At 45.6% G+C, this 72089-nt stretch overlaps 1 protein-coding gene and 1 non-coding gene across 2 annotated transcripts; one reads left to right on the top strand and one right to left on the bottom strand.

Annotated features, from left to right (window-relative positions):
* Nucleotides 1-47405: 47405 nt before the first annotated feature.
* TRNAT-UGU (transfer RNA threonine (anticodon UGU)) lies at nucleotides 47406-47478 on the top strand. Its single transcript has one exon. It is a non-coding gene; the product is annotated as a tRNA-Thr (tRNA).
* Nucleotides 47479-49495: 2017 nt separating this feature from the next.
* HHIPL2 (HHIP like 2) lies at nucleotides 49496-70213 on the bottom strand. Its single transcript, XM_073335280.1, has 9 exons — nucleotides 69836-70213; nucleotides 64447-65099; nucleotides 61610-61753; nucleotides 60584-60915; nucleotides 58638-58764; nucleotides 58118-58263; nucleotides 56352-56433; nucleotides 51864-51946; nucleotides 49496-50259 (listed from the first exon to the last, which is right to left on the bottom strand). The coding sequence occupies exons 1-9, from the start codon at nucleotides 70211-70213 to the stop codon at nucleotides 49880-49882; spliced, it is 2325 nt and encodes a 774-aa protein (XP_073191381.1). The 3' UTR covers nucleotides 49496-49879.
* Between the last annotated feature and the right edge of the window lie 1876 nt (nucleotides 70214-72089).

Below are 72089 nucleotides of genomic sequence, written 5' to 3'. Positions count from 1 at the left end.
TGCATTTAATACAGTGGACTCCAGAGATACTTAAACTTAATTCAGTCTGTCAAGGTTCCTCCCCCACTCTGAACTCTAGGGTACAGATGTGGGGACCTGCATGAAAAACCTCCTAAGCTTATCTTTACCAGCTTAGGTCAAAACTTCCCCAAGGTACAAAACATTCCACCCTTTGTCCTTGGATTGGCCGCTACCACCACCAAACTAATACTGGTTACTGGGGAAGAGCTGTTTGGATGCGTCTTTCCCCCCAAAATACTTCCCAAAACCTTGCACCCCACTTCCTGGACAAGGTTTGGTAAAAAGCTTCACCAATTTGCCTAGGTGACTGCAGACCCAGACCCTTGGATCTTAAGAACAATGAACAATCCTCCCAACACTTGCACCCCCCCCCCTTTCCTGGGAAATGTTGGATAAAAAGCCTCACCAATTTGCATAGGTGACCACAGACCCAAACCCTTGGATCTGAGAACAATGAAAAAGCATTCAGTTTTCTTACAAGAAGACTTTTAATAAAAATAGAAGTAAATAGAAATAAAGAAATCCCCCCTGTAAAATCAGGATGGTAGATATCTTACAGGGTAATTAGATTCAAAAACATAGAGAACCCCTCTAGGCAAAACCTTAAGTTACAAAAAAGATACACAGACAGAAATAGTTATTCTATTCAGCACAATTCTTTTCTCAGCCATTTAAAGAAATAATCTAAACACGTACCTAGCTAGATTACTTACTAAAAGCTCTAAGACTCCATTCCTGGTCTATCCCCGGCAGAAACCAGCATAAGACAGACACACAGACCCTTTGTTTCTCTCCCTCCTCCCAGCTTTTGAAAGTATCTTGTCTCTTCATTGGTCATTTTGGTCAGGTGCCAGCGAGGTTACCTTTAGCTTCTTAACCCTTTACAGGTGAAAGGAGCTTTCCCCTGGCCAGGAGGGATTTCAAAGGGGTTTACCCTTCCCTTTATATTTATGACACAGTCACACAAACCCTTTATCCTATAGCCTCTTTATGGAAGGTGTTCATTTCTTATAAATCATACAATTCATGTTGACCTTCAAAGTTGTGCTTCAGCAGTTTGAATAGCTTCTTCTTATTATCAGTGAAGTTTTCCCCACATCCTGCTAAGGTGGAACTTTTCCGAGGGAACTTTTTAGCAAGAAACAAAAACATGACCACACTCCATCTATCCCACCAGTCTGGATTCCTCAGCCTTCTGAGAGTTTTGCCATGAGGAGAAGAATGGTGTCCTGGACCCTGGAACAATTCTAACAGTCAGTTGTTGAGGGACATAATCAGTGACAGTCATAAGGCTGATCCTCCTCCAGGGCCCCCACTCCCAACCGCCAGGCACCTGGCAGCTCCAATAAAAGAACCATGAAGGAAAAACCTGCCTACTCAGCCTCTTGGTTCTTTCCCAGTCCATCCATAGACCAACCTAGTATGTACTGGTGAGCAATGCGAGAGGCCATTTCCATAGGTCCAACTATGTGCTTTGCTTGCTGCAATCCTGAGGTGCCAGCCTTGTGCTACGTAATGATCCCGTTCTACTTAGTTACACCAGTGTAACTGAGAGCAGACTTTGGTCCTCTATGAACAGGCACATGGAAGTGATGTTCTATTCTCTACAGGTTTATATTGCCCTCATCCCCATAGTATCTGAGGACCTTCCAGCAGCACATTAAGTTACAAGAACAACATCTATCACATGTGGTTTGTTCTCTCCGCCTTTCCCCGGGAAAGAATTGTGTGTGCAGTATAATGTTTCGGAAGCTTGTTTTTAATGTGCATATAGCAATGTGTTGATGTTAGAGCAAGCAGGCACCTTGCACCTGGAATGGCATATGGTGAGGTCTGTAACGGTTATATGGAGGATAGCAGCCCAGTCACATAGTAGCTGCATGTGCACTACTAGGCTGGATTTAGGAGAGCTCCGCCAGTCCAGCAATGTGATTGGCTGAATGGGGCTAAGTGCTTTCTAATACCTGATACAGGGATTTGTTGCTGTAATTATTCTTCCTAAGACATTTTCCAGACACCACCAGTTTCCTCTACAGTCCCAGCAGTTTTAATTTACAATTTCACAGGCATTTTATTAAACTCAACCAATAATGAGTTAAGGTCCCAACCCTTAAGTACAGCATAAAACTGAAAGAGGAAAATGACAGGGAAGATCATATGATTGTGGCAAGTACATCCCGTAAGGTCCCACTGACACAAGAACCCTCTTCCTTCCTGAGCAGGGATGGTACCTTTACATCTACTCTCAAGCCCGTGTTCCCACTCCTCCAAAACCCCACAGAAAAGCCCCAGATGGTGGGTGTGGCATTATGCCCCATATTCTTCATAGAGCTATTATTGTGATGTGATTATGGCATAGCTATGATGTATTTTATGCAAGGTAAGGCATGTGAGATAATTGAAAAGGTTATGATTTACTGAATATGATTATCTTATTCGCAAAAAGAAAAGGAGTACTTGTGGCACCTTAGAGACTAACCAATTTATTTGAGCATGAGCTTTCGTGAGCTACAGCTCACTTCATCGGATGCATACGGTATGCATCCGATGAAGTGAGCTGTAGCTCACGAAAGCTCATGCTCAAATAAATTGGTTAGTCTCTAAGGTGCCACAAGTACTCCTTTTCTTTTTGCGAATACAGACTAACACGGCTGTTACTCTGAAACCTATCTTATTTGTGTGCGTGTATCATTTTGGTATCTGAAGTTAGGAATATAGTCTATGTATCTATTACAAATATGTTTACACCTCTGGAACACCCACTAGGCGGAATGCACTGAATCTAGACGGCTGGCTGAGAAGGGCCATTAGGGAGAACAATAGATTTTAGAAGCTGCTAATCTCCCACCAAGGAGCCTTCCTGAGGACGCTACAAACAGCCTCTGAGTTATGTTTGCTATAGCCCTTACAGGGCTATGTGACCAAGTCACCTGGTACTGGACTCCATGTTGGAATACCAGTTTTTCCACTGAATGGGCTGGGAACTAAAGTTGGATACAAAGGGTTCCCGCCGTATGCAAAAGCTATTTAAGGCAGGGAAGTGACATCATCGTGGTTCTTCTCTGATTCCCCGCCCAATGGAGACTGCTGGAAACACCTGATGAAGAAGGACTGAACTGGGGAGAAGGGCTGGACCCAGCCTAGAGGGATTCCTAGCCTGTGAAAGGAATACCTGGGGTTTTAAACTGCAAGCAAGGGCAGCTGGACCCAAGAATCTCTGCAAACTGCCTAAATCAACAATTAGGGTGAGAATTTGCTACTTATATTCAATCTCTTTAGTATATTAAGCTTAGATTGTGTTTGTTTTATTTGATAGGTAATCTGCTTTGATCCGTTTTCTATCCCTTGTAATGACTTTAAATCTATCTTTTGTAGTTAATAAACTTGTCATTACTTGGAGCAGAAAGATCTTCACATTGAGGGAGAGGTCAAATGTCATGAGCTTACACTGTACAGTTCTCTGTGCAGCGCAAGACGGTATAACTTTGGGTTTACCCTCCCAAGGGGGGTGTACACTTGTGTAACTGGGCAGTTCCTTAGCTGAGCCTTCCCATGCAGAGCTGATCTCAGCATCTGTGTGTAGCTGCAGCTGGGTGCATCCGTACCTGTATGCATGCTGGAGGGGGCCTGAGGGCCTGTCACAGCAGTACAGTGTAAAGGTAGCCCAGGCTGGTGGGTCAGGTGGGTTCAGTGGTACCCCAGTTCCAGGTGGCACCCCACGGGGAACCCGTCACAGTGGGATTGCAGTTCTATGGTACATTCCAGCGTCACATGGTCAGCTGCAGAGCTGCCACAAATTACGTGTACTAGAAAAGGCTGTGGAAAGCATCTGTTCTGCACAGCATGTGCCCCTTCCTAAGTGGTCTCTGAACCATCCAGCCATTGGAGGGGCACAAAGCTCAAGCAGCTCAGGAGGGTCCAAAAGACAACAGGGTAGGCAGGCATAGGAAGGGATCTGTGGGCTTAGGGACAGGTTTTCCTGAGATTCCCTGGTTTATGCAATAAAAGCAGGTGCCATTCCCTACCTCTGGTGATCCCAGTGCAGAGGAGGAGATGTAGCATCAGAAATAGAGCTCCCCAGAGGTTTTGAAGCAAGCATCCTCTCCTTTCCCTTTCTTCCTGGGAGGAAAACTCAGGGACCTGGTTTTGGATTAAACCCATTTTCTGCCCCATTCTGTGTCCTAATCAATGTTTAGCACTCCTGTGAAAAAACTGTTCCCCCTCCTTAAACCACAGGGAGTTCTGCAGATTATTCTCACTGGAAATTGGATTCTAACCAGTACAGAACAGAAACATACCATATGACCCACAGTTTGTTCCCTGACAAAAGTAACAAAGACAGTCTGCATTTTGGAGTATTGAATTATTGCAATGTGCTGCTAGGGAATGGTATACACCTCGAGAATTATACACAAATTATCCTGCAAATAATTTTGAACAAATAAGCTCAGAAAAATTGTAAGGTGCCTGGGACAATGTATGAACAGAGAAAGAGGTGAAATTAAATTGTACAGCACTCTTTGTACAACACCTAGTATAATGGGGGGCCTTGATCGGACTGAGGTCTCTAGAAATTTCTATAATACTAATAACACATAAATAATACAAATTGTGACATAAATTACTACAAATTAGTCACCCTGCTCTACATTTGCTCCTACAGCCAAGTTTTGCATAGCTGGCCTCATAAATCATAATCTACATCTGTCTTCTGTATTCCTACATGGCTTATAGCCTTAACTGCGGCCAAAAGGCAGATCTTAAGAAAATGGAAACACTTTCCATGTCCAATGGATATAGAATGGATGTTTGTACTAGTTAGCACCTCTGCTGCAGGGAATAATAAAAATGTGTAATAAAAACTGGTCTCATTATGTCTAGTTAATAGAGGCAATTATACAAGTTTGTATCCTCTGTTGCACTCCACAGAATGAGGACTTGTTTATTTTAATATAGTTAGATATTTAAATTTCACTTAATCTAGTTTTTCAATGCCAGGCAGCTTCTGTCTTCGGTGGGATCCATGTGTTTTGTTTGTTCTCTTGTCTTCGATGTTTAAATCAAAATATTCTTTAATGAAAATTATTGAAATTTTTTTAAGAAGGAGTCACATTCTATGGAAGTCAACCTTGGCATTGAGGAGTCATATGGGGTGTAACTGGGGAGCAGAATCTGACCTTTTAAAAATAGGTTTTATATAGCTGAGTGGAGCTCTCTGGGATTCTAACCTGTACCTCCAGACCATGTGCACAGTTAGCTTCACCTGATGCTTAGAGTACTAAGCCCCGCCCCTCTGGATAGTTAAATACAATCACAACATCTTTGGTTAGGGGGACTCTGCTCTCATTCACATGAGTCAAATCAGTGGAATTTCTCTGGGTTGACTGCAGAATCTGTCCTGCTATGTCTAACCAAAGATGTTGTGGTTGTATTTATTTTAACCTTTATGCCACCACAGGAAGGACTAAATAGTTCACTCAGAAAAACATTTCCCAAACCAAGGATTTCATTTTCCCAAATCTAACTACATTGAAAAATACTCCAAACCCCATAACTGTAATATTGATATTTGACGAGTTAAATCTCCCCTTGAGGTAAATAAAAAAAGTCTCTTTCTGCTCAACTGTTTGGATGTCTCTTTTGCCAAAGGAAAATTTCCTCTGTATAAAATCACTAATGCTTCTCTCTCCCAGTAGCATGTTCCCTTTCCTGCTTCAGACACCTGCTCTGATATTCCAGTTTCTTTGATTAGCCCTTTTGATCAGTGCATGATTAAATTAGTTCTTTATAAAAGCAAAGACTTGCTTTAAAGAAAATTATTTCATTCATAAGAGTTCAAATATCCACAGGTGTCTCACTAGTGAATTTTCACCATCGTAGACTGAGAAATATATTTACCTGGAATTCTCATTTGGAGATCTGATTTTTAAAACCAGGCCTCTCTTGCTTTGTATAAAAATCAGCAACCACAAATAAATGCAGGTGCAATTTTGCAGGAGCAAAGAAAGGCATGGTGATGTCTGTCAGTCTGCTTTTGCCCACAAATCAGGTAGGTAGGGCCCAGATCTACAAATTGATATAGGCACCTAGAAAATCAATAGAACAACAATAAGATCCAAAAAACCAGAGTTAGATGCCTAGCTTCCTATACAGTGCATGGGGAGAGATAGGTCCTTAAGAATGGAATGCACAAAAGCTAGCATGCAATTGGAGATTGTCCTAAACTAGCCAATGGTAGATTACAATGAGACGGCTGTGTCCTAAACCCTGCCCCAGCATAGAGTTCAGCACCTAAATCCAGGCTGCAGGGAGGCATCTATCTCTGCTTGCAATCCACAGCCAGGAACCCATCTCCTGGAGTCAGGTGGTTTAGGCACCTAAGTCACTCCTTGTGAGGAGGAGGTAGTGGTGATGCCCACTTTATTACTTTTAGCCCAGTGGTTAGAGCATTCACCTAGGATGCGGGAGACCTGAATTTAATGCCCCCCACTTTGGATAAACAATTTAATAGTTATTGGAGCAGGGGGATTGGACCCTGCATCTCCCACCTATAGAGCCACTCTCAGTCATAGGAGAGACTGAGGAAAACCTACATCAGAATATCCCATAGCCTAGCAGTTAGGGCACTCACCTGGAAGATCCCTGTTCAAATCCTCACTCCCACTCATGCAGACAAGGGAATTGAACCCCGTCTGACATCACAGGTGAGTGCTCTAGCCCCTAAGCTAAAAGTTATATGGTCACCACCAACACCTCCTCTGGCCAGATTTTGAATGGGACCTGATCCAGTAGGCATGCTCTGAGCACACATACCAGATTGGGCCCCACAGGCAAGACGGGTGTTCACCCACACACATAGGCACTGACTCCGTGGGTGCTCCAGGGCTGGAGCACCTGTGGGGAAAAATTAGTGCGTGCTCTGCACCCACCAGCAGCCAAGCTCCCCGCCTCCCTCACCTTACCTCCTCCTCCTCCCAGCGTGCTGCATTTCCCCCCCTCCCAGCGCTTGCCTCTGCCAAACAGCTGTAGCAAGCTCTGGGAGGGAGGGGGGAAGAGCAGGAACTCTGGGTGCTCAGGGCAGGGATTTGGGGAAGAAGTCAAATGGGGCGGAGTTGGGGTGGGCACTTTGGGGAAGGGGTCAAGGACCCACCAGTGCCAGAAGAAGTTGGCATTTATGCCCACACATCTTCACCTGGTCTGCAGATCATGCTGGGGCTTAGGCCGGAAAAAGTGTCCGGATGCCTAGAGCAAGGCAGTAGTGTGCATGCTCGGAGGCAGGAACTTAGGTGCCCAGGGAACTTAATGGTGAAAGTTTAGATGCCTAGTGTATTGATGCACATACAGAGTTAGGCAGCAGCCAAGCAGGGGTTTTGTGCATTGAAACGGTGCCTAGAACTGGGACTTGGTTGTCTAAATCCCTCTGTGGGGCTAGGCATAGGGGTCTATTATACAGAACTCCATTTGCACCAACAGTTAATTACTTGTACAAAAAGGGGGTACAAGTTAAGTTTCCTTTAAAAATCAAGTCATTAATGGTAAATTACTCTTCGTTCAGCTGACAACAGGCAATACTTAATGTTTGTCAGCACTAATAAATCTATCCAAGACCCTTTATTTTGTTGTCAGAACAAGCATAGCCTTCTTACCCAACTATGAGGTCATGTGTTTGGATCCCTACTACCTTAGGTTCCAACTGAAGTTTCCGTTCACTTTCCATGGAATCACAGTGGTGACAAATCCCTACAAACACATACTTATTTTATTCTGTACCTCATAATACATTCCTCATTAGGGTTTTGATCCTGCACCATTAAAGTCAATAGGAGTTTTACCAGTAATTTCCATGGGAGCAGGAACAGGCCCTGGGATGAGGAAACTGATTCAATGAAACTAAGAACTGACTTGAACCTTCAGCCAACAATCAAAATGAACCAAAGCAAATTCTTTCATTGGGGTTTGAAATAATTTCCTCATTTCTTATTGCTTACCAGAGATGGGCCCAAACAGCAAAATTCACATCTGTATTTTAGTTACTACATTTTATTATTGATAAACAGGATTGTTGAAGCAACTTAAATTGAAGGAGTGTTGAAATCAGTTCTTTTGGGGCCAGTGACAAATTCAGATCCAGGTTTGGCCCCCAACCACACCACTCTCAAAGTTTGTGTGTTCAGTTTTGTTTCTTCATTCATTCTAATTTCATCAAATTATTTTCTAACTTCTACCCATATCTGCACTTTCTGGTTTCTGCTGGGAAAAGGCAGAAAATAATAAAATAGCTTTATATTGTGCTATACATATATCCAATAAAACAGTAATAGAGAGTACTATTCAGCCCTATTACACTGGTAAGTGCAGTATGGCTGAATTAGCATTGCTACTGGAACCTTAACTTTTGAATTGCCAGACATTTTGCTATTTTAAATGTGCAATCTTAATGTTGCCTTAACATAGGATTTTGCACGTATAATATAAATGTGTACTTAGCCCCTCAGTCATGTATTTTAGGATGATGCATGAGGAAGCTTCCTGTAGTCTTCATATTACATGCCCATATCCCTTATTAACTATGACAGCGAGGTTTCAGCACAAGCTAATGCAGCTCAGTAACAATTTGGTTGAGGATTAACTATGTACTCTACAAAAACGTAGGTGGCAGGCAAAGAAAATTAGGCATCTGTCAGTTAACATCTTCTTTTAATGTAATAAATATTCCCATGGAAGCCCCTCTCCCATTTTCTCTTTATTTTTTATTCTTTTAGATTGAGAACTGAAAGGCCGCCATTTCCTCAGGGAGCTTTGCATTAATCTCATCACTGAGTACAAGCCAGCGGGTCTCATGGCTGAAGGGTAAAATCAGTGACAGGATTTGCATCTGATGCTTGGCAAACCATTACAGAATTATTTGGGAGAAATAAAACCCTTAAGAGTGCTAATTGGTGATTTGTATAAACACCAAGCAAATGTTATGGCTGTGCTATTTCAGTGTCATAAGGACTGTGTGATGGTTTTGGTGACCTTTAAAACCTGATAGGACACAGAACTACTGTGAGAGAAGAAAAACAGGCTTATCTCCTGACTGGAGAGCACCAGTTAAGCAGCAGGAATAGTTATGGAATCATAGAAATTAAGGATGGGAAAGATCTCATGTAGTCCATTCCCTCTTTGCCAATGCAAGATTGTTCCCCGCAATGTATCCTCAGGTGTTTTGTGCAGTCCACCTTTAAGGGCCTTGTCTTCCTCCAACTGAGGTTGATAGAAAAACCACCATTGATTTCAATGGGAGCATGAGCAGGTGTGCTACCTCTCTGCATCTTGAGACTGACCAGGCGTGACGTCTCCAAGATTCCAGATCAGAGGAGACCAAAAGTTAGCCAGCTGGAGCCCATTAGCTCAGGGGTAGCCAACGTGAGCCTGAGAAGGAGCCAGAATTTACCAATGTACATTGCCAAAGAGCCACGGTAATATGTCAGCAGTCCCCGATCAGCTCAAACCCCACCCCCACCCCCCGGCTCCCAACGCCTCACACCCACCAGCAGCCCTGCTGATCAGCGCCTCTCCCTCCCTCCCGATCAGCTATTTTGTGGCATGCAGAAGGCTCGGGGGAGGAGCGAGGGCATGATAGGCTCAGGGGAGGGGATGGGAAGGGGTGGAATGGGGGCAGGGCCTGGGGCAGAGCCAGGGGTTGAGCAGTGAACACCTCCTAGCACACTGGAAAGTTGGAGCCTGTAGCTACGGCCCCGGAGTCGATGCCTATACAAGAAGCTGCATATTAACTTCTGAAGAGCCACAGCTCTGGAGCCACAGGTTGGCCACCCCTGCATTAGCTGGTGCAGATAAGAGGAAGTATGAATTTATGGGAGAAGGAAATGGGAGTGACTGGCCTGTAAAAAAGGCTGGTTTCTCACTCAGGGTATGTCTACACTAGCTTTTTTAATGTGACTTAATTGATTTAATACATTCAGCATATGGTCAACTGAATATGTTTGTGCCCCAGAACAAATGTTTGTGGAGCATTCTTCTGATTAGCATCTACAAATGTCTTAGCTAACTTGAGTTCATGGACAGTGAATGAACTTGAGTTAAAAACCTCTCAGCGAACCCAGGGGCAACACGATCAACTTCAAGTATAAGGCCGTGTGGAGTGCACCACTCCACATGTCAGCAGCAATACTGTGACAGCTGGTCTTCTGCTCCTGGAATCTTGTTGGGAAAAAGGAGGGGAAGAGGAGGAGCTGGCCTTTCCGTCCCCTTGGCGCCTCAAAAGCTGGCAGGAAATCCTATCCCTACTTCTTGTAGGGATGCCAACTTTCTAATTGCCCAAAACAGAACACCCTTGCCCTGCCCTCCCCTTCTCCGAGGCCCCACCCTTCCACTCACTCCATCCCCCTCCCTCCATTGCTTGCTCCTCTCCCACCCTCACTCACTTTCACAGGTCTAGGGCAGGGGGTTGGAGTGCAGGAGGGGGCGAGGGCTCCAGCTGGGAGTGCAGGCTCTGGGCTGGAGTGAGGGGTTCAGAGTGCAGGAGCAGGCTCGGGGGGTTGGGGTGCAGGAGCAGGTGTGGGCTCTGGGAGGGAGTTTGGGTGCGGGAGGGGGCTCAGGGCTTGGATTGGGGTTTGGGAAGGGGTGCAGGCTCCAGGAGGGAGTGTGGGTGCGGGAGGAGGCTCAGGGCTGGAGCAGAGAGTTTGGGTGTGGGCTCTGGGAGGGAGTCAGGGTGCAGGAGGGGGTTCTGACCTGGGGCAGGAGGTTGGGGTATGGGAGGGGTTTGGGATATGGGCTCCAGCCAGGCAGCACTTACCTCAGGTGGCTCCTGGTCGGCGGCACAGCAGGGCTAAGGCTGCCTGCCCTGGCTCTGTGCAGCTCCCAGAATCAGCCGGCATGTCCAGCTCCTAGGTACAGAGGCGGCCAGGTGACTCTGCATGGTGCATGTTGCCTGTGCCTGCAAGTGCCACCCCCGCACCTCTCATTGGCCATGGTTCCTGGCCAACGGGAGCTGCAGAGCTGGCGCTCGGGGCGGGGACAGTGCGCAGAGCTTCCCTGATCGCTCTGTGCCTATGGGCTGCAGGGACATGCTGGCTGCTTCCAGAGCCAGGTAGGGAGGCTGCCTTAGCCCCTCTGCACTGCCGACTGGACTTTTAATGGCCCAGTCAGTGGTGCTGACCGGAGCTGCCAGGGTCCCTTTTCGACTGGGCATGCCTGGCAACCCTAATTTCTTGCTGCCAGCTTTCCTCCCACTGGAGGATGGTACTCCAGAAGAGACTGTGCAGTGGACATATGTGCTGTTGCTGGGATACAGCAGGTCCAGAACCTGAGCTCTTGAACTGTGAGACAGGCCTAGGCTGTGACCTGAGTGCTTGGCCACGAGGGGCAGGGCTTCCACAGTATTGTGTGCAAGAATGGCCCATTGCCCAGAGGGAAGGAGGTGACCCTGGGGTTAAGGGACCAAGACTAGAGGGGCTGTTTGGTTACCAGTGGGATTAAAGCTCTTTTGTTAAGCATCTTGGGGTTTGTCTACACTGCACTTAGACGGCTGCCTCAGGATTGTGGGGCTTGGGCTAAGGGGCTGTTTAATTGTGGTGTAGACATTTGGACTCAGGCTGGAAGTCAGACTCTAGGACCCTGCAAGGTGGGAGGATGCCATAGCTCGGGCTGCAGCCTGACTCCAAACTAAACAGCCCAGCAAGTGCGAGTCCCAGTCAGCTTGCATGGGTTGGCAACTTGTTTTTAAACTACAAAGTAGATATACCCTTGGATTCATTTCATTATACTCAACTCTTCATTTCAGGGACACGGATGAGAAAGGTGTTGGAATAGATCTTTGTGTTGCAGTAACTGCTGGGTGAATTCCTGCTTTCCCCAAGGTTATAGGGATAAGCACCCCAAAATAAGGGTGGGGAGTTTGGATCAACATCTCTCTAAAAAGGGAACCCCCAGCACAAGACTGTCTTGTTTAAAGATTTAATTTGTTAAAGTCTCAAAGGCTTTACTTCCTCTGCACCGTCCATACAGGAAAGCAGCTGAAAGGTGGTGTTTAATTGCCGCCTCTTTAAAGGTTGCACTTTCTCCTTATTCTAGAGAGGGAAAGGATCCAAAAACTGTGTAATTAGCTCATTGGAAAGATTTACTCTTGTACTATCCTAGAGAGGAAGAGAGAAACAGATCCCGGGGAGAAGAAAGTAGTCTCAGGAAGGTAGGAGTGCAAGACTGGAACTCCAAAATTCAGGGTGAAAAGGAGTTCTGCTCAGCACTGAAGGGCTGTTGTCAGGCTACCCTGCTGGGACAAGGTCCCTGTATGACACTAACAGATTTCAAAGTAACAGCCGTGTTAGTCTCCATTCGCAAAAAGAAAAGGAGGACTTGTGGCACCTTAGAGACTAACCAATTTATTTGAGCATAAGCTTTCGTGAGCTACAGCTCACTTCCACAGTATGCATCCGATGAAGTGAGCCGTAGCTCATGAAAGCTTATGCTCAAATAAATTGGTTAGTCTCTAAGGTGCCACAAGTACTAACAACAGAGCTTCCACCAATTCTTCTGGGAGACTCTTCCACATTAACAGGTCAATTATCAGGACAATTTTCCTGATATACAGATTGTATTTTCTTTACTTCCTTTCACATTACTTCATACTTATTATATCCTTTTGTGGACACCATTATCAATTCTGCTGCCTCCTTCCACCTTTCAAATGTTATCTCTCTCCAGGGGCAACATCCATTTCATGTACTCACATCACATCTCTACTTACAATTCTAGGCATTATCTTATTCTGGACTCCAATGAATGGATGCTATTGTGATAACTGGCTCTGCAAATTTACTCTAATTGTGAGCTGAACTGTTAAAAGTATGGGAAAGTTCATGATGTCACAATAACCTATAGTAACAAATGTTGGTGGGAAAAGATAGGAAAAGGAGACAAACGGAATTAGGCTATGGCTACAGTGTGCCCTTTACAGCAGTGCAGCTGTACCGCTGCAACCATGCCGTTGTAAGGTGAGCTGTGTAGTCGGTCTTTATCGCCAGGATGAACGAGGGGTGGTAGCTTTGTCTCTGGGAGCGCAGCTGCCACTGACGAAGCACCGTCCATACGGGCGATTTGTGTCGTTAAAACTTTTGTCGTTCCGGGGGGTGTTTTTTCACACCCCTGAATGACAAAAATGTTAATCACAGAAGTACTAGTGTAGACAAAGCCTTAGTTTAAACTAAAAGGCCTACCTATATAACTCCAGGACTGTGTCTAGATTGTGCTTGGTAAACAAGAACATGTAGGTCCATTAATCAGTGAACCAAAAACTGGTGTTGGGTCCATTAATCAGTGAACCAAAAACTAGGCCTAACTGTTGGACAAAATAATGAGGGGATGAATTATTCCACCCACCATTACCTTTGTGGGCCCTTAAAGAAAGAGACTTTGGTGGGGGGGGCGGGGGAAAAATGAGGAAGAACAGATAGAGGTTACCAGAGCAAGCTTCATCATCATGGCCGCCACCTCCACTGTTTCCTGGGACCTCAGGCCTTTGTCATTCTGATCCTGAGAGATGTCCTGATCAGAGCGGGCCAAAGAGAGGGACCCAGATGACACTGCTACCCCTTCTGGCTGTGGCTCAATCCCAACCACCACCTGGGATGTGAGACTTTGTCACAAACTATCCCCCACCTTATGTGTCCTAGAATCCTAGAAATGTAGGACAGGAAGGGACCGCAATAGGTCATCTAGTCCAATCCTCTGCACTGAGGCAGGACTAAGTAATATCTAGACCATCCCTTATAGGCATTTGTCTAACCGGTTCTTAAAAGCCTTGAATGATGGATAACAAGCTCCCTAGGTTATGTGTTTCATTGCTTCCCTTACAGCTAGGAATATTTTCCTCATGTCCAACCTAAATCTCCTTTTCTGCAATTTAAGCCCCTTACTTCTGGTCCTGTCTTCAGTGGTTAGAGAGAACAACTCCTCTTTATAACAACCTTTTGTGTACTGTTTTCATGTCCCTCTCACTCTTCTCTTCTCCAGATTAAACAAACCCAATTTTTTCAATCTTCCCTCACAGGTCATGTTTTCTAGACCTTTCATCGTTTTTGTTGCTCTCTTCTGGACTTTCTCCAATTTGTCCATCTTTTCCTCCAGTTGAGGCCTTGTCTGTGCTGAATAGAGTAAAAGAATCACTTCTTGTGTCTTGCTTACAGCACTCCTGCTCATGTGTCCCAGACCACTGGGACTGTTTTGTCCTTTTCCTTCCCCAACCTTATTTTCTCTTTCCTAACCCTCTCCTTTTTCCTTCTGGCTAAGAGCCTGGCTTTACCAGCCAGGACTGCATAGTTTGCAACACTGCTGTAAGCCTCTGACCAAAAGATAGCTTACAGTAATGCCCTAAACAGCCCAATGCTGGTACAAGTTTGCCTAGTCTCAGAGTGGCTGATAAGACCATCTGCCATGCCTGTGTTTTTCCAGCAGCGAGGTCCAGCAAGTGACCATCAGGACCAGAGACGCAAGGTGCATTTTCTGTCTTTACTGTTCTGTTCTCTCTGCTTTTGTCTATGTTTGTCTTGTTTTGTCTTCTAGGAAGTAGGATTGGACTCTAATAACAGCCCCACCAGTGACAGCTCCTGCCCATCTTAACTAACTTCTCCTTTCCCCAAAAGGACTATTGTTACCATCTTTAATATAATCTAAGAAACTATCAGCCAAAGGGGCTTTTCCTTTGCTCCAGATAAAGGGAAAGGGATGTTGTTAAGTATTAAGTAAGGCTTTAATTTTTAACTTTTTATTAAAGATACCAAAAAGAAGGAAAAACAGGTAACGGATTTTTAATGTTGTTTGCCCTTGTACTAAGCAGGCTTAGGTCTTTATATCAACCCCCAAACCTTGTTTAAAATTGTTTAATGTTGGACAGTGACAGACTCATGTTAACACCTTTGGCCTATTTATTACATCCAAATTAACACAACAGTGCCAACACACCTTGTACCCTATACTCTCTTTCTCCTCCCCAGAAATAAAACAAAATGAGTATCACAGCCTCTCAAGATATAAAGGACACTAGGAATGCCTATATCACTTCACCTGAACACCTTTAGCATCAGTTTTCCACCTGGTCCAAAATTCTACTCCATCCCAATTCATTTCATTCCAATTAGACTTTATTGGCATCATGAGCTACACAAGTGTTGCCAAAGTATAAGAAAAGACAGACCCTTCGAGCATCTGTCAGGTGTGGTTATGACCCTCACAGAATAGGGTTCACATTGTGTTTGGGGCCTGATCCCCTTTGTCCATTTATCCTTACCGTCCATTCCAGATCCAGTGGCAGGTTGCTATTTAACATGATTCTCTCACTTTCCTTGCTCCCAGGGTCCGGCACAGTGAAGATTTTTCCTCATCACTTTGCAATGAGAAGTCTTTTATGATTCCAACTCACAGGGGTCACTCTGTCTACCACTTAGGAAAGTCTTGAACTCACAATGCTCTGACTGCATTCTCAGTTCTGTTACCCAACTATCTGAGTGAATTAAAGACAAGGCTTATTTTTCCTCCGGTATAGTCAGGGCCAGTAATGCAGGATGATTACATTTTATTTGTATCTGTATAGTTTTAGTTCCATTTTTATAAGAGGATGTTTTATACTGCTGAATAAAAGACTGTAAATGTTTTCAAGCTTTTACAACCACACCAGTCCCATAGACCAGCCATCCTCAAACAAGAAAGCAGTTAGCAGGTCTGAATCACTGCACAAATAATATTCCAATTATTCAAGGCATCTTTAGAGATCATTGGCATAGCTAAAAAGCCAAGCTCAGTAGAGATTAACTTTCTAGAGCACCTGAGATACACTTATGGCAATTTCACTGAAGGCCTTTTGTTATTATTTCTATGCCTAGCCATTCTAACAGCATTATATATATATATATATATATATATATATATATATATATATATATATATGACTAGTTAAATGTATAGCTGGCTATAAGTGTTTGCCTGAACTTCCCCACTATTGTTACAAGTTGGCGATCCTTCCAGGAAAGGGTTAAGTGGGTTCTGATCAGTTATGATTAGCTATCCCACCAAAAGACAGGATCTCTGAAGGGACAAAGACTCTAAGGGTGTGAAACGACTAGGCCTGAGGGAGGAGCAGCCAAGGTTGAGGTGAAGGCTGGAGCATTTTTGTCATCTTTGCCATAAAGCCAGGTCTTGCAAGCAGGTGAGTTGGGATTGTGCATACTGTGTGGACTGTTTGCAGAGTAGGTTGGGACAGGTACCTGCTAACAATAGGGTTTCAATTTGAGTCAGGACTTAATTTAAAAAAAACCCACTTATTAAAAACTCTACTGTCAATGCCAACCTCCCTTTTGCATATGTATTACAGGTACACTTAATAATACAGTGCTTCATGATTTAGTACTGGCTCAGGGGGAAGTGAACCGTATTATCCACTGAATGTCCAACAGCACAGAGGCTTCCCAGCTAAGCAGTGCCCCAGTCTAACACATGAGAGCTGACAGGATCACAACACACAGCCTGCCTCTTGACTCAGCCATTGCTGTTTCCCCAGAGTTCTGTTTGCCTTCCAATATCTAATGAGGAAGCAGGCAGGGAGCCATTAAGAAAGCGGTGGTTGAATCCCATATATGCCTAGGCTGCCAATGCACTGTGGTCTGGCCCTGGAAAACATCCCCACTCACTCTTAAGTTCATGGAACCTTACACACCTTTTCTGGTTTAAAAGACAGCCATCATTCAATAGGATGATTTAATGGCTGAATGCCTTAGAGAGCACAATAACTAAGAATATACCATATGCACATAAAAAAATCTCAATTATTTGATTCCTTTTCATGTTTGGCACTGAGAGGACCATATGCTCAGTGCTTTGAAGGCTAAATAAATGCACATTGTATTCATATCTCATTTACATAATGGATGAGTAGTAAAAAGCAAAACCAAAAAACTCAGTGGTGCATTAGTATCCACTTTAGGGCCTGGACAGGCATACTCAGCAGTAACACACTGGAGGAAAAATTGCTCCAGTCCACACACGTATTTCTCACTAAGTCTCAATCTACACTTGACTGGGAACTGTGTTTTCTGAACAGTGTCTGTTGGTAAGGGCCTAGACTAAAACACTGCTATTTATTTGTAAAGCATCGACCACGTGCATGGTACTGTACAGTCCAGAGAAATAGGGGGTAGGTCTCAGCTGGTGTAAATCAGCATAGCTGCAATGGAGCGAGGCTGCCTTACAACAGATGAAGATCTGGCCCACAGTTCCTGCTCCCAAGGACTTTATGATCTAAATTAGTTTAAAATAAAAGTGGTGTGGATGACCAGAGAAAGTTTTTCCTCTTAAGGTGCCACAAGAGGTTGGTGAGGGCATATTTAAGATGGGTGAGTTTTCTAACACAATTGCCAAGATTGGTTTATAAAGGGCTTGGGCCCATCCACAAGAACCAGCTACACTGTGGCTGCCTGAACCCTGCCCTCATTTCTGATCCATTTCCCAATGTTGCTAAGTCAGCTTGGATAACCTGGTGCTCTGAGCACAGGTAAAAGTTCTGGCGGCAGCCTTGTCTACACTACAACTCCCACTGTTGTTCCCGCTGGTGGAGCTGGATTGGTATTTGCAACAAGGAGGACATTCTTCAGAAGAACAGCCAGTGACAACAAGGCCTGTGGTTTAAGCTAAGCTAGCCTAAATTTATTCAAAACCATGTTTGAAGCTGATTAACTGAACACAGTTTGTGCCTGTGTGTGGATGGGCCATTAGCCATTCACTGTGCTTGCTTTAGAAGCCATTATGGTCCCCATTAGCTTATTAGCACAGCAGCTGGGGCCCACTTTGAGAGTTACACTGCCAGGGGACAGTGTCTCCTCATGAGAAGGCTCGCAGTAGGATAGGTACCATGACATAAGGTTACTTCAAGGGTAGTGCACTGAAGTCAAAAGCTGTGGCTGGAGTATGGGGCTCTTCATTATTGGCTTTGCAGGAGCCTGTTTCCTTTCTTTCATTGGAAAGGTCCAGAATTTGATTGAAATATAACCTCTAACTGCCAGTGCCAACAGTGCTTCTTGTCAGTGCAGCAGCCCCATGTATTCCTCAGACCTGCCTGGTGGAATCCTTCCCTACAGAGCAGGCAGTCGGGACAAAATGATGCTTCTGACGCGATCCCTGCCCAGCGGTGGCTAACGCAGTATTTGGTCCTGTGCCTACAGCACAACTGAAATTCAGTCATCCTACAGGGGAAAGGGTGCAAGCCAACCTCCACATCGCATAACAGTGGGGTGAAGAAGAAATTTTGGTGAGGTCACTGGGACAAATCTTTACCTTATGGAAACTCCACGGGATCCTTATTGTTCACATGACACTTTGTTTATAAAATCTCAGTGATACTTCCCCACAGTAAACGGAATTATTATCTACCTCAGAAGTCTGAAGAGCTGAGTCAACCTTCTGGAATCTGAGCCTGTGATTTAAAGTCTAAGAATTGCAAACCTGGGGTCACGTCATTCCCCCAAGATACGTCCACTAGAAAGGAAAGCATGCCCTCTGTCTCCAGTCTTCTGGAAGGCTCACTGGGGACACATGCATGGGGAAGGTTGGGAAAGAACGGGGCCAGGGAACATGCATCGTCATCTCTCTCCCTTAAGTAAACATCTCTTTAAGGAATTCAGGGCAGTCCCATTGGCTATGGAAGTCTTGGCAGGAGCTGGAGACAGGAGCAAAGAGTCTAGGAACTCGTGAAGGCAGACGGCTACCTCATGGCTAGCCCCATGCCACCATGGGAACTTGAGATCCACATAGATCTTGTGGAGTCTTCATGTTATAGGGAAAGGCCCACTGCTTCTCCCACTAGGTGCTGGGGGGCAAACTTCCTCCACCCCAGCAGAAGAGTTTGAAGGAAACTTCATGAAAAAGACCCTTTGCCCACAGCCCCCTCCATGGCAGTTTCCATGGGAGAGTAATTAGGCCCTTGATGTTTAAGGCACTCACCCATTTCCTCCCTCTCCTCATTTGAGACAATGCATTGAAAGTGTTGCAATTATATCCTTCTGCGGTTAGGGAATAAACTGTAAAATTCAGAACTTGGAACAAAAATGTGGGAAAAAACTAGAAAGAAGGTTCTCTGTAGGTCTCTTTAAACTCAGTTAAATGGAAAACTAACATTCTTTATTCTGCTAGCAATATAATTTCTGTACTTGTTACCTGCATTACATGTTGCCATCACAGATGAGAGCCTGGGGATGAGGAAAAAGAAAAAAGGAAAAAGGAAAACTGAAAAATAGAATGACTGGAGAAAGGGATTGGGAGCTGCTGGAAACTGTTTTAAAGTACTTTATAGCCTTTGTCGCTGCATTTACAGCTGTCACTATTTTTTTCCTTTGTGAGGAGGCAGCATTGTTTAGTGGTTAGAGCACTGAAATGGATGTTAATCTATGAAAGTATTATTGTTTGTATTGTAGTAGCACCTTGACACTCAACTGAGATCATGGCTCCATTGTGCCATGCTGTGTTCATACACATAGGGTATGTCTACACTGCAGTTAAACACCCACAGCTGACCCATGGGCTTTCAGGGCTTGGAATATGGGGCTATTTAACTGTGGTGTAGACATTCAGGTTTGGGCTGGAGCCCGTGCTCTGAGTTCCTAGGGAACATCCCAGAGCCCTGACTAGCCTGATCCAAAACATCTACCCTGCAATTAAAGTGTCCCTGAAAGTCAGTCTGAAATGGCTGTAGATTGTAATTGTAACTGTTCCCTAGCTCCCAGTCCTTCCCTTTAGCATCAGACAACCTCCCTGTGGTCAGTGTAGAGCATTACATGGGAAGATTGATGAATTTGGTGATGCCAATAGTGGACCATGAGCCAGCATCCTTTGGTCTGGCCAGCACTCTGACACACTATGAGGAGATGGCCCTGTAATAATCTTTTTATTGAAAAGGTAGGATTTCACTACCTGTTCAGCAACAAGCACACTTATTCAATGAACAAATGACCTTCTGGCATCTGATCTTTTTTTTTTTTTTAAGAACATTTATGGACATCTGCTTGGAAAAGAAAGCTGGAATGCATAAACTAGCAGACCTTGGAGGTGGGGGGGAGGGTTATCTGGCATATAACACATAAATGAGACAGGCAGGTACAAAAGCTAGAGAGAAAGGAAAGATGATCCAGCCTGGGCTTCAGGAGACCTTGGTCTGATTCCTACCTGTGTCACAGAATTCCTGTATGACTTCATCTCTCCATGCTCCAGTTTCCCCCTCCTCCCCCCCATCCGTGAAATGTGAATAATTCTCTGCCTCAGGGAGGGGTTATGAGGCTGATTAAAGACTGTAAAGAGCTCAGAGGCTCCACCAAGGCCTAATAGACAGATAGAACCACTATCCCAAAAGCAGAGTGGGCTTTACAGCAACCACTGTGTCTCCTAATAACTGCCGTACAAACAAAATACCACCCGGGTTTGGTTTGCTTTGGTTTTTTGGCCAAGCAGAAATGCTACAAATATGGCAAGAAAGTTGTTGTATTTTTAGCCTAATCAATCAAAACTAATGAGCCCCTAGTACCTTATGTTTCTCTCAATCAGAGCATCATCGTCAGTGACACAACACTAGCCCTTTTCCAACAAAGAGCAGCCCAGGGTCCTCAGATGCTACTCCAAAGCGATTGCCTTGGAGTTTCTCTGTACCGTAAAGTAAAGCTTGCCTAAATTTGCAGAACAGATGGCTGAACTGTGGGACAATCCATCAGATGGCTCTGAAGAGTTTAATACAATTAAGGATATGCAATCTGGAAATGCCCCGGGCTCAGACAATTTGTCCAATGATTTCTGTAAAGCTTTCAAAAACAAATCTGCGCAGCCCCCTTTTTGCATAAGCATAGTGATTTCTTGCCAACTGCAAGAGATTCAACCATTAAGGGAAGCAAATAAAGCCCCTTAACTCCTTCGCTACTATGTGGTGTGCAGGGAATAGAGAAGAGAGAACAGTAACTGTTTTAATAAATATTAATGAAATATGAATTATTAATAAATACTTTGCAGTTATAGTACCTTTTATCTGAGGAATTCAAACATTAATTCTCACAACACCCAGAGAGGGCTGTAATTACACCCAGTTTGCAGAGGGGTTAACAGAGGCACAAAGTGATTAACTAAATTTTTTCCAGGTCACACAGTGGGTTGGCAGCAGACCTGAAAACAGAACCCAGGAGTCATGCCTTCCTAGCTCTTGCTCCAATCATTAAACACCCTCCCTTTCTCTCTCAACTACCATCAATCAGCTCTTCCACTCTGTTGAGTTGGCAGCTCCAGAGTAACTGACAGCTTTCCAAACTAAAGAGGATAGCCTGCCTTTGACACCAAAAGAGATAGATGGCTCTTTAGAAGACACAAGTATATGTGCGCACATACACACACTTCTTATTTCTAAGTGACTAAGAATTGAATCATGAAAATACGGTCCTATAGCATTAGCCAACAACAGTACTCCAGTTTCAATAGTTCTTTAGGAGATGTCCAAAATGTACTTTGCAGTTCTGTTATGCCTGCAGCATAGTTGGGGGTTGGAAGAGAGAGAGAGACCCCCCCGTTTGCCTACAAAACACCCTGTAACACAGTAGAAGTTGCACTAACCTAAAAACGCAGGAGGGGTCGAGTTCATGTTCTTTAACTTAATATTAAATTTTTGTAAACTCCGCAACCTCTAAAGGGTTAGTGGAGGTGCTAGTTACAGATTTATGGTTAGGATGAGTTGAGTTTTGCACTTGAAACAGGGATTCAACCTCTATCACATTTCCAGACAAAACCTATGTGAAGAGGGAGTTAAGGTCAAGCTATCATGTCAGTAACTGAGGGTAAATTACATCATCAGGAGGTTGTAATTATCCCAGAAACAAGCATTATAAACCCAGGAAATTCAGGGTTATGGTTAATCTTAAAAGAAATCTAACCCTATTACAGTATGAAATGCACAGTGAGGGCACCCATATCTTGTAAGGATATTATGCAATAACCATATGCATATAAGTAACGTATATTAGTTCTTGAGGACTCAGATTAAACTGATTTTAAAAGACATTTTATTTTTAATTTTTTCCCCCCTCATCGTGTCCCTGCAGGGAAGAGTTAAGGTTGTTTGGGTGCCCTAACTGCACATTTCCATTGCTTATTCACCAGCTGGTTTATAGCTTCTATGTGAACTAGCCTAACATCTCTCTTCTATCCCCAATCCTACAGCTCAAGTGCAAGAGGTATGTCTTGTGTCTATGATGGCCCAGAGTTTAAACACTGCTGAAGAACCAGCTAGGGAAAAAATAGTATCCAATCATGTAATTAAGGACTGTATTGTAATTCATATGCACAAAGGGACCAATGAAGGCTGTATGGGTAACTTTACTTCTGCCATTACCTAACATTTGAGTGCTTGACTTTGCAACCTCCCTTCTTTTCTCTTAACATTTTGTATGTAATATATAGGACACTCTCAAATTCACTTGAGAACTCTGAAATAATTGTAATTGTTTATATGATATATATTGCACAGTATATTTCAAAGTGAATTGGAATGTTAATATTTGTTTTGTTGTATTTTTAATATTTGTAGTCTAGTTAATGGAACACAGTAGGCCACTTGATTGTAGAATGTGTTTGGAGTGTAAGGGTTGTGTGAGAGATTTTTGTCTGTATTGACAGGTTTCAGAGTAACAGCCGTGTTAGTTTGTATTCGCAAACAGAAAAGGAGTACTTGTGGCATCTTAGAGACTAACCAGTTTATTTGAGCATAAGCTTGATGAAGTGAGCTGTAGCTCACGAAAGCTTATGCTCAAATAAACTGGTTAGTCTCTAAGGTGCCACAAGTCCTCCTTTTCTTTTTGTCTGTATTGAGCGAGGGAAAGACCTCACCTGTGTACACTCCAGAAAAATCAGAACTTGATTTACTAAAGGTATCTATCCAGACCTAATGTTTCCAACTCTTATGATTGGATCATGAGTCTTGAAATATTCAGTAAGCCTCAGCTCCTGGAAACATGTGAGTATGTGAGACTTTCAGCTTTAATTTTGTAAAAAAAATGGTTGCAGAGGAGAGCTTGAAAACATGAGTCAAGTGCACCCTAAAGACTCAAAAAACAGAAGGCAAATAAAAAGCCTCCCAAATTTATAATTAATTTATAAATCTCATGATTTTTAAGCTGCTTGTGACTTGGGAGGGCAGGAGAGGGGTCTGACTGATGAGTTTTGAACGTTTGTTCTGGCAATACTGCAAAAAGCATCCCAGCTCCTCAAAGATGTAACAGTAGTACTTATTGGGAGACCAGATGCCTCATGGCATTGCTGATAAACTCCAGAGCCTTTCACGTGTAGGTTTATCGCTTTGAAGCCCACTCCACTCTGTGGGGATTAAAAGTTTTTCCCATCCAAAGGCTGTATGGGATGAGTTTGGTGGATCTCAGTTCCAGCTGCTACCTCACAAACTCACCACCACACTTTTGCACTGATTGGCAGACTCAGCAGAGGGATCAAGAACCACAGGAGCCCTGGTGCCTGAACTGCTTGTTACTACTAGATTAAGTTCCCCCCCTTCTCCTTGGATCAGGGTTGTACACGCTGGCAGGGCAATGTGGGGGAAGCTTGCCCTCCTGCTGCCTTTGAGATAAACAGAAGACTTCATTCACCAGAGCTCTCAAGCAGCATGTGTCACAATGTTAATGCAAATTATTTGCAAATTAGCTCAATACATAATTTTTCATAAACTGTTGCAGAGATCTGCACAAAACTTAGCAGCTATGCTTTAGAGTTTAAGATCGGCTTTCCTAGTTCTCACTAATGCATATTGTCACAGACATCCCTCTCCCACACTCTGCTCAGAGGTCCTCTCTTTTACCCCCACACTCCTCACTTGACCAGTCTCATACACAAACTCTGCTCACAGGACCTTTCATTCACACACCTCTACAGGGCCTCTCTCAACTTGTTACATGCACTAGTCCCATGGAGGAAACATCTGTTTGAGGCAGCTGGCTTAAAAAAATTCCTGTCTGTGATCAACAGCCTATATTCATAGAAGGAGGATGCATCTATTAGGCAAGATAACTGGGTCATTCTGAGTCAGTGTCCCCTGGTACACTTCCATAACATTTTCTTACTATTATTCCACAGAACTACTGATAAAAGTCAGTGGGTGATGAAGATAAATAGTAAAAAGCAAACAATGTATTCATGCATTCTTCCACAGACTTACTTACAAAGACGTACAGCATCCTGCCAAATGCTGAGCTTCACACTGCATGTGCCCCAGAGGATTAGTGGCACCATATATTAGCAGCTACCTTGCCCTGGCTGGAATGTCAAAGAAAGACCGGAGGGATTATACAAGGCAAAGACATATATGCCCCCACTGAATAGTATGGAGGTCGACAAATCACTTCATCCTCTAAATCTCTGAGGTGTGACATTTTGGCTGACAAAGATATCTCCCTTATTTTCCTTTTGATAGCAACTTTGGACGAATTACAGTATGTGCACTTTTATGTATTCTGATTCTGACAGCTTTGGAGGATGCCTTTCCCTGCACAACTGTGACATTTTCAACTTAAGTGCATTATTCAAATCTTATTGTTTCAAGGAACAATTGCAAATCACAACTCTGAAAAGGTCTCGCTTCTTTTGCTCTTTTTTTTTTTTTAAACCTGCCCTGAAGGCAAAAATGAAAACCAGGGGAAGTATTTGACGGAGGTTTTACTGAGGTGATCAGTTATAGCTCTCCCTGTTATTTTGCTTGCATCATTTAGACTGAGACTTAAAAAAAATTTTAGTAAGTGGCATCCCACATATTAAATGATTTTTCTGGTCTGCAACCACCATCACAGAGAGAAATGGAAACAATATCAGACAAGCAGCCTAGTTCCTACACATGGGCACCTTAACAGGATGTCCAAATCCTGAATTACATAGCAAATTGTCACTCAAAAATGTAGGTCCAGATCCTCAGCTGGTGTAAATTAGAGTAGCTCAGTTGAAGTTAGGATCTAGTCCATAAGGAGCAAATATGGTCTGGCAACTAGATCAGAGGCCTGGCAGTAAGAAATTCTAGGTTCTCTTCCCTAGTTTACCACTGACTTGCTGTGTGACCTTGGATAAGTCACTCAACCTCTGTGGAAATTCTCCCATTTGTAAAAGAAAGATAGTAACTATTTTACAGCCCTTAATATACAGGCTGGTTCTGCGATTTAATTATAGTTGTAAAGAGTTTTGAGATTCTTGGGTGAAAGTTCACAGTATATTATTTTTAAATTAATAAAATAGAACTAGATAAATTCATGGAGGATAGGTCTATTAATGGCTATTAGGCAGGATGGTCAGGGGTGGTGTTCCTAGCCTCTGTTTGCTAGAAGCTGGGAAAGGGCGACAGGGAATGGATCACTTGATGATTACCTGTTCTGTTCATTCCCTCTGGGGCACCTGGCATTGGCTGTTGTCGGCAGACAGGATACTGGACTAGCTGGATCTTTGGTCTGACCCAGTATGGCTGTTCTTATGTTCCAGTTTTACATATCTGTTTACTATTTTGTGTGTCCAAATTTAGGATTTGCATCTATTAAAGCTCTTGGGGCAGATGCTGAACTCAAATTGTCATAGCATCATTGAAAAGATTTGTCTTAGCATCATTGAAAGCATTAAGTTACACCAGCTGAGCATCTGACCCTCCTTGTTTGAAGATTTGGCCCACATTATCTCAGGAAGAGTTTTTCCCTGCTTCCAAAGGGATATAGATTCCTAGGCTCTCTCACTAATCTTTAATCTCACTGCCAAGGAGGAGAGGGGCAATGGTTTAGGGACCCGGCCATGGTACATGGGTGGGACCATGGGGGAGCCATGTTAGTGTGCATAGGCCCCTAAATTGCCTTAATCTGGCCCTGAAAAATCACAGCTGCTCTATGGCCCCAAACTTTGTAGAACACATTCCAGCAGAGGGCTTCAAAATAGTAGCAATAAGAGCAAGGTGATCTACTTTAGTTCATTTTTGAACAGTCTGACAAGCACATCAAAGAACATAGACTGGGGCACTTTCAGAAATAGTCGTAGTAAGGGTGTAATTCTGTAACCTGTACTTGTGTCAGTGAGTACTTAAATGAGTAGTCCATTGAAGTTACTGGAATTGCTTGCATGAATGAGGGCTCACCAGCATGAGTAAAGCTTGTGCATATGCAGCTAAAAAGGGTTACAGCAGCTCATGTAACATTTTGACCTACAGTCACCATTGAGGATAAATGCAGAAGTTCTCCAACAAGACGGTAGTATGGCAGTTCTGCAAATCAATCCTATATGAATAAAATCAAGGCCACAAGATGCGATGACTGATAGACCTTACTCTGCAGGAGGAATACTGCTACGTTCCCAAATTGCATTTAAATAGAGCAAGAGTTTAAAGTCTCCTTTGATTGCTGTGCAAGAGATAAATGTTAAAAAGGGAATTGGGAGAATGAGAATGGAGAGGGCTCTTAAAGGAATAACTCAAAAATTGGAGGAAAGCAAATAAAGGTTTTTTGATTCTGCCAATTCATCTAAACAACACTGTAACCAAGGCCAAAGATACTGGGATTTTCATCTACATAATCTTCACATTTATTGGGTTGGCAAGTTCAGGTATTTCACATGGCAAAGATACATTTTTACAAGGAAGAATAGCTTGGCTATAGAGGAAAAAATAACACCCCCCCTTCCCCCAAAAACGCATGCAGAGGACTCCATCCACTTGACCAGCCAATAATGGATGTTATTTTATTGAACCCAAGAGAAAACATCAAGTAGAGGGTGTTTCTCTGGGGTTGCTTTAAGTGAAACTTCATTGATCAACTCTTGCAGAAACTGAGTTTTCTTAAATGCTCTTGTAAGCAAGTAATTAACAAATTCTTAATAGATTTGATTTAATTTATGTATTTTAGTTGCGGCATCTGTATAGCTATATCAGACTGAAGAAAATACACTTGCCTCTGGTACACTATTCAGCAAAGGGTGGATAATCAGCTGTGGTATATTCTCTTTAGCTCACAAGTTTTTCCTCTCCCTCCACCCCAATGACTATCTGACAGGGATTTATATGACCAGCATTAATAGAAAATGTGCATAAATCAGTAGGGTACAAGAGGCATCACTTCACTTTAAGAACAAGCAAGCATAAGTAAGCGAGTATGGGAGAAATAGCTGGGGGCTCTCTTATAACCCCATAAAGGTTTGTGTCACATGAGCATTGTTGTAGATTAAAGGGTTTCAGAGGAGACTACAATCTGCTTGTTCTTCTCACAAAGCTATCCACCCCATGTGATTTGGGACAACTGATCATCAATCCAATAAAAAAACAAATTATTCTTTAAATTAACATTTTTCACTCCTCACTGTTTTCTGTGTTTTTTGTTCTTTTAAAAGAAAAGCTCAAATGAAAATCGGCACTGGAAAATCTGATAAAGAAAGCAGAGAGATCTGAGACTTTCAGCAAACATTAAGAAAACAAAATATAGCCTCTTCCTACAGACAAAAGGAGAAAGACCAGAAAGGAACTGAAAGTCTGTAATGGATTGATTTATCTTCCAATGATCATTATTATGCATTGAATTACCTACCTTCTGTATTAAATGCTCTGCCTATTATTATCTGTTTCCAAGAGTGCCCACAACGTGCTAGACCTCACACAAATATAAAAGAAAGAAGCAACCCTGCCCCAAAGAGCTTACAATTTAAAGCCCCAAATCTGCAAATGTTGACACATGTGAATAACTTTATGCATGGCAGTAGTTTGAGATGACTCCTGTGTATGGTAACTCAAGTGTTTGCAGGGCTGGGGCCCATAGTGGTCTTTCTGCAGCACTCTATCCTGAAAAGAATTTTTAAAGCATTTATATTTATTCAGGGAAGAATCCAAGTCTCACAGGCATACCAGGCATAGACTATACCTGGATTGGTCCAAGTAATTTAAATGCCTACAGAACTAAGATGTACGAGCATATAATAAATACACCACTCTTATACCCCTCTTTGCAAATATATTTAAGATGTGCTCCCTATCCCAAAGAGCTTACAGTCTGAACAAGACAAGACAAATGTAAGATAAGACATAGGATAACGTGGAATAAAATTTGCAACTTGTATTTGAATTGTATCGTATATAATTAGTGTATGTTCTATACATTGGACTTATATGAGCTAATATATGATCTCACATGAACTAATATGAGTGGTCCACATCATATATTCCATACAAGAATGGAGTGTAACATATAAGTGTATAAGATATACAGAATGTAAATTACATGTTCTTTCTGCAGGGGGCCACTATTCATGAGAAGGCGAGAGGGTGTGAGGATTGCTAATGATGAGAAAAAGAAGGGATAGCTTGAAGAGATAGGTCTGGAAAGATGAAAGAAATGAAATCTGTCAGATGAGTACAGAAAGACTGTTCCAGCCATAGGGGCAGCATAGGAGATGTCATGAAGATGAATGTGGGGACAGGCATGAAGGACCTGATTCAGCAAAGCACTTAAGCACATGCTTGATCCCCACTGAACTCAATGGAATTTAAGCATGTGCTTAAAGGTAAACATCTGCTTATGTGCTTTGCTGAACTGAGACCTAAAAGTTCAGGCCCTTCTATTCTGGTAAACGGGACTCCACTATAAAAATCTGACTTGTACATTTAATTAAACACCACATCTATCTGACAAGTGTTCTGCTGCATTCTGACCCTGATCCAACTCCCAGTGAAATTTATGGGACCCTTTCTGTTGACTCCAGTGGGAGTTAGATCAGGCCTACTTCATACTGTGGAAGTCATGACTTTATATATTCAATGCCTCTGATGCAATCCTGAATGAAGATTGTGAATGAGTCACTTCTAAATTTGCTTATATAATTTAGATTGAAATTAGCATTTATCAGTACAGTAAGTGAAGTGTTAATTCATCAGTTACTCAAGTGTATTAGGATGTTCTTGTGTTTATTCATCAGACAAGTCCTATGGCGGGTCAAGGCTTCCTTTAAATATATTTCATTTTAGGAGGGGAATTTATATGCATGTATAAACTTTAAAAAAGGTCTGTCATGTATGAAGAGCAGCTGCTAATATTTATGCCCCACAGAGTCTCACACAGAGTCTAATTACAATAGTTTAATGTTCTGATTTATGGATTAGACTCAAGAACAATTTATCCCCACATGCAAATGTGAGGCAGCTTCATCATTCTCTTTTGACATTCTCAGTGGTGCTTTTAAAGCTTTTGGCACATTTGATCCCAGCATTAGCTCAACAATTCTGCTTCAGGGGATTTGTTAAAGCTATCAAAGTTCAGATTTGAAACCAGTGTTTGAACTATGATATCACCTGTCTGATCTCCCCACCTTGATTATCCATCTGAGACCAAGATATTATATCTTCACGAGTAAAGGGTGAGCCAATTTGAATGAAATAAGCACCAATCTGAAACTTTCCACAAAACGCGATCATAATCTTTCCTGAGATTCAAAAAGATTTGGCTAGCTTTTCCCATTATTCTTTCAGTTCTGAATGATTGGTCCTATTTGGGACTGCCAGGAAAAGTGGAAAATACTATGAGCAAGCCTATTCTCAGGGTATTTTCAGTGCAACCTGAAGTAGGAGGAATTGTATATTAGATCTGGGCCCAAGAGAAAGCCCAAACTTCCTCAACAAGTGGGATGTTCAGATCTGTGGTGAGGATTTAGACTTGTATCAACAAAGGGCCAGATTTTAAAAACAGTGCAGCATCCAGTGTTTTGGAAATCTATCCATAAGTGTCTCAATAGGAGCTTATGATTGCTGAGCATTTTTGAAAATGTGGCCCTTATTAAAGTCCTTAAATGGGAGCTGACCTCTTTTGAAAATCTGCCCCCCAAAAGTGTGGGGCACTTGAAAACTGGCCCTGAACTCTTTCAAAAATCTGGCCATAAAGACCAACCACTGCATCTGGGAATGGATAAGGATCCAAACATTTCCAAAGTTCAGGGAAGTATGAAACTAGTGTGTATTGGTTTTCTTTGGTTGTTTGTTTTTCCTGCCAGTTGTTAACATAAAGCTCAGACCAGGATCTCAATTTCCCCCTATTCAGGGGAGTTCATATCTTGGGCTCCGATTCTGACCCAGCTGTACTGGAAACCAGAGCTATGGGAGGGAAACTCAGCAGGTGTATACTATACTAACTGGAAGGTCACAACAGCAACTTAACTAGATGGCATTGCACCTATGTAGTATTTTCTATTCCTTATCACCTGGTTAAACATATTATTAAATATTATTCTTTGTTATGAAGTATGTGTAGCACCCTTGCCGTATTGGCAGCTACCAGCATGCTCCACAAACAAAGAACAGAATAGATGCAGAGGCTGGTAAAATGAAACTGCCTGCCTAAGCTGTGTTTGAAACAGACCAGGAGTGGGAGCTGGGGGACTAGACTGCAACCTAAGAAACACCAAACTCCATGTGTTTTAACAGAGAGCTAGAGAGAGTGAACCCTACTCTTGTACAGGGCCGGCTCTAGGATTTTTGCCGCCCCAAGCAAAAAATTCTTTGGCCACCCTGCTTTTTTTTCGTCGCCCCCCCCCCCCGCCCCCGGCTCTGCCCCAACTGCGCCCCTTCCCAGCCCCTTCCCCAGATCCCCAGCCCCCCGAACGGCATGCTGCATTTCCCACCCCCCCACCCATTGCTTCCTGCAGCTCCCCCGCAGCTCCCCGCCCTAACTCACCTCTGCTCCACCTTTCCCCCCACCCTCTCAGGCAAGGGAGAGGCAGCGCATTCAGGGGAGCAGATGGAGCACAGGAAGTAACGGGGGGGGGGGTAGAGGAACCGCTCCCCACCTCAGCTCACCTCTGCTCCACCCCCGTGTGCGCCACCGCCCAGCTTCTCCTTCCTTCCCCACTCCCAGGTTTGCTGCGCCAAACAGCTGTTTTGCGCACGGCAAGCATGGGGGGGAGAGAAGCGGAGCGGCAGCGGCGCGCTCAGGGAAACAGGCGGAGGCGAGCTGGGGAAGCAGAGGCACATTTCTAGGGGCAGCATGGCCGGCACTGGAATGCCGCCCCTAGAAATGTGCTGCCCCAGGCACCTGCTTGTTTTGCTGGTGGCTAGAGCCGGCCATGCTCTTGTAGTCCCACGGGACAGGGAGAGAAGCCAGCCCTTCCTTTCAAGCAATCACCCAGCCAGGAGAGACGAGAGCCAGCATGTAGATGCAGGGGAGAGGAGAGGAGCCTTCAGATTCCATTGTTCAGAAGAGGACTGTCTGCCAGCCTCACTCTGTATTGCCAACCCTTAGCCTTCAAAAGTCATCTGTCAGGCCTCAAAAATCATGAGATAGACTTAAAAATCTCGTGATTTTTAAACAAAACAATACATTTTAGGTACTTTATTTTTGCCTTCTGGTTTCTGACTTTTCAGGGTCCACTGGGTCACGCTTCCCCACTTATCTCTACAGTGATGAGGGCTATTTGCTTACTTTTTTAAAAGACGAAAACTGAGATTCTCACTTGACTCCTGGATCTGGGACTTTTAGAAAAAACAGCAAATATTATAAATCTCCAAATAAAGATCACATGAGCTGGTAATGCTGCTCACTTGTTAGGCCGCCCTTGCATCAGAAGCCTAGGGAAAGCCAGTTTGTTCCATTCCACAGGGTGGTCTGTGTGTCTCCCTGTTAAATAATATCAGAATGAGTATTGCTTATACCCTGTACTTAAATCTCTCTGGAGTCACTCCCTAACTAGCAAAGACTTGGTCTCAGGGACTCAGTTAAGTGGGGTGGATGCTCACAGAATTGAAAGGATATGTTAGTACCTCACTGCATCCAAGCAACAGGTAGGCTGCAGTGTTTGAGATTATTTATCATTGCAAATATACCTTTCCTTGGTCTATCCTCTACAGACTCAGCACAAGGAAGAGTGTGTACACTGATCCAAAACCTGCAGATTACCCATCAATTTGCACCCACTTTACTTATATATTGTTTGGGGATTCTGATTCAGTTTAGTTGTCAGAGGGAATGTGATCATCAGAAAGAGGGCATAAGGATATTGTTATAGGGCTAATTTATTCATTGGTACATCTGTTCCCTATGACTTCCCCTCCCTTTTCATTGACACAGTGGACAAAGCACTGCATAGAGGCTCAGGAGACCTGGATGCTATTCCCGGCTCTGCCCATAGCCTGCTGGGTGACCTTGAGCAAGTCTCTGCACCTGAATTGTTCCCCTCTATAAAATGGGGATAATGGCAGTGGCCTCTTTTATAAAGCACTTGGAGATCTAGTAATGAAAAGTTTTAGAGCAGAGTATATACACATAGATACAGCTGTTCTTTGTAGTAAAGCCCACTTACACTTCCCTCCTAAAAGACTCAGGGCATGATTTAGGGCCCACGTATAGGATTTTTCATACAAATAGTATGAGCAATATGGCTGAGTTAACGTTGCTTCTGCAACCATAATTTTGACATCTTATTTTTTTATTAACTGAGAAATAGTATGGGATAAGTGTCATTAAAACTGTATCATGTTGTGTGTGGGGAAAGAGCAGAGTTAACTTTTTCTGAGATTTAAATGCTTATCTGTGCAAAGCAAACATGGGGGTATTTTTCTCCCCCCCAAAACTCAGTGAAACTGAAAACTGTTGAACCAACATTTGTGCCTTTGTTGTGCATCCTCATGTGACCAGGATATTCACAGGTCATAACTGGGCATGACAGAGAGAATGTAGCCTAACAAAGTTAGGGACCCATGTCCCATTGAAACTCAATGGGAGCTGGGTGCCTATGTTCTTTAGTCTCTTTTGAAAATTTCAGCCTAAATGGTTTATGGTAGAACAAAGATCTGGATTGTATTAGAGGTTGTGTCAGAAATCAGGTCACAGTTCTGAAAACAGCAGAAAAAACCAAACCTGCCCCGTGATCAGAAATGCAGAGGCTGGAAAGTTTCGTGTTATGATGTTGGTGTAAGATTTTTATTTGATTACAGCCCACTTGAAATCCTCTGAGGCTATTTTTACAATATAATGCTGAACTTTCATAGAGCATGCAACAAATAAACTCATCTTGCCATGCTTCCGTGAGATAGGTAGGGAAGTGTTGGACAGATGGGAAACTGTGCAGAGGGATTAAGTATCACACAGCAAGTCAGAATTAGAACTGTGGCCCTAGTCATAACCAAACCTTGTGCGCATTCCTGCAAGCCCTGATGTCTCTTCACAAAGATTTTGCAAAACCTGCTTTAAAAGTCAAGCCTATCCATTTTTAATGTTATAAACCTCTTGAATTGCAAAAGCTGAAATCCTTTCCTCGTAAAGCCAAGTACCATTGTGGCAGCTGCTCTCTCGGCCTCACATTCAGTGTTTTGCTGTCTTCAGGCCAGACTGCAAAACCTAGGTCTGATCTACACTCCAGACTTAGGACAATGCAAGGCAGCTTATGTCAACCTAACTATGGAAGCGTCTACACTGACATTTCACTCCTGTTGATGTAACTGCCCCGCTACACCAACTTAATAATTCCACCTCCACGAGCGGCGTAGAGTCAAGGTCGATGCAATGTCACTGTAGACACTGTGCTGCTTTCATTGACTGTCACTGGCTTTCTGGAGTCATCCCACAGTGCCCCACTCTGACAGTACAATCAATATAAGCGCTCCTGGCGAGGACGTGCATTGCCGACACAAGGAACAAAGTGTCGCCACGCACGAGTGACGTAATTACTGTGGCAGCTGTATGCCGACATAAGTTAGGCCAACTTAATTTTGTAGTTCAGACATGGCCTCACACACAACCCATAGTAAGGGGGAGTGTGGAGCCACACCAGCCTATAGGGAGCTCTGGATGGGAGTGTACCACTTCCAGAGACCATGCACTGCAGCCTTTAGATGCTGCAGCCTTTGTATAGAGGGGAATGTGGACATTATATCACCCTGCCCCTCCCCCCCCCCCACACACACACTCTGTGAGGTGGTTTGCACTTCTGGATACACCAGCAGTGAGTAATCCTCATGTTCTCCCTACTAGGGCCCTGCAAAGACCAGCCACAATCTAGCCTCCTCTGTGCTTTGAAGAGTATTGTGTCCTTCAGCTAGGAATTAGGCCCTCTCGATGTATAAAACAAAGGAGAATTTTTTGCTGTAATATAAAGAGACACAGAATGTTTTCCACTCAAGGCATGAAGGAAGAAATGTTCCAGCCTTTTTAAAGCTGTTTAGCGGACATAAAAACATCTTTCCCTTGCAGCCAACTCAGCCTGGTGCCTGCAGCATCCTCATTATCATCAGGCCACACTCTATTACAATTAAGGACTCTAATGACAGACAAAACCTAATCTGACCTACATCAAAGTGGCATCTCTGAAGTGAATAAAATTAAATTAGCCCATTAGAATCCTAGAGAAGACAGAGTTATGTAACATACCAGGAGACTGTCTCAGAAACTTGGATCCTCCAAATTAACCATACTACATAGATTTAGGTTAGCTCCTGTGGCAAATTGCTGGCACTACTTTGATGGGTCTCATGCTTTCTCTTCTTGGGGAGGGTTCAGGGCACCATTTCTCACCCCTGCACTGGGGTATTAACTGCCCCACTAGTGTCCTAGAGGAGGAGAGTGGAGAGGGAGGAACCCAGGCCCACCCTCTACTCTGGGTCCAGCCCAGGGGCCCTAGGGATAGCAGTAAACCACTAGAACTAGTGGTTCCTTCCCCTGGGCTACTTCCCTCTCCTGCCCTTCAGCTTGTGGGGCTTCCTGCCCTCCCTCTGCACAAACCAAGTGTCCCTTTACCTAGGGTCTTGGTCTTCTTAGCCCACCGCAGCACTTCTCCAAACTCTCCTCTGCTTCCCTCCAAACTGCCCTCTGCTCCAACACCAATCCACTCTGCTTCAACTCCTTCCCTTGTCTGATTGAAGCAGGGGGGTTTTATCAGGTGACTGGCTTCAGGTACTTTAATTGGCTTCAGGTGCTTTAATTAATCTATAGCAAACTTTCTTCCCTCTACAGGGAATAAAGCTCCCTTCTGGCACTCTCCTGATGCCCTCTGGCCTGGGCTTTCCTTGCTTTTCACCCCCGCTTTCGGCTTCCCCCCTCACCGGGCCAGACGCTCTCCCCCCTTTCCTCCCTTTTTTCTGCTGGTCAGCTGCCAGCTGGCTGTCAGCCCCGCCCCCCTGCCCGCCCTCGGATGCTGCTGCCGCTCCGGCTGGGGCCCCCTGAGGGGGGGGGCCTGCTGGCCCGCTCCCTGGAGGGGGTGGGTGGAGGGACCCAGCCCCCAGACCCAGCCGCTTGCTGTTTGTTTGTGGACCCGTATCCGGCCGAGAGAGACTCTTATCATCTGTTCCGGCATCCCTGGAATACTACAGCTGCAAAGAAAGCCCGGAAAAGAAAGGGAAAAAGCCGTCTACTGGAGGAACACCACCCGGGGAATCTACAAATTGCCATGGAGGGGGCCTTAAGATTGAGTAACTTTTGAACTGTGCTCTCGTGTGGGGGGAGGCCTTGACTGTGTCTTGACTGTGTTTTTAGGGACACGGGGGGTGTGGCACAGAGCTGCCCCCTGATCCACCTGTGTCCTCCCAACCCCCACACTACGATCTTCACCGCTGCCCTCCTCCACCGTCTTTGCTGGCTGTCTAACATCTGCCTCTGGACTCAGCTGCTCGCCCTGATTCCACCGTGTGGGCCAGAAGCACCAGCCAACCAAACAGGACTCTCTGGACAAGTGTACGGTGGTTCATGTGCCCCCCGCAAATTGTCCACCCCACAGCTTGTCCCTTTCTACCTGACCCCAACTCCTGTTAACCACCTGCCACCGCCCCCGCTGGGGCATCGGCAATGGAGGGCACCGGGGTGACCTCCGCCGCTGCCATGCCCATCACCTCCCCAGACTCTAGGGGAGCCCCCCCAGCCGGCGGGAAAGGCCAGGGCAAGAAGAAGGGGAAGGTCCCCGCTAAAACCACCAGGCCCTGGCAGGGGCCACCCCCACTGCTGCAGCCCAGCCACCGACCACGGCGTCCCTCCCCGCTGCCCCCTCTACCAGCTCTGCGGGTGTCCCTCCCTCAGCCCCTAGGATGTACGCCTGGGCGGCGGCAGCCCCCCCCCCCCGCCTGCCGCCTCGTCATCTCTCCTGCCCACCACCTCCGCCACCATCAATTGTGGCCGGGGCCCTTTTTCCACCATGACAAGGAAGCACGGTGTCTGATGCCTCCTGGTGCCCACCTCGCCCCACGTGGAGACCTACGTGCGGGCGTTGGCGAGGGTGGTGGGGCCCTCGGCCATTGTGGCGGCCTCCAAAATGTATGGGAAGGTCGTCTTCTTCTTAGCATCTGAGGCTGCCACCCAGGAAGCGGTGGAGAGGGGCCTGGCGGTGGGGGGGTGTTTGTCCCCCTAGAGCCACTAGAGGACCTGGGCGTCCACCTGGTCCTGACCTCTGTCCCTCCTTTTCTCCCCAATGCTGCCCTGCTACCTGCCCTTTCCACCCTGGGGAAACCTGTTTCTGTTATCAGCCCTCTCCTGTTGGGCTGCAAGGACACCACCCTCCGTCACATCTTTTCCTTCCACCAGCAAGTGCAGCTTCTATGCCATCGGTGGTGCATGATGGAGAGGCGCTCGAGGGGTCCTTCCTAGTCCCCCACCAGGGGGCCCATTACCGGGTATACTTCTCCACGGGGGAGGCCCGATGCTACCTCTGCCGGGCGTCGGGGCATGTGCGGAGGGACTGCCCCTTAGCCCGGCAAGGAGGGGCACCTGGGATCCCCGAGACCCGGCAGGACATCGGCGCTGTCATTGCCGATGCCCCTGGCCACCCGGTACCTGAACCCGCCCCCCCCCTCCTCTTTGGACCACCACTACTCCCACTCAGGCCCAAGGGACACCTTCCCTACAACGCCCAGATGAGCGGGAGAGCCCTGCCCTCGCTGCTGACAATCTGGCGGGGCCTATGGAGGAGGGTGTGGCAAAGATACCACCAGGCATGGGAGAGAGCCTGCCCCAGGGAGAATCCTCCCTCCCTTACGCTGCCCCACCATTCCCCCACCAAGTCCCTGAGCCATCGCCTTTACCCCCTGACACGACCCCTGCTAACCAGCCCCCAGATGATGCCATGGAGGGCTGGGCCCTAGTCCAGGGGAAGTGAGGCAAGCGGAAGGCTCGAGCTCCGCCTCATCCACACGAAGCGGAGGCCCCCTGGAAGACCAGGAAGGGGGGCACCGATGCCAAGCCTTCCGCTTTGCCCACGAGTGCGTCCCATCCACTGGCGTCAGCCGGGAAAGACGTGGCAGCACCGGAAGGCAGTGTCTCCCCTCCATGGGAGACCCTCCCCTCCGAGACCCTCGAGGAAGCCCCTTCTGTCCTGACACTACCCGAAGCCCCCATGAACCCCGAGGCAACCGTCGTGGCAGGTGCCAGCGGGGAGAACCCCGGGATGGCGGAAAGTGTCCTCTCCTCCATGTTCGAGGAGATCGAGGCCCTAGATCTGATCCCGGTCGCTCAGGGGGAGGAAGACCTTTTGCCAGCAAGCCTCGATCTGGGCATCCTCACTCCACCCCTCTTTTCCCCATGCTCTCTCCCCCTAACTGCTGCTTCTGCTCCCACCTCCGAGGAGCCCCTGGACTCCTCCATCAACCCGGCCACTGATGGCACCCTGCTGACGACCACCGAGCCTGGCCAGGCGACAGCCAGCGCCACGCGGCCAGGACACGAGTCGCCAGGGGCACCCCCCGTTGGTGCAGAGCAATCAACTTCCTTCCCAGGCGGGGCCCTACAGAAGATAATCCACCTGCTGATGCTGTGGCCGCTAAATCCACCATAGAGCCAGCACCTGGTATCACCGAGAGCTCCCTCCCCACCCCCTTAACCCTCAAGCCTGATTGAGAGGTGCCACCATCCAGCTATTTGCCTCCCGAAACCCAGAAACTCGCCTCTGCCCCTGCCCCTACCCCTATCCAGTTTACCTCCTGCAATGTTATCGCCGTCCCCGGGGCTGTCTCCTTCCCTTTTCCAACTGATGACCCCCAGGGAGTGGCCTTTGTGTTCTCCTGCCCCGACCCATTAGGAGCTGCTATTTTCCCTCCACCGCCCCCTATTGCCCCAGGGTTTGAGGTGGGCCTAGAAGCTTCAGCCCACCAGGCACCCCGTTGGGGATCTGCACCCTGCTTGCCCATTTTAGTGGGCCACGGGGCTGCACCAAGGGCCCCGCTGGGGAACAATCGGGAAACCATAATCCCACCCGCCCCCATGAGCTGCAAGGAGCACTGCGGAAGTTTTTAGAAGATGCCCGTGGCTCCTGCAACAAAGTACAACTTGCTCTCCAGTGATGGGGGGACTTTTCTCAAATCCTCCGGGCCACAAGGGCCCTCATGGGGGAAGGTAAAGGGATGGGGAAGCGGGGTGCCATGGCCTACTGGTGGGTCCGTGTCTTCCGTGAACAATTACTCATCTACGGGATGGGTCAAGAACTGTTGCGTGGTCCCCTGGGGGATGCGAGCATCCCTGCCACTGAGGATCCCCCCCGGCCCTCCCCATGGCACCTCTCACCATCGCAATGTTGAACACCCAGGGTTGTAGGATGGCTCTCCACAGGTCCCAGGTGCTCTCCTTCCTTGGGGAGGGAGGGTACTCTGTGGTTTTCCTGCAGGAGACCCATACGGATCTGACCACCGAAGACAGTTGGCAGCTGGAGTCGGGGGACAGGGTCTACTTTAGCCATTCCACAGTTCGACAGGCTGGAGTGGCGACCCTGTTCTCCCCCGACCTACGGCCCGAGGTGCTAGGGGTTGCCGAGGCTGTGCCGGGTCGCCTGCTGCATCTCCGGGTCCGTATGGAGGGGCTCGTGGTTAATCTTGTTAACGTCTATGCCCTGACATCGGGCCCAGAGCGGCTGCAATTCTATCAGCAGGCATCCACCTTCCTCGGCACTTTAGATTCTCACAAGAGCCTGGTCCTGGGAGGGGATTTTAATACCACCCTCAAGGAGCAGGACCACTCGGGGACTGAGCAGAGCCTGGCCGCCGCGAACACCCTCCGGGAGATAGTCGAACATCACTCCCTAGTGGACATCTGGCATGACCACCACCCGGATGACACTTCCACATTCACCTTTGTCCGGGTAGAGGCCCATCGGACGCGCGACTCCTGGTTGGGCCGCATTTATTTATCACTCTTCCATCTCTTATGAGCCCACTCCTCCAGCATTCGGCTGGCTCCATTTTCTGACTATCACCTAGCCACTGTGACAGCCTCCCTGTGCGGAGAAGCCGGGGCCGGCCTATTGGCATTTTAACAACAGCCTGTTGGAGGATGAGGGCTTTGTGACGTCCTTCCGGGAATTCTGGCTGGCCTGGCGAGGGCAGCGGCGTGCCTTTCCCTCGGCGCGGCAATGGTGGGACCTGGGAAAGGTGCGCACCCGGCTTTTCTGACGCGACTACACCCGGGGCACCAGCCAACGGAGAAATGCGGCGATAGAGCAGTTGGAACAGGAGGTCTTAGAGCTGGAGAGGCGTCTGGCCGCCAGCCCCGAGGACCCGCTCCTCTGCAGAGCGTGCCGGGAGAAGGGGGAGGAGCTCCAGGCCCTCAAGGACCATCAGGCCCGGGGTGCCTTTATTCGATCCCGCATCCACCTCCTTCGGGAGATGGATCACGGCTCCCGCTTCTTCTATGCTCTGGAGAAAATGAGGGGGGCCAAGAAACATGTCATCTGCCTACTGGCAGAAGATGGCACCCCCCTCATGGAACTGGTGGAGATGTGCGGGAGGGCCCGAGCCTTCTAAGCAAGTCTTTTCTCCCCGGATCCGACCGACCCTAGCGCTTGCAGAGTGCTCTGGGAGGAGCTCCCTACGGTCAGCGTGAGCAACCGAGACCGGCTAGAGTTGCCTCTCACTCTGGCCGAGTACTCGGAAGCCCTCCGTCGTATGCCCACTAATAAGTCTCCAGGCATGGACGGGCTGACCGTGGAACTCTACCTCATGTTTTGGGATGTCCTCGGCCCAGACCTAGTCACAGTCTGGGCCGAGTCTCTGCAGAGCGGGGTCCTCCCTCTTTCATGCAGGCGAGCTGTGCTCGCCTTATTGCCAAAGAAGGGGGACCTCCGCGATTTATGAAATTGGCGTCCCTTCTCGCTCCTCAGCACGGACTACAAAATCGTAGCGAAAGCAATCTCTCTTTGGCTAGGGTCTGTGCTGGCAGACGTGATCCACCCAGACCAGACCTACACCGTCCCGGACCGCAGTATCTTTGATAACCTATTTCTGGTTCGGGACCTTTTGGAACTCGGGTGTAGAGACTGTCTGTCATTCGCCCTCCTGTCCCTAGATCAGGAGAAGGCATTCAATAGGGTGGACCACGGGTACCTCCTGAGCACTCTGCAGGCATTTGGCTTCGGACCCCAGTTTGTGGGGTTTTTTCCAGGTGCTGTACGCTTCCGCAGAGTGTCTGGTTAAGCTCAACTGGACCCTGACAGAACCGGTCAGCTTTGGGAGAGGAGTATGGCAGGGATGCCCCCTCTTGGGCCAGCTGTACGCTCTGGCGATCGAGCCCTTCCTCCGTCTCCTCCGCAGGAGGTTGACAGGGTTGGTGCTGCAGGAGCCGGAGTTGCGGCTGGTCCTGTCGGCGTATGCTGATGACGTGCTCCTCATGGTCCAGGACCCGGGTGACTTGGTGCAGGTGGAGGCTTGCCAGGCCATCTATTCGGCAGCCTCCTCTGCCCGGGTCAACTGGGTCAAGAGCTCTGGCTTGGCAGTAGGAGACTGGCGGCAGGCGAGCTCCCTCCCACCCGCGCTTCAGACCATCCGGTGGAGCGCGGGTCGGCTGCTCTACCTCGGCGTTTACCTTTCTGCCACATATCCCTCTCCGCCTATATTCCACCTTGGTTCCGAGGCCCGTCGGGGACATCAGTTGGCGGCTCCTTCACGGAGCTGTGAACACGGGCACGTACTTGGCGCGGTTCACCCCCATCCCAGATACTTGTCCCTTTTGCGGTGTGAGGGAAACCCTGGCACACGTATATTTGGAGTGCACCAGGCTGCAGCCCCTGTTCCGGCTCCTCACAAATGTTCTATTACGTTTTTGGTTGCATTTTTCCCCTCACCTTTTTATTTATGCACTCCCCCTCCGTGGCCTCACAAGGTCGCGGGATCTCCTAGTTAACCTCCTCCTGGCCCTGGCTAAAACGGCCATCTATAAAACCAGAGAGAGGAGGTTGGCCGATGGAGTTTCCTGTGACTGTGGGGCCGTTTTCCGATCCTCGGTCCGTTCACGTATCCGGGAGGAGTTCCTCTGGGCGGCGTCCACCGACTCCCTTGATGCTTTTGAGGAGCGGTTGGTGCTGTCCGAGGTTCTCTGCTTGGTGTCCCCGTCCAGTTCCCTTTGTTTGACCCTTTGATTGGGGGAGAGAATAAGGGACCCCAGCCCCAGCCATTGCTGCTGCGGACACCACCACGTTAGGGGGTCCTTTGGCACGTGGGTGCACATGCCCCCCCCAGATTGTCCACCCCACAGCCTGCCCCTCTTGTTGGGTGCTTTCAAAGGAGGGAATTGTTGATGACACTGGGTGTGGCACCAGGTAACTCGAGGGGGTTGCAGACCTTGAGAATCGATGAAGACCCCTTGCTCTGGGCCACCAGGTAACTTGGAAGGGTGGAAGACCACGAGAGTCAAGGAAGCCCCCCCACCCTGGTCCCAGGAAAGCTTGAACACTTCCCTTCCCTGAAGCTAATGAGAAAACAACTGTGATTGGTTGCTGTGTTACACATTGCATGTGCTGTTGTTTTTGCTTGTAAGTGTGTTATGCAAATAAAAACACCTTTTTTTTTTTTTTGCTTAAAAAAAAACCAACAACTCTTTCCTGATGCCCTCTGGCCATGCTGTATCACACTCCCGAATAAAAAATACTGCAATATTCCACAATAACAGTCCAGAATAAGGCAGTAATACTATTGTAAATAGTAGCCTTTTGTAGCATTACGCTAACATATTGCTGTATTTCTCTATAGAAAAGTATTGATGCTCAGATACAATAATGATGGGCCGATTAGAAATACCTATTTAGCAGGGTGGATTTGATTTAAATCAAATTGATTTAAATCATGATTTAAATCACTAGTCAGGGAGACTTGATTTAATCATGGTTTTCTACATAAAAGTGCATTCTTGCTGGTTGTTATAACCTTAATACGTATTCTTCACAACTCAGAGATAGATGTAGGTCTCATTTTTAGAAGGTACACACTATGCATTTTTAAACAGTGATTTATTTTGAAAACTTTTCAGATTAGTTTTACGGCTATATCAGAAAATGAATGATTGTTTGGTTATTTCATTTACCAAAGGTAACTGAAGCAGATATTTATGAAGTCATTGGGAGGTGAACTATCTCCAATTCAACAGGTTAATCATTAATATTTAGAGGATTTTCTTGCCATTCTGTATTAGGACGAGAACATCACCAAACAGACATTTAAATTGTTTTATTTAACTAAAACAACAATGTTAAGTATTCTGGATTTTTTTCTTCAACATCAAACAAAACAAGCATATGTTTTAACAAAACAAGCATATGTCCCTCGCTTCTCACATTTATCTCCAGACTTCTTCTCCTTGTCCAGATCTATTTTACCCCCAACAATCTTCTATTCATTGAACTTTTTGAAACTTTGCACTTTTAGAGATAGGTAAGGGTTTGACTCTGTACACAGATTTGCAGAGGGACACTATATTTCTCACCTCTATATATTATTTATTTATTTAAAAACATTTTTTTGCTGTTAACAAGCATGTTACCTCTGGAGACACAAATCCACAGTTTGAGAACTGCAAAACTAAGCGCATCTGATGGTATCTTCTAGACTATGCACTGAGTCCCATTGAGTAGATAGAAAGATTAACCTAAATAGTCTATACAGAAGCCTGTGGAACCCCATAAGATTGGGTCCCTAATCCATGAACTATTGGAACTCATTTACAAAACTTTTCTTAAACATCACATGAATATATTGTCTCCTACTATAGAATTAGAATTTATAATCCCTATTCTATGATGAGATATCTTTGAGCTATAATGTATCTTAATTAAAACTATCTTTAGATAAGTTTTTTCCTCAAAAAGCATTTTATCAAAAAAATCCAATTTAAATAAAAAAATCCAATTTTTTTTCTTAAAGCATTGATTTTTATCCACTCTGTTATTTAGATTAAATATATAGCTGGCCCATTCACAAACAGAGACCCATAAGATAGTGATGAATATAGCTGGTGTCCTTTTAGATGAGATTTTTATTGGTAATTATTTCCCCAAACTTCTGTTTCACTCCCTCCTCTGTTACTTAAACCGAAGGATTGTGGACTTTTGTCCAGCAAAGGTGATAGAATGAAATCCCCAAACAGCAAATCTATAGTGCAGGCTTCTTCGTACTCCTTTTACCAATGTGTTGTAACCCTATTGTAGAGGGTCCCCCTTTTCTGAAGGAAGAGGGGAGTTTAGTCTCTGTGGTTCATTCAATTCTTGGTCTCACTCCAGCCAACAAGGTTGCCTATTATGGTGGTACTTCTTTTGTGTGTGAGATGAGGACATTTGTCCATTAGGAACTGGACTGAGACCACCAAAGTTATTTCAGAAAGGCCTCCAGACCAACCTTCAGATGCTTACAACTTTCACCCATTGCCAGCCTGGGCTAGACTGGATCCAGGTGTGCAATCCTGGACCCATTGAAGTCAACAGCAAGACTCCCATTGACTTCAGTGGGGCCAGGATTGCTCCCCAGCATGCTACAGGTAAAAGACTTCATAACCAGTCCACCATGCCACATGGTGCACGATAATGAAAAACAATTGTAATTTGTTTTTGTTGACACTTATCTGGCTGTATCTTACACCTTGTTTTGTCCTTCTGTGTATAATGGCCAAATGGTTCATGTCTGTAACTGAAAGAACAATACTTTTTTTAAAAAAAAAGTGCACATCTGAAAACACAGAACAAAGGGCCAAGTCCTGAGGCACCTCATTTCGCCAACTCCCTCTGAAGTCAATGGCAGCGTGGCCTGAGGACAGTGAGTAGAAATTGAGTAAGGACCTCACGATTTGGCCAAATGAGAATATAAATGCTCATACCCAGGGTAGAAGTCAGAACCAAAACCATAACTTCAGTAGGTATGGGGGAGACTCTGGACCTGGCCTACTAGCCTCATGGGCCTGATCCAAGCCCCACTGAAGTCAGTGGAAAAAGTTCCACTGACTTTGATGGGTTTTGAATCAGGCTCTGTGTTTGTATAGGACCAAGTACCCCATTAGCCCTCCTCAACCACTGAAATTAATAAATGAAACTCACTGACATTTGGTTGTGAATTATTAGGTTACTACAGAATTTTAGGGGTTGGGAAGGGCTGCTCATTTGTTTTTTAGTCAACAATACTAGATCCTTCAAACAAAAAGCCGGTGGGACTGTGAAAAGACAGCTGTTGTGCGTAGTCCTTTCACATATAGGCTGCCAAGGAAAAGCAAGTGGGCCTGTTTCGCTGATCTGTATTTATGCTGAGCTTATCACTGGTGCATAAGGTTGTCCTGTGGCACAGTGATGTCTACATGAAGAGGACAAAGCTGGACAAGACATGACAACCTGTTATGAGGCATGCCACATTTGTAAAGGGAGGCGTCACTGGTATTTATTTCAGATTACTGCCATCCAAAGCAGGTAGCTGGATGTGCGTGACCAGAGGGTGATCTTACAAAACAACACAATTTGACAAGTAGCAGGATAATTAGTCTTGCAAAGAAGTTTGGAACTCTTTTAACATGTAATAGATATTTCAGGGATAGTTTAAAGCCTAGTTACCTGAAGAGACATTTCAGCGGTTTACTTCTTATGCTAACATTTGAATTCACAGCAATGCAGAAAGATCATATGGAATGTGAATTCTAAGAGCCAGACTCTGATCTCAATTAGACTGGTGTAAATTCAAAGTAATTCCAGATTAAATCACAAGTTTTGCCCTTAGTATGGAGAAGGACATTTGGGGAATCCAGCGGTTAACCAGGATGAGTTAATACGTTTAAACAGCCTTTGTCCACATTAAAGGCAAAATCGTGTTTGACTTTGTATTAGATAACACATTTTCTAGCTTGAGGCTTTGTCTGAAGATTTGCTCCTCAGATCTTGCCCTCTGCTGTGACTCTCTCCAGGAAGAGGGAGTAGAGTCATGATGCAGCACATAGAAAGGAATAACACTCTCCCGCTCACAGTTTCATGTCCCTCTCCAAATGCCACCACAAAACCTTCATTATATTTCTTTATCTTGCAACAGACTCTCTTGTAAAAGGTTACTGTGAGCTGACCCTCTGCATGAAGAATGATACCATATATATTAAACGTGTATTGTGCTGGCAGGTTACATACAGGAGCTTTGAACTGGTCCTGTCTCTAGCCAGGTGCTATTAATCCCTCACTTTTATCAGCACTATCTCACTGAACACCTGAAAAGAAATAATGCTAAAGAAAGCACTGCAGGGTTTAGTACATAAAACATGTTTAATCCTCCAGTAAGTCACCACTGATTTTATATAGTGTATCTAGAGTTTGGTCTTTTCTTGTCTGGCTAATAGATTTTAAAAACTAAATTGTTATACTGATTTTTTTAAAATGTGTGAAATTCACTCTCTTTAGCCTTCTGAATCTGCTAATGCTGCTTTCCCCCCTTCTTTAATACAGTATTTAGGTTCCACCTAGTGGCTTCCAGTAACCTCTATATCACACTGAGGGCTAGATAGTAAGCCATGTAAACCCATGCTAGGGGCAACTAGCACCCATGCAGATTGGCATGTGCCAAAAATGAATGGGAAGGGGGTGCACGTGATGGTCTGAAAATATCACAAACATCTGTGTCTAGTGACCAATAGATAACTGCTTTTTTTATACATATACACACAGTTTAGACAGAAGATAGCCAAGTTTCTTTTTATCGCCTAAAAAGCATTCTCTGGGTCTATTCATGATATATCTTGGTGCTATGGCTTTACACATAATGTAGCTACTAGGGGCTTGTCTGTGAGGAAAAGTTTTACCAGTCATATTGATATAGTCCCTGGACCTACATTCATGATATAAGAGTGACTTTCTGCTGTTTATCTTAGCCCTTTTCCCAAGCAACATAACTGAACAGCGCCTTTATTAAGACCATGATTTTTAATAGCTTACTACTGTAATCTGTAACCCACTAGCTTCCTTTTTTTGTCCTATGACTGCCGGCATGTTAACAGGCCACTTCACCTTGAATGGTCCCTTAGAATATGTTCTAACCACTTATGCTAAAGAATCTGTTCCACCTTGTATTTAGCTGTGACACTCTTAGTACCTTCCCCAGACCTGAAGAAGAGCCCTATGGAGCTCAAAAGCTTGAACCAACAGAAGTTGATCCAATAAGAGAGATAATCTCAGCCACCCTGTCTCTCTAATATCCTAGGACCAACACTGCTACAACAACACTGCAAACTCAGGGTAACCCTTTCTGGGGCTGCCTGTTAAATATTGTTTTGTGCTAGATTTCTATTTCAAGTCTTATTTCTGTGGGGATGGCACTGTTTCACATAAATGGTCACAGTGTTAGTGTTTGGTGGATTTGAGTCCTTCAGTCTGCTCATCTACTGAAAATAATGCATTAGCACACTTTTTACCTATGTCAGCGGCAGGAAATTCCTAAACAGGAGTGTTTTGTCCATTATACTGTCTGGAGTGTACTGTAGACCACACCTGATGATCATGTGCATAATTACATACTTGGAATAGGCTGAGCCTGATATAAACATATTGAGTGTAATGTAAATATGTAGATACTTGAACACTTATCTTCATTTTTATTCAGTTACTATCAATGGCCATATTATTGCTGACATTTAAATTAGTCTATTTACTGCAACAAAAGGTGGCTCCAGGTTCTCCCCACATCAAAGTTTGGGAAGGTTAGGACCTGGGGAGTTTTTAACTCAGCTCTGACAACAAAAGAGTTTTCATTATATATAAGTGATTTTAAAAAATAATAGTAAAAAAATCTGCTACTGAACCAGGGGAGTTTCCCAGATGCAGTAGAAAAGAGGTTAATTCAGATTCAATACGGCCCAGGTAGACAGTAATAGCTTAAAGAATAGGAGTACTTGTGGCACCTTAGAGACTAACCAATTTATTTGAGCGTAAGCTTTCATGAGCTACAGCTCACTGTAGCTCATGAAAGCTTACGCTCAAATAAATTGGTTAGTCTCTAAGGTGCCACAAGTATGCCTTTTCTTTTTGCAAATACAGACTAACACGGCTGTTACTCTAAAACCAGTAATAGCTTATTAAATCACACTAGAGACAAAGATGCAGTACAGTACCAAGTATTTAGATTAACAGAAATGATAGGTGGCTCCATAGCTCAGTGGTTAGAGCACTGGTCTTGTAAACCAGGGGTCGCGAGTTCGATCCTCGCTGGGGCCTCAGGTTTATTTTGCTCGTGAGAACCTACTAAATAAAATCATTTTAGGGCAGCAAGAGGAGGGGGCAGCTCCAGCCGCCCTGCTGTGTTGCAGGCGCTCAGCGTGGGGGCTGCGGCGCTCCCGCCCCTTGCAGAGCCCCGGGGCTGGCTCAGAGGCAGGGACGGAGGCACCGAGCCGGGAGACGCAGAGCCCCAGTCTCTGCCCGCGGCACGTGGAGATTGTTAGGGCCTCCAGCCCCTGTTTGCTCCCCCGGCAGCACCGCACTGGGGTGAGGCTGGGAGGCCCCACGCCGGGCCGGGCGGAGTGCAGGGGGAGAGACACGGGACGCTGCAGCCGCTGCTCTTCTCCTGCGCTACCGGCAGCTGACGCTGCAGGACAAAGCCGCGGCGCGCCGGTGCCACCCCGGAACCCGCGACTCCGGCCCTTGGCACGTGTGTGTGTGTGGCCCGGGGGGAGGCCCCAGCGCTGTTCTGCCGGGCGTGGGGCCCCTGACTTGCCCGCTGGGGCCCCGGCCCCGCTCCCTGCTCGCGGAGGCAGGGCTGGGGGCTGGCGCTGCCGCACCCGTCCCGTCCCCGGGCTCCCCCCCGCGGGGAGCCGTGCCAGGAGCCGGGCTGGGCTGCGGGCAGGAGAGCAAAGCCGTGGGGAGGCACGCCGAGCTCCCCAAGCCTTGGCTTTGCCGGCCGAGAGCAGGCACTGCCCTGCCCGGGGAGCGGAGAACACGCCGGCCCGGCTCGGGTCGGTCTAACTCTCCTGGTTGTTGGCCAGTGTGGGGCATACGCCCCATCGTCACAGTACTGAACCTGTCTGGCTTTGTAATCACAGCTCAACTAGACCCCACCCCCACAGTACTGTAACGATGTTCAGATTCCCAGGTCCTAGGCCCGCTTCATGAAATCCGCTAGATACTTTTGTTCATTGGGTTTTTAACCAGTCTAAGTTTTAATGAGGCTTTTCGTGGTTCTTTCTGTTTATAGAAAACAGCTGCTGCTTCTACAGCACCCAGCTTTAAATTATGTCATTGCATGATGTTTTGCATAAGGATTGGGTGACCAGATGTCCTGATTTTATAGATTTCAGAGTAGCAGCCCTGTTAGTCTGTGTCCGCAAAAAGAACAGGAGTACTTGTGGCACCTTAGAGACTAACCAATTTATCTGAGCATAAGCTTTCGTGAGCTACAGCCGATGAAGTGAGCTGTAGTTCATGAAAGCTTATGCTCAAATAAATTTGATTTTATAGAGACAGTCCCGATTTTTGGGTCTTTTTCTTATATAGGCCCCTATTACCCCCACCCCCGTTCCGATTAGCATTCCACGCTAGCTCTCTGGTTACCCTACCTAAGAAACAATATCCAACCTCAGAGTTACCAGCAGTAACCAAACTAGGTGCAGGGGAACTCCAGGGAACAGACTCACTGACAGCGGAGAGAGGAGCAGTATTGTCCCTCTGCATCTGGTGAAAGGGGTCAGGATTTGGCCCTCAGTTTATGTGATTTGGGGAGTGTAAGTTGCCATGATAGATGTCTGCCAAACTCTTTTCACAGTGTTTGGTGTTCAGTTTGCTTCAATTGGGTGGTTTGGATCAGCTTGAATTTTTGTTCAAAGCAATTGCCCAGCCATGACTGGCCTGACTTTCAGCTGTGCTGAGCAACTCCAGCCCCCCTGGAAATCAGTGGGACTTCCAGGTACTCAGCAACTTTGAAAATTAGGCACATAATAACAAATATGTCTAAGTAGACAGCTGCCTAAAATAAACACACATTCAGATTTTCTTTTGGAGTATTTAATAGAAGGTGATTCTTTTAAAAATATATTTTGACAGATAAGAAATTCAGTGGCAAAGGATGATAAAATACTGACCAAAAAAATCAGGCAGCTTCAATGTATTTATTCCATATACCGTGATTAAAATATGAACCCCCTCATAACCAGTTAAGCCCACCGATAGACACCTGCTGTCTAATCCTACAATCCTTATTCTGGCTACACCCCTTGAAGGTTAAAAATCCAAATGCCTGAAAACCAATTCCTACCCTCACTGCACCTGTGGGACTGTCACTGAAGTCAGTGGAGGTTTTTGTATAACTGCTAATGTCAGAAAATAGCCTTCAAAGCAAGATTTGCAAAGAATGGGAAACTTGTGAGGATGGGAAAACCTTGCTGCAGTTAAAGTCATAATAGGACATATAGGTCCACTCATGCTAAACTCATGAAGTAACACACATTCACCAAGACTGAATTTTCCCCCACATAATCTTATGAACATGTTATAGGCACAAAAACTGCACACAGGTCTGATTCTTCTAATAAGGTCCATGTTGGAAACCTCCAGTTCACGCCACAAACTGGTCTTCTTTTTCTCAATCACTTGCTTTCTTTTTGGCCCATTGGGAGTTCATTTGTGTTCAGAGGGAACTCCTTGATCTGACTCCTTTTTTCTTCTGTTTTTTCTCGTTCGCTGCTGTTGTTTTCTTGGGGAGAAGTTTCTTCTTGGCTCTGGTTAGCTGGGAACCTTTCCTGTCTGGCGAAGATGTCACACGTGATGCTTTGGATACCTTTGGAACCTTTGTCTTCTCTTCTGCTGGATCTAGTTTAGTCTTGGATCCTTTGGCCTGCCTCTTTTTGCCAGACACAGTTGGCTTTGCTGCTGACAGCTTGGTGGAGCTTTTTGGGGAAGCTGGCTTCTTGGCTTTTTTGGAAGTTGTTGTGGTGGCTCCAGTGGAGATGGAGGATGTGTTGGGAGGCTTGGTTGTTGGGGGTTCATTAAGCAGTTCAAGGACAGTCTCTGTGAAAAATAATTAAAATGCTTCAGCATTCCTGGTTTAAGGCAAAACACTAACTCAGACATATCCCTGAAAAAGAGCCTTAGCAGACTGACAAGCAGGCAGGCAGGCAGACAACATATTTGCCTGTCAAAAGAGATTAAAAACTGTGATGCTTGAACACTGCCTCACTTTTTTCTCATTTTGAATCTGCTTCCTCCATTAAATATGAACCCTGGCTGCTTCTTGTAGGGTTTTTAAGAATAAGTTTGTTTTCTCTTAGAATGAAAAAAGATGATGGAACATTTGTTCAGAAAAAGGCCAAAATACATAAAGAGTAAGATGGAATTTGCAAGCAGATTTTAATAAAAGGGTAGATAAAGTTTCTCTTCGGCAGCTCCAGTTTGTTGACAGGTCGTTATTATGATTAGTATTAATTATTTATCTTACAGTTGTATCTACAAGCCCAAGTGGGGCCTCATGGTGCAGGGTACTGTTCAACCTACATAATGAGAGGCAATCCCTGAGTCATAGACATTACAATCTAAATATGGACCACAGGCAAAGGGCAGGGGAACTGAAGTATTATTATCCCAGTTTTACAGCTGGGGAAACTGAAGTGCCGAGAGATTAAGGGTTAGAGTCACAAAGAGAGTTAGGTGTTGTGAATACATAACTTTTAGCCCAGTGGTTAGGGTAATTGCCTGGGATGTGGGAGACCCCTAGTTCAAGTTCCCCCCTCCACATGAGGAGGAAAAGGGATTCCACAGTGGAACAGCTTCAACAGAAGAGACTGGGGGAGACCCACAGCCGCCCATAGCTCAGTGGTTAAGCCACTCCCATGAGAGGTGAACCAGGCATCTCGCTCATTAAAGGGCAGTGCACTAACCAGTGGGCTAAAAATTGTGGGGGAAGTGGACCTCCTCCTCTTCCCTTCCCTGGGTCTTTTTTATGGAATTAGGTGGCCCATGAGCATGTCTACCAGCTTAGGCACTTCAAGTAATTTAGGTGGAGGAGCACCTGTCTTCCCCTGGCTCATGAATCACTCGGGGGCCTAGGTGGGAGATAGATCTAGAGGGAGGCAGCAGTGTGCATACCTAGAGGCAGAAATTTAGGTGCCCAAGAAACTTTTACAACAAAAACCTAGCCACCGAGTGAGTTTAGGCACCTACAGGGTTTGGCAGCAGCCAAGCAGAAGTCTTGAGAATCACACTGGTGCCAAAAACCTGAACATAGGTACCTAAGTCAGGGGGGTAGGCACCTAAATACCTTTGTGAATGTAGTCCACAGTGACTTTGGCTACACTGGGAGTCTGTGGCAGAGCCCAAAATTGCACCTAGGTCCCCTGAGTGTCCCAATCTAGTGCCTTACCACAACACCATCTGTCCTCTCGTGTTTTCTGCTCATTCTGTTGCTGTAGTGAAGACTAAAAAACTTTCACCACTTCCAAACTCCTCTGAGGAGACTAAGTAGAAGCAGCATGTTTAATATGCAACAGAAACATGAATTAACATACTTATTGTACGACAACAGCTGTTGCATAGTACTTTCGCTTTAATGAATGCTGTACATTTCAACCTGACAGCTCTGAGATTCCACACAATAAAATGAAAACCTAAGGACTTACTTGCCAGAGGAGCAAATGGGATACGCTTACTCTTTGTTTTCACTGGAATAGGCTTGTGTTTACACTTCCCAGGTGGCGCTCTCCTTGAAAACAGATTTAAAAGATAAAAAGGCACATGTGACTATCTAGGAAATGATCAGGAAGTTTACTTTTTCGAGAGACAGAGATCACACATCAATCCTCCTTATTAGGTCATGTGCCCTCAGGAGAAACCAGACCATTTGCAATTAGAGAGGGTCAGAAATTAGGAACACTTTTCACAAAAAAAGTGTGCCTTTTCTCACTGAAAAATGTTCACATTTTATTATTGTGGAGTAATATTTTGGGGAGACTATTGTGAAAGGTGCTACATAAAATTCTCTTTTCTTTGCTAGCTACCTCACTCTGTAATATCACCAAGGTGCCAAGCTCCTCACATCTGGTCACCTTCAACAGAGAAAAGTAGAATAAAACAAAACTAAATTAAATTGCAATGAAAGAAAAATCAGGATGGAAGAGCTATGATTGTGACAACTGAGAGCTAGACTGCTACCCAACTCACTCGCTGCCCCTATCTGTTGAGATGCCAGAGTGTGTGAAGCCCTAAGGCCCTGATTTTCTGGAGCAACCTCAGCTTTCATTGGAACTGTGGATGCTGAGCACTCCTGAAAATCAGGCCCTTACTAAAGTTAGATGCTTAATCAAACAGACAAGCAATGAGACCTAGTTAGCAGGGACCCCAGATGAGGTGCAGAAAGAAAGAAAAAAAATAAATCTCCAAAGGACTATGGGCGGTGGGTATTATAGGCTGGGGGAGGCTGTACCTCCTCAAACAGCCAGGTGTGGCCCTGCCCACACTCTGCCCCAGCCCCCCTTCCTTCCCACTTGCTGCAGCTCCAGTCTCCTTGTGGGGTGGCTCAGGCCACGCCATCCGCCCTCCTGGTGCTTCAGGGCTGAGGAGGCTGTTCCATTCTGCCCACGCTCCTGGGGCCGGGGCCACGCCGCCCCTCCCCCCGGGGCTGGGGAGGTGGGGGCTGTGCCGTGCCACTCCTCCCTCCCAGCGCTCCAGGGAGCTAGCCTCTGGCTTGGGGCTAGCGGCTGTGGGGCTCTGGCAGGGGGTGTGTGCGGAAGGGCTGGGGCCTCAGGTGGAAGGAGCAGGGTTGGGGCCTAGCATCCCCCAGCTAGCAGTTCACCGCCCATGCAAAGGACCAAGGGAAAGATTAAACACACAGTCATGCTCTAGAAGGCAGGTGAGGGGAGAAACTTCTGAAACTCAGCAAAGAAAATTGGTTCATTTCAGGAAAACTTGTAGAGCAAGCAGCAAGTCCTCCTGTGAAGTAATGCTGTTCATTAGTGAGCTGCGTCCTTGCAGGAAGCTGGCCACCTGGAAACTCTCTTCAGGCTTCTTGGAAAAGGTAACGCTGGGTTTCTCCATTTACACAGTAGAACCTCAGAACACATGCAGTAGACTCTTGCAAGCCAGCTTTCCTTGTGTGCAAATCCAGAAGAAATCCCTACAGTACATTTGCTAAGTCATAGATGGCAACAATTCAGGAAAGTGCCAGCATATCACTGCTTTTCAACAGCCTCCTAAGATTATCAAAATGTAGCCTAATAGACCCACCCGGGAGAACTGATTCATAGCTGACCCTGCTAAACCCCATTAACCTAAGTTCATAACATTGGAATTCACAGGAGACTTAGAGACTACAAAGCATTTTTAATCTGTTTTCAATTTAAATTAGTTTAATTGGGTTTTTTCACCTTTCTCTGCAGTATGGGTCATGACTTGCCTGGATATGGTTCACCTCATCAGTCAGGCATTCGTGGCACCTGGGTGTCTCCTGGTCTCTGCCTGTGGCACACAACAGTTGAGTCTCCTCACGAGTAACATGCTTTAGTTTAACTGAAGTCATTGGGCTCAACATAGGGGCATTGGGTGAAATTTAATGGCCTGTGATATGCAGGGGGTCAGATTAGATTAGTGCTTCTCAAACTGAGGGTCCCAACCCAAAAGGAGGTTACAAGGCTATTGTAGGGGGGTCGCGGGCGGAGAGTCCAGCTCTGAAGGCACCGCCAGCAGCAGCGCAGAAGTAAGGGTATGCTATGAGGTGGGGGTCATCGCTTTTTTGTGAGGGGGTTGTTACAGCCTGAAATGTTTTCAAAGGGGAGCCCAGCAAAAAAAAAGTTTCTGGACTAGATGATCTAGATGATCCTTCTGACCTTAAACTCCAAGACATGGGCACTTCCCTGGCACTGCCACCAATCCACTGGCAGACACCTGGGCTGCGGTTGCCCCACCCCATCCCCAAGAACCCCACCGTCTCCTCCACTACACACACACCCCCAGGTCCCTGCTGATCGTTGCATCCTTCCTCCTCGGGGCGGAGAGAGCTAGCGGCTGGTGGAGTGAGGAGGCTCAGCCAGGCACTCTGGGGCCAGTGGGGGGAGGAGATGGCGCTCAGGGGGCCGGCAGCTTCAGAGTGGGGATAGGCTGGAGGCTTGGGGAGCTGGTGGCTCAGCACTGGCAGCCAGTGGCTCATCTGAGGGAGAGCCTTCAGGGGCAGGAAGGGCTAGTGCTCGAGGGGGCCAACCCAGCACTGGACCAGCCTGGTGCTCAGGGGGCCGACAGCCTGGCACTGGTGGTGGGGGCCAGCGGCTCAGGCGGGGAAGGGCCTTGAGGGGCAATGGGCCAGCGGTTTGGCTTGGTGCTCTGGGGGGCTGGCAGCAGAGGCTCAGCCCAATGTGGCTGGGGCAGGCAGGCCAGGGCTCCTCCAGTTGTGGGGGCCTGTAGCAGGGTAATTACCCTGCTCTGGCCCTGAAGGGGTTAAAAGCAGCCCTGGAGAGGGCTGTAGCAGGGAAAGGGATTAAGAACAGCTGGGGGAAGCTGACTGTGTAGCTGACCACAGGTGTGGCCATCTCAGTTAGGGCCCAGCTGGCCCTGATAAGAGGGCTGTGGGCCAGAAGCTGGAGGAGTCTCACTCTAGCCTTGGAGGGGGAAGGGCTAGCTGCCTGGGAACAAGATATCTAGAGCTGGAGCAGTGCTGGGGAAGGACAAAGGGAGCTGAGGTGCTCCAGCCTGGTAAACCCCTAGGCTACAGGCCTTGGTAAAGGCCCAAAAAGGTACTGGGGTAGCCCAGAGATAGGCAAAGGCAGCAGGTCCTAACCCCTTACTAATGATGAGGGGCCATTACACTGCAGTCTGCCCCAGTGAGCGGGGGCTAGATGATGACTGGTGGTAGCCACTGAGGCAAGGTGGGTTTAGAGGGTTGGGGGTTCCCCTGGGAGGGGAGACCCAGAGCATAGGGGTACTACTGGGGTAGAACCCCAGCGTAAAGGGCACTGGGGTCTGGGAGGGACATGGAGCCAGCAGCAGGCGAGATACCAGCCTGCAGAGGGTGCTCCATATGCTGGAGAGCTAATTCCTAAGATGACCATCAGGAGGCACTGCACTGGTGAGTCATTGCTTTGCTACAGGCTGCTTAGGGCTTCTCCTTTTTATGGAGAGGGGTTCAGGGCTCCAGGGGGCAGGGCCTTGGGCAGAAGGGGGCAGGGCCAGCAGGCTAACCTCCCCAAAGCGGGCATTTATCCGCCTGTGCTCCAAGACACTATGAAGTAGTGAACAATGTTGGCATGACTACGCTAAACACTTAAATCCTTTAAGCACAGAACCGATGCAGCAGGAGGCGTGGCGATCAAGCTCCCCATGCATGGCCCATTCAGTTCTTGGCTTGTTTGCTGAGGCTGACTGACAACAATGGGGCCAGTCTGCATTAACTGTGATGTGAACAAAAGCTAGGGGCCTGAGGAATTTCCTAGAGAACACTAATTTCACATAACTCACTAGTGAGACAGTAGCCTTATGCAGGTTAGATTTGAACTAGTGGCCTAGAGGTAAAAGCACTGTAACCCATTACTGATCCCCCCCCTCGTGTCATGTATCGTCAGCCATTTACCATGTTTTAATACTTCGTAGGTCACTAACTCCTTTGTGATGAGAGGAACATGCCAGCCAGGTTAAAGTTATGTGAGGTAAGAGAGAATTTTTGGTGAAAGGCCTTTTTGGCATTACAAAATTAATTGATGTTTATTTTATAGGGTCCTTGGCTGACGTATAGACAGAAAAAGGCTATCTCCGTTGTGAACCTGAAGGGTACTGATTATTACTTTGTACTATTAAAACAAGTTTGTGTTGTATCTTTGACTTGTAAAAAAGTCAATAGTTTTTAACCTTATTGTCCCCAAACTTTTAACAGATTTTGGACCAGATTCTATTCTCAGTTGTACCAGCCTAAGTCTGAAGTAATGTAAATGAATACAAATGTCAGTCTAATTCTAGAATTAACTTCCCTCAGCCAGTGGCGTTGTTCAAGATGTACAATAGGGTAACTGAGATCAAAACATAGATGGGTAGATTACTGATATATATTCCACATCTATTGAGCCAACTAGATAATCTGTGTTGATTATAAAGCAGCATGCAAGGGAAAACCAGATCTTAATGCTAACCTTGCAGGATCAACAAATTTGTAGATAGCTCCATGGGGTGCATAGGCACTGGGATAAGAAGTAGCCATAAAATAAAGCTCCCCTAAACAAACAGAGAGAAAAAAATATAAGCTGTTTCAGATGCAAATGCACAGAATAATTGCAGGTGCACTACCATTTCCCCCCTTCTCTTGCCCCTCCATTACATCACATAATTGGAAAGGAAGACACACTCCTATTTGTTTCATTCAAAATCTTTCTTCACACCTTGGGCCTGGTCTCACAGTGTGATCCATGTGGGCAGATTGCAATGCCCACACACAGACCCACTGACTTCAGGAATAGCAGTCCTGTGCCAATCACGATGCAGCATCAGGGCCATTGTGTCCCCCTGTGGAGGACACCCCAAAAGATTATTTTATTGGGTATATCTTATAAGTGTACTTTCTAAAAGGCTTGTTTTTATCCAGTAAAGCAGCCAGCACTTATAAATAGAGGAAACGCACACAAAAACAAAATATTTAGCTGACTTATAAACTACCAAAAAAATCAAACAGGCTCTAGAATGGCTAATCATTTGGGACAAAAGTCTCTTGTTACTGGGCTGTTCAGGTTCATATTTGGAGAAATTGACTACTATCCCTAGAATTCATATTTTTCATTAGCATCAGTATAATATCTAGGGAGGTTATTGTAATTTGAGCAAATACCAAGCGAAACTATTATTGCAGTTCAAATTACATTACAGCACTGTGACAATTTTTAGAGGAAGAGTTGATACCGCAGTTTAACATCCATCCCTGCCACTTATTACTAGAACAGAGGCTAAAGCCTGTCAGTGTTTTACACTAAAACAACACTTCTGTATTCCCCAGGTCTGTGTCTCCTGCCTTATTTTTCATTTTCTAGACATGGAAGCCAAATGTGTAAGAACCTACTATTCCCCGGTCTGAGATCATCCAGGATCTTTTCCATTACAAGCACAGGACGATATCCATATTCTGCTGAACCATAAGCTATTATGGAGGGCTTCCCCCTCTTCTTCCAAATTCTGCCAGAGCACAGCTGCCTGCTATCTAAAGCTTTGAGATCAGTTTTGCATTATGCACTGGAGAGGTCTTTGTACTCAAGAAGCCCCAAAGGCATGACCAATGGATCTACTGGTAATTTCACTTTTGTTATAGTCATGATGACATTTTAAATCCTTGACCAAGCTTTGAGACATTCCTACCAGCTACAGAAAAAGGAATTTTCCTCCCCCCCCCCCCCCCCGCCCCTTCCAAACCAGGGTCTCTTCAGACCAGAACTCCTAGTGTTGCCATTGTGAATGAGAATGGTGTCTTGATGAGGAAGAGATTCAGCTGGCTGCAAGAACTGGAGTGAAGAGGATTGCATTGCAATGACCCATACTCTTACATTGTTTGTTTGCTTGTTTAAATTTAAAAATGTATATGGGCATGAATCCAACCACCCCACCCAACTTTGAGCGAGTTCAGATCCAGATTCAAATTTCAAGTGATTAGTGAGCTCTATAATGAGCTGTCATGAGTTCTGCATCACGTGTGTCCGGGGTACGTGGGAAAAACTGACAAGGTCTCATGACTGGGCATATTTCTGAACTGTCTGAACCATCTGTGAACCCCCACTGCAATGCTGAGATATTTCATCACCCCTGTGCAGTCAGTCGGTCTTCACTAACATTTCCCAAGGGCAGCCAAACCCCATATATTCGCCCTGAAACACAGAACCCAGTTTTCTGTACAAGTATGGTCAGGGAAATGCATTACCTGCCTCGTCTTCAGCAAAGGAGATGATGAATTTGTTATAGGAGCTAATCAGCCCAGGGAAAGCACAGGCTTTAGTGCTACCAATACAAATATCTTGTTTCTTCCATTTATTTTCCCTCTCCTCTTCCTGCAAAGCCATAAGGCGGCTGGATGAAAAATAAAACCTTTGTTGTAGGATTCAAATTTTCCATTCTCAGGGTTAATTCCTGCAAAAATCATGCATCACTGGAAGTAAAAGGTTAGTTGGAACCCTGATCCTTAAACTGGGTTTAATTTTCTTTTGTTGGGCCTGAATTAAAACCCCACTCCTGAAAGCTCTAATTTGGGTGAAGTTCAGATCCAGCTCAGAACTTTACAGGTGCTGTCTCTGTAATGGACCAAACCAAACGATTGATCTAAATACGCTGACTGTCTAGGACGTTCACTGACTGGGCCAGAGGGGTTCAGAATGCTCAGATATGGAAGCCATACAAATATAAGGATAGCTGGATAGAAAAGAATGGAAACTTATCTCCCTCACCCACTCATGAAATCACCAAAAATGTAGAGGCCATTCAGGTTTGGGGATTCACACCCCCGGTACACGTATCCTCCAGTGACGGACTTCCCCACAGTGTGGCCATAGGCAAATATCGGAAGAATGTCATCTGTTAAATACACACAAAAGAAAAAACAGAACAGCTTTCACGGACTCGCTGATCAAAGAGCAACTGGTCAACAATACTGATGTATACAATGGAGGCCAAAAGGGCTAATGCACATGGGAGTGGCTTGGTTCATGTCAATGGGGTTTCACCCATTTACACCAGCAGAGAATTTGGCCTAGGCTTTAAGGAGCTGCCTATGTGGCTTAACAAGACTCAGCCAGTGAACTTCATTATTATGCTGGACCAATATTCTTTACATCAGGTAAATGCTGCAGAGAGAGTTCATGAAACGTTACCTGTGGCTAAGTGGATCAAGCATTTTAACAAAGATTAACATTAAAAATTCAGTTTTCTACTGAAAAGAAAAAATATGGAAGTAGGAAGTTGCAGCTCAGCTCAATAGATTTATACATTGCAACTGCTCGTAGGGGCAGCAACTGAAAATCATTCTGCTGGATCACACATATTACCAGAAACATAAGTTACTGCCACCCTTTATGCCTGGCACCCTGAAAGGTGGTTCCAGCTCTTTTTGGGGGGGACTGACATTCTGCTCCTGAAAACTTTCAGTCCTGTCTGCACTTTTTCAGTATGACTGAGATTTTCTTTTTATGCTGAACAGCACAGATAGAAAAATGTAAGGAGTTAAAATCTGAAGCCTAGCAGCCAAGCCTAACACAGGCACATGGTAAACTTTCTGATCCTTAGGCCACAGTGCTGGACCTCGTTAAAAACTACTGGCGTATTCTGCAATAATGGCACCATATGGCAATCACCACCACATATGTGGTGTGTAGATAGATACTGCATACCTACGCTCATACGCCAAGCTTAGTTCCCAGAGTCATTTACATTTTATTAACTTAAGAGTGTGTCAACAAAATCCTTAAGGAACATAATTACACCCAGCTCTTATATTGTGCTTTCCATCAGTTGATATCAAAGCACTTTACAAAGATGATCAGTATCATTATCCCCATTTTACAGATGGGGAAACTGAGGCACAGAAAGGTTAAAATGACTTATCAAAGACAAAGTCAGCCAGGAGTAGAACCCCGGTCTTCTGAGGCCCACTCCAGTGCTCTATCCAGTAGGCAATACTGCCTCCCACATAAGATTTGCTATAAGATCATTTCACCAAGCCTGGTAGCCTGCCTTCAACAGTGGCCACTACGTGACGTTTCAGAGGAAAGCAAGTATTCCCCATAATGCATTTAGGCCCCAATCCAGTGCCTACTGGACTCCATAGAAAGACTTCTGTTGACTGCAATGGGTACTGGCCCTTTGCCATTTGTGCAATGTGATGCACAACACGGAATTCTTGAGATGCCAGGATGTTTTGTATTTTAGTGCCTCTGGACTGGAAAGCTGGGGAGCTGTATGTTTTCTTATCAGACAGGAACATATTCCCCATCCTCCTGTACATGACTTCAGATTACAGAGGTTCACTGGAAAAGCAGCAGTACAGTCATTAACTAAGTACATATTGCACAGTGTACTTAGCATATTGCTTTGCCTCTCCTGGAATTGACACCTCCTCATCAATTATTGGGAGTGGACTACCTCTACCCTGATCAAACTGGCCCTATCAACACTGGTTCTCCACTTGTGAGGTAACTCCCTTCTCTTCCTGTGTCAGTATATAATGCCTGCATCTGTAATGTTCATTCCATGCATCTGAAGAAGTGGGTTTTTACCCACGAAAGCTTATGCCCATATAAATCTGTTAGTCTTTAAGGTGCCACCGGACTCCTTGTTGTTTTTATTGCATGGGGTGTGCTTTTTCAAGCAAAGCTCCCACAAGAAGCTATTGGCTTACCTAAGGAGGAATTATAGCAAAGCTTTATGTCATAACATTCAAATCCCTCCTTAGCTCTCCAGCCGTAGTTCCCTCCTTTAACAATGATGTCAACTTCTTCAAACCTGTTCTGTCCAACATCACCACAGAATATTCTTCCTCGTCCCTTGTGAGTGACTGGGTCCCCTCTGTCAACAGCACAGCGCCACATATTCCTGACCCCGTATGCATAGACCTCAGGGAGAGCCTTGGGGTCAGAGACAAAGGGGTTATCTGGTGGGATGCGATAATGCTTTCCATCTGGACTTTTTCCATTCACATCTATCCGTAAAACTTTTCCTAGTAATGTACTCCTGAAAGTAAGGCAAGGCATGAACAATAGGTTAAGGAGACTGTCAGGTAAATCAAGGTTCATAAATGTTAATCTCAGAGTTGGTGGGAAAATGGGAACATTGTGAAAATTTTCATGAAAAATTTGTCCCTTTTTTCATCAAAAAATATTTAAAATTTTAAAAAATTTCAACCAGCTCTAATAAATATTGTAATGAACTGGATTAGGGGAGTGGAGGGAGTACACAAGCATCACTGCCCTCTCCTGAAGGGCATCAGAACTGCTTGGCTGTGTGCGATAGGCCCTCTGCTGCACCCAGCTAATGGAGTTTTTTCTTTAGCTCACAAAGAATCTGTGTTTTTCTGGCGAAGGGAGATATCAGGTCTCTCTTTGCTTTCCCTGTGAAGTTCCACGTGGCCACAGTGTGACAGCCAGGAAGCCCCATTACAATATTCTTCAATCAACACAAAAACTACCGCCATAAATGATACTCATTAGCACCCTTGTCTCAGCAGAGGGGCAAAAGAATGGATGGACCGTGGTAGCAAAACCAACCCTTAGATGTGGTTCCTGGTTTACAATGACTAGTACAACAAAAATGCTGCTTGATCAGTCCATTCTCTTGTTTTGTTAAAAGTCCAAGTTCTGTCTCATCATGCTTTAAGCCAATGCATTGCACTAGCATGAGAGATGCATAAACCTGTCCTCCAGCTTACTTGTTCTGAGCATTCCCAAATTTTCCAAAAGGGTCCCCAGCTTTCCCTCCGTCCCCGATGAACAGATATAGATAGCCATCCATGCCAAAGAGGAGCTGCCCCCCGTTATGATTTGCAGCTGGTTCTTCAAGTTCCAAAAGACTCCTAAAAAGAAAGAAAAGAGAAATAACCACAGATGTAGCCCCTGGACAAGATTCAGTGTCTTGTTGGGTTAGAGAAACATGTTACTATTCAGTCCGCACAATAAGTGGAACCCCTTATCTGCAGAACATATCCTTCCAAGATATCTTACTGTTCCCAGGCTAAGCAAGGACCTTTCACGTCCATTGATAATCACATCCCTCCATTTATGGGTATGTCTACATTTGAGGTGTGATTCCCACCTTGCGTGGACATAAAAGGAGCATTGCCTCCATGGCAGCACAGGTGGCCTCTCGGGCTAGCCATCTCGAGTACAATCCTGCCTGCCCTGGGTATATGGCTAACCCAAGCTGCCGCCTGTGTGGCTGGGGACACATTGCTATTTTCAGGCACTAGCTTGAGCAGAGCTAATGCGGGTAAGTCTACGTGAGCTGGAAATGACACCTCCCAGCTCAAATGTAGAGACATACCCTAAGTCTATGATAAGTGCATAACCAGCAGGTGGGCACTGATTGTTCCCATTGATTTCATCTTGCCCTTTCAGCAAATGGTAAATTCAAATAACTCAGTGGATCTTGTTCTTTTCTTACTGTAAAGGCAGAGCTCTCAGAAAGTTTGACAGTCCAGAGGCACTTTTCAGCCATAATAAACTGTGAAATCTATATTTACAACTGGATTTTTAAAATCTAATTTTGTTGGGTGCATTTTCTAGCACTTGATGATGAAGGTGTCAGGGGTCTGTTAGTGCCCAGGGAAATGGGCCAGACATCAAGGCCTTGGGGCGGAAGTTCTCTGCTGATCCACAGAACACGTACAGCATGGCTGCACCCATGCTATGCCACCATTGTACTTTCATCTTAACACAGACGAGCCACCTCTAGAAGTGAAAGGACACTTCAGTCCCCAGTGTCCATTCAATCCTTGACCTCTCTCCTCACACTGCCAACAAGGACACTAACAAGTGCCTCAGTTTTCCCATCTGTAAAATGTGGACAATAGTACTTCCTTCAGAGGGTTCTTCGGAAACTTATTTCCTTTGGAAATTGCTTTGGGTTCCCTCTAGGAAAGGCATTATAGAAATGCCAAAACTTCATTAGTATTATTTATTAGAAGCAGAGTGCCCATTGTGCTGGGGGTTTCTGTAATATGGACACTTGCCACTGGGACTAGGAATGAGATCCATCAGCTTTATTTCACCGGAGCTGCTCTGCAGCTATCAGCCACTAACCGTATGGAATGGTTTCAGTCAGGTGACCTAACACCATTAGACTTTTTTAACCTGCTACTGGTGGGGGCTTAAAAATGTGATGTCATCTGTGCCCCTTGTGGCACAGAATCCACCACCAGCTGGGGCGCAACCAGAATTTTCCTAAGGAGGGGGCCTAGAGCTCTCCCTCCCCTGCACTCAGCCCCAGCTCTCTGTCCCACACTCTCCCCCTGTACCCAGTCCAACCCATCCACACCGCCTCTGCACCCAGCTCTGAGCTCCCTACCCGACACCCAGCTTCGTGGTCTCCACACCCCACACTCAGTCCGAGCTCTTACCCAGAGCGGTGATCAAGCTGAAGAGTAACATCCCCAGCAGGGCACAGGCGAATCCCCTCCTCCTGCTGCATCTCTGCTTCCCCAAGAAGCACCAAAAAAGCCCAGATCCAGTCCTCCCACCCTCCTGGGCACTGGGAGTTTCCACTCCCCCTGCTCTACTTCTCCTTAGGAGCTGGGCGTGCCCAGTGCTCGTGGGCACCAGATGGACTGCAGAGGTGGGGGGCCAAGCAGGCACAACACTACTCAGCTTTGGCCTGACCATCCCAAAGTGACTGAGCCAAATTTCCAGCTCCAGTCAGGGGCCCGGGGGGGGGCCCTGGGTCCCCCCCAGCTCTCCCTTAATTGCACCCCTGACCACCAACCACCGGCACAGAAATAAAATACCAGTGCTCATTCAAAAACACAAATCTTCCAATGCATTTCAAAGTTTATTCTGGGTGAAAACTGTTTCTTGCCTTTTAAATGTTCACTGTGAGAAACAGGCACTGGGTTTTTGTTTTATATCTGTCTTTCAGCAAGACTGTGACGCTCACAAGTGACAAAATTATTACTAAATCCTTTTCTATGAGTGAAAGGGACAGAATCAGCCTCCCCAGAAAAGATGTTCTCGTTCTGAGCAGTTTAACTTTTATTAGAGGTGAGACCAAGCTGGTGCCACTAAGAACTTCTGTAGTTCCTTTAGCCCTGTGATGGGTGTATGATATTTATGTTATCATTGCAATAAAATGCCTTTGCAGTGGGCAATAAAAACACAGCCTATTTAATATTATTGTTTGTAAAGCAATTTCAGAGCAGGAGTTAATTCTCTACAGGGGTCACAGTTTGAAAAGTTGGTGTGTTTGAGGCTGCCACTGTACTGCTACATTTCACAGGGCACGGACAGGAGGCAGTGTGTCTAAAGGTTAGAGAAGGAGAATTTGGTGCTATTTTCCATTCTGGTGTGGGCTCACCGTGTGACGTTGAACCAGCACTCACAACACTTTCTGTCTCTGTTTAGCAATCTCCTTAATGGGCCCAGCCAAACACCTGGATCTGCGCAACTTAGAATGGTCATGAGCTCAGTATTCAGATCCAGATGTTGCAGTTGGGCAGGTTCCTGTGTGGTCATATGAGAAATTGATACAGTCAAAATGGCTCTGAATAAGCTTTACCTTTCTGAGCGTGGATCAGCTTTGTTGACATCAGACGTTAAAACTTTGAATTCACTGATCCGGATCTTCTCCGCTTTCTTCTTGTCCATGTATGAATAATAGATGTAAAATTTTCTGTTGTGTTTGTGCTTGGGGTGAAAAGCCATCCCTAGGAAACCCCTCTCATCCCCTATCCATGGGGTAGCTAGCACTATTTTCTTAATATCTAGAAAGGGCTCCTCCAGTCGGCTCCCATCGGGCAAGTAGACCCAGATGATCCCCACCTGTTCAGCTACAAACATGCGGTGGGTGTTGTCATTAGCATGGAGCATCAGTACCGGATTCCTCAGCCCATTAGCAATCTCTGTCAGGCACAGCTGAAGGCAGCCCTTGCGGTCCTCCACTACTGACCCCAGGTTGCGATTGAGGTCTGTGTTTTTCAGCACATTGGGGTAGCAATAGTCTTGGTCCTGTATGTTAAGGAGGTTACAGAAGCGGGTTTTGTTCCTCTCACAGCATTCTTGAATGTGTTTATCATTAGTCAGCAGTGTAATAGCAGAGCGGCAATTGAAATGGAACTCAGAGCAGTAGTCAAAGCAAAGTCCTGGGAGGTTCCTAAGAGGTGTCTGGGGGTTTTCTGCATCATAGAGATGTGCAGCATATGGGGAGCACTCCTATGAAAATAAATACAAACTAATTACATGTCTGTCTGTGTATACAGATTCCTGATGCACTGAGTAGCCTTCATCCAAGCAAATTGGTCAGTAACATGCAAATAATTAGTAAGACAAAATAGCCCCAATTAAACAATCTTGGAAGAATATTTCCACTGCATTTTTCAGAGATATTTAAGGTCTTGATTCAACAAAGCATTTAAGAAAAGCCTTAAGCATGTGTGGAGTCCCATTTAAGTCAGTGCATAACCTTGAATTATGATCAAATTTAGCATGAACTGGGATTTAAAACTTTTGGGTTCTATTCCAGGATCCCCCACTGACTCTCTGTGTGATCACAGACAAATCATTGAGGTCACCATTTTCACTCTTGCATGCCTAAAGATTGCATGCCTTAATCAGATTTTTAGATGTGCAAGATTTAGGTTAAGTGCCTAACATTAGGCAACCAAGTTTGAACATTTGGGTGCTCACAGCTCTGTGCCTCATTTTCCCCATCTGTATAATGGAGGTATTAACACTTACCTACCCAATCTTGCAAAATTCCACTAGTCTTTCACCCAGCTGGGTTTCTGTGTTACACCCTTCAGGAAATAATGTTTCTATTAATACTTGACCTGTATATTTGTTGGTGCAAGCTCTATAGAAACTAAAATACAATCAGTTAAATCCTGATGCTCCTCTCACCCTGGTTTTGCGCTGGTGTCATTCCATCGGCTTCAGGAGTTCACTCTGCTGTACCTGTGTGAGGTGTTCAGGAGGCTAAGAACTATGGCAACTGCTATAGTATCCAAATGCGCTTACATGTGAGCATAGCCACTGACTTTTCCCAGCGCTGGTGGGTGCTCCATGCCCCTGCCCTCGGCCCCACCCTGACTCCACCCCTGCCACACCCCCTCCCTGCCCCTATTGGACTTCTTCCCCAAATCCCTGCCCCGGCCCTGCCTCTTTCCCAAGCACACCGCTTGCCTGCTCCTCCCCCCTCCCTCCCAACGCTTGCCCGCGTGAAACAGCTGTTTTGTGGTGGCAAGTGCTGGGAGCTAGGGGGAGAAGTGGGGATGCGGCGCACTCAGGGGAGGAGGCGGAGATGGAGATGAGCTGGGGTGTGGGGGCAGGGCGGGGAGGTTGGCTGCTGGTGGGAGCAGAGCACCCACCAATTTTTCCCCATGGGTGCTCCAGCCCCAGAGCACCCACAGAGTCAGCGCCTATGCATGTGGGGGAGATATGCATTTCTCACTGGAGCAAGAAGCAACCTTAGTACCTCTAATCTTAATGAACTCCCTCCAGCCTCTACTCCTTATCACTGTAGTGCAAGGTCTTCTACAGTTTAAGGTATTGAACAAAGTGTACCCTCTAAGTAGGGGACATTCTTTTCCAGCCATTCACTTAGTAGCCTTTGCTGTTTCTAAACTATTCACATTTCCAACTCATTGTCAGTGTTGCAAGGAATGCAGACAACCGCCATTGTTTTGGCTAAATGTCTGAGGTGAAGGCATTCCTTGGGGTCTATGTAAAACCACCATGATTAAGCAATCTCATACTAATCACTAGTCATTTCCCATCTCTGTGGAAGGAGGGGACAGTGGGGGATGAGGAAAGGGAATGAATTATTATTTCAATTAATTAATAGAGCTGAAGATCCTCATATCCAGATGTCACTTGTCTATCATTTTCCCTTCACGACAAATGACTGATTTCTCACTAAGTGTAACAAATTGTAATTGTGAGCATAACACAATTACATTAATTGTGACAAATCTGGGGCCATTTAGCATATCACAGTTGTCTCACTCATGTCACACAGACCTTCCTGGAGACAGTGGGGATAGAACTCTAATGCTTCTGCTTCAAAAAGCACAGGCCCTTACCACTTGAACTAAAGGAGAATCTCTATTAGCTATTAACAGACAGGCCCTGTGACACTCACATCTCATTCACAAATCATGAGTCAGCCCCCACCTCAATCATGATACTGGCTTAAGGGTTGGGAGGGGAGTTACAAAAAGAATAAATATTGTGTCCTTTGTAGTCATATTCTGGTTTTGAGCCTTTAGGATTCCTCCTAGCACATGCCAAGTTACTGTGCCTCATCTGTATACAAACCTTAAAACATGCCAATTATGACATTAGCTAGCACATGCTAATATCACATCTTTCAATCCTAGTCTAAACAAGGTTTTATTCACCTTTCCCCTGCACCAGCCAGCTGAACAGGGAAACCTTACATCCTCTCAAAGGATGATGAAGCTGCCATTCTAGTGTGTGCTACCAGGGATTGCCTCCTGGGGCATCAGCTGCCACACAGCCTCCACATACCTTTTTTCAGTGCTCTTTCTTAAGGACATCAAGGGCAGGTCTTGACCAGGGCTTCACATGGACTGTATGGACCAGATCCTCAGGTGGCATATCTCAGACTAGCTACCCTTTTACAGCCTCTGAGAATCTAGCCCTAAGTGTTTTCAATCAGTCAATCAAATAATTAGCAAATATGGCCCAGACTGTCAGCGGGTGTAAATCGGAGCAGCTCCAGTGATGTCAGTGGAGTCATGTCACTTTATACAAGTTGATGAGTTGATCTTTTGCTTTCACTTCAGCTAAAATTATAAAGAGAAATGCAGGTGATCTAGGTTGTGACAGAGGCAAAGCTGTTCAGAAAAATACTTTTTAAACCACTCCTTACAAGAGTGCTCTCTGTCTGTATATATGTAAACAGATATCGATAAGGTGCCAGGAGATGGCACTCAGGAACGTGTAGCATGGCTCCTGGGTTTTGTAGGACCAATAAAAGGTGTTGTGCACTACAAATAGCTTCCTCTTTGCAGCGCATTACATCAGCTCTTAACACCAACTTGCTACCAAAGCAGGCCTGTTTGTTCTCCACTATTTCTAGCATAGAATGGATGCATTGGCTTCCACGCACCTGACTGAAAGGGCTTTGGCCATGTCTCTACTACAAGTGATACAATGGCATAGCTATGGTGCCATAGCTGTGCTGCTCTAGCCCCGTAGTGTAGATGCAGACTATACTGATGCAAACATTTTTTCCATCGCTGTAGGAACTTCACCTTGGGGAGGCAGACGCATTCTTCCATCGACTTAGCTGTGTGCAAGATTGGATCCTGACATTGTAAGCGTCTCAGAGTCTGTTTTGTATCGTGTGCAGCACTCATCATGTGTTAACATTTAACAATCATTACTAATTATTAATATGTCCTTGATTTGGTGGAATGATGATCTGTCCTTACTACTTATTGGATCAAAGAGCTAGGGCTGACTTCACTTGAGGGGAAAAAAGCATTATGCAGAAGAACCTTGCTGACTGTGCTAATCCAATAAACAGTTGAATCTCAGGAAGTAGCCTAGCCTGTTCCCAGTGTGTTGACATTAACAGCAATAGAAGCAGAGGCAGGTCATTAAAAACTAGCAGTCACTAATCACTTTTCATCAAAGAGTTAATAGATAAGTCATTATTTTAGGATCTCAAGTTACTGAGACAATTATTTTTAAAAATATACACCAATATTTTTATAATATGCTATGAAATATGATTACAATGAATTCACACTAAGCTACACATATCAGGACTTATGATCAAAGTATAAAGATGCAACAGTCTTAATTGTTATTATTATCGTGTGTGCTTATTTTCTAACCGTCACATACAGGAAATCCTCCACAGGCCACTCAGTCATTAAACGTTAGTGTGAATTATCTCTGCCATGGCCAGATTCAATTTTTTCTTAGTTTATTGGTTGTAAGTGACTGATGAAATGTTGCTGTTGTTTTTCTGAAAGCTGGTTTCTCCAAGGTGACTCCAGACTCTTACCAATGAGACTATAAAAGTGGAAGTATTTAGTAAACATGGATAATATTTGAAAGCTAAGAAGGATTAGCTGGAAGAATTTTATACCTTTGTGATAAGCAAAAATATGTTTTTTGGCTGCTTTGTGTTGGCATACAGTAAATCATGACCAGCATGATTAGCATACCTGTTAAAAAGTCAAGTCCTTTCTGCCCACAAATCATTGTACACACAGGAACCCAAGAGCAGCTTTTACTACTGAACTGCCTGCTTCCATGAGCCAGATGGGCAGTGGGAAGAAAAGTAGAGGGGAAAGGCAACAGCTGAAGCTTCCGGATCTTTCAGCTGCATGAATCTTCTAGCTGTTTCTTAATGTTGTTCTACTTTAATAACCACAGCGTTTGCAGTGTACTAGGCAGGAGCACAATCTAAACACATCCGTCATGAGACCTGGGAATGCAAACACTGTGCTTCATGTCCTGTATAATCTGCCATCCAAGTCACCCTATATTTATGAGCAGAATGAAAAATAAATATTGATCTTTTTAATCCTCCCTTAGTTACAAAGGGGCTAGTATTGTCCCCCTCCCAACAGCGGGATACACTCCTCCTTCATTTCATCAGCACTTACAGCTATCAAAAAATAGTAATTCATTATTAACTATTGTTCCTGATGTTGTCACGTGCAGTTACAGAACATCTATCCCTGTGGTAACTGGCCACACTTTGATCCCAATGCAAACTATGCAATAACCATTGTCTAGTAACATTACCCCCACTGTCCCCTCTCCCCCAAATCCACACATCCCCACAGCATCACAAATGTAAAAGGGATGACAAGGAGAAATCACCTTTTAATGAAAACCTATAGCACATGAGCGTGCACACATGCACAAACATACTGTAAACTTCAGGTTGAAACCCTCTGCCCTACCTGACACAGGATATCCTTGATATATCCTCCACACAGCTGGTGGCCCTGGGGATCAATGTAATCCATGATCTCCCAGTATTTAGCTGCAATGCTGTTGTCCTTATCCTGGTCACAGCAGCCAAAGGTCTCATAGGCAGAGCAGAACTCCAGGTGGAAAGGGGGCTGGAAAGGGGGTCCGTAGTCCAGGCACTGGGGGTGCCCCCAGAGCATGCCTGCTTGGCACAGCAAGGAGACAGAGAGGCAAAAGAAAAAGTTGGGGGACAAGTTGGTAACTCCAAACCTGCTGCTGTGTGGCCAAACATTAACCTTCTCCAATGGAGGTTTCTTGAGGTCAGATGTATAGGAATCCTGGCCATCTTTAAGATAAGGCCCATTCATCCTCTGAGCTTTACAAATTGCCAGCTGCAGAACTCAGTGTTTGCTAAGGTTTTTGCTTGCTCACTCGCCCTCTCCCAAGCTCTCTCTCTCTCTCCCCCTCTGAAGTTTACTATTTGTGGGCTGAGGAGAAACCCTGAAGGCTGTTTCTTTGGTATTTCACACGGCACATTGCAAGAATCTTTCCCCTCCCCTCTGCACATTTCTCATGCCCCCAAGAGCACTCACAGATCTAGTCCCTACAACTTAGTTTAAACAGGTTCCAAAATCATTCATTGAATATGTATAACAGGTAAACAGTACAATGCATGATCCAAATATATCCAACCTGATCTGCTCTCCCTATTTAGAATGCAAAGCATGCTGCAGCTGTGAAAATATTAGGGAAGGAAAATGAATGAATCACTTTCAGTCAGTACCTACCCTCTATTTAATTTTCAAGAGCTGGGTCAAACCTGGATCAGATTCTACAGGGATGGAAGCAGGGGGTCTTCCACCCTGTTTAAGATTCACTTAATAATCCCATCTTGAATTAATATTGAGGGTATGTGAGGATAAAAATCTTTACAGGGATGCTATTGCCATGTGAGGCATTCTACAAATTCAGAGCTAGAGTTAAACTTAAAAGAAATCCAAACATGTGAAGGTAGGAAATACAAAGTAAGGCACACAAACAACTTTAACTCTACCCTGTAATGATGCCATGTAACAACCACACTTTTAGGACTGTGTGAGCTCAGATTAGTTTAAATTGTTTTTTAAAGACCCATTAGATTTTTGCATTTTTCCCTCCCAGTGTCCACTGCTAGACTGTGGCCTTTTGAGACTATACTTCTTAAAAAAAACTAGTTCTCATAGCCACCGAGGATGTGCTAGGTTCTGTGTGCTGTGCTCACTGCTGATGACTCAAGTCATTTGTCCCAGACTCCAGTGCACGAGCAAACATGGCAAACAGATTGAGGCTACCTCAGCCACACTCCAGCTTTGTCATAGCTTCTCCTGCAAAGTTTTCCTTGCTCATTTGCTGCCAATCAGAAATTGGTACAGTAATATTCATGCAGCATATCTGCTTTGTAACAATAACAAATCCATGGCCTCTCAGAACTCAATTGCCACTATGCTAGATGCCACAGCCCACTCAGAACATCAGACCAACACCATGCAAATGTACTGTTTCAAACTACAGGCCCCTATCACTTGAGGTAAAAGAGAATCTCTCTTAACCTATTAGCAGTGTAGGGCCAATGACACAGGGCTGAGCAGTTCTGATTCCACCCCAGACAGCAGTGTTTACATGTATGTCCACACCCACCCACCAGTTCATTACAATGCAAAGCTGGCTGAAAAAAAATAAACATTTGTGGAAAATATTTAAAGTTGTTTCCATGACCTATCACATAACATGGGGAAGTGTTAGTAGAGAGCAGGAGAGTTCCCATATCTCAGCCGGGGACAGTTTTTTTAGAGATGGCGCCAGCTGAAATGACACCCCCTTCCAAAGAGCCCATTGAAGTTGGTAAAGTGCTTTGAGCTTCTTAGGTAGAAGATGCTGATGGAGGACAGAGTATTATCAACAGACCAGGTCGAAATTTTTGTCATCAGAAATTTTTTTTTATGAAAAATGGCTTTTCAAATGCTAATGTTTTGTAGATTTTCATATAATTTAAGATGCTTTGATTTTTCTTCAAAATTAAAAATTTAATTTCAAATTGAAATGAAAAATTGAACTGATTCTTTGGGTAAACCCTCAAATATCTACATCCCGGAACAAATGTTTGTGGAGCATCCAGGTTAGCTTTTACAAAGGGGTTAACTCCCTCAAGTCCATTGGCAACCAACCAACTCAAGTGAAAATCTCTTGTAGTTGTACTTCATGGCC

Source organism: Lepidochelys kempii, chromosome 3 (assembly GCF_965140265.1).
Source record: "Lepidochelys kempii isolate rLepKem1 chromosome 3, rLepKem1.hap2, whole genome shotgun sequence".
Lineage (NCBI taxonomy): Eukaryota > Metazoa > Chordata > Testudines > Cheloniidae > Lepidochelys > Lepidochelys kempii.
Note: the sequence above shows the minus strand (reverse complement) of the source record. Positions and strands in the feature narration are given on the sequence as shown.

Bases quoted from the DNA above. Each gene is read 5' to 3' on its own strand.
- HHIPL2 (XM_073335280.1), bottom strand. From the start codon at position 70,213: ATGAATGGGCCTTATCTTAAAGATGGCCAGGATTCCTATACATCTGAC. The intron at 51,947-56,351 runs GTTAGCATTAAG...TCTGTTTTCAAG, and splicing joins AAATTTGTTGATCCTGCAAG to GAGAGCGCCACCTGGGAAGT. The intron at 50,260-51,863 runs GTAAGTCCTTAG...TATTTTTCACAG, and splicing joins CCCATTTGCTCCTCTGGCAA to AGACTGTCCTTGAACTGCTT.